Source organism: Aethina tumida, chromosome 6 (assembly GCF_024364675.1).
Source record: "Aethina tumida isolate Nest 87 chromosome 6, icAetTumi1.1, whole genome shotgun sequence".
NCBI lineage: Eukaryota > Metazoa > Arthropoda > Insecta > Coleoptera > Nitidulidae > Aethina > Aethina tumida.
The window spans coordinates 1826667-1898755 of record NC_065440.1 but is presented as its reverse complement, the minus strand read 5'-3'; the positions used below and the strand labels follow the sequence as shown (position 1 = coordinate 1898755).

General features: G+C 14.2%; 1 protein-coding gene across 2 annotated transcripts; it reads left to right on the top strand.

Annotated features, from left to right (window-relative positions):
* The first annotated feature begins 48202 nt into the window (after positions 1–48202).
* LOC126265854 (uncharacterized) lies at positions 48203–50704 on the top strand. 2 transcript variants are annotated; one of them, XR_007548309.1, is made up of 3 exons: positions 48203–48580; positions 48637–48751; positions 50441–50704. XR_007548309.1 is itself a non-coding variant. In XM_049968739.1 (3 exons), the coding sequence occupies exons 1-3, from the start codon at positions 48425–48427 to the stop codon at positions 50545–50547; spliced, it is 366 nt and encodes a 121-aa protein (XP_049824696.1). In that variant the 5' UTR covers positions 48203–48424; the 3' UTR covers positions 50548–50704. The 2 variants fall into 2 exon arrangements, 1 of the variants encoding a protein (XP_049824696.1); XM_049968739.1 differs by having other exon boundaries at positions 48203–48568.
* Positions 50705–72089: the final 21385 nt, after the last annotated feature.

Here is a 72089-nt window from a genome sequence, read left to right as displayed (position 1 = left end):
TTAATAATTATATTTTTAAAATTTAGTATTTAAATTTTTAAATTTTAAAATTTAAATTTTTAAATTTTAAAATTTAATAATTAAATTTTTAAAATTTAGTATTTAATTTTTTAAATTTTAAAATTTAAAGTTTTAATAATTAAATTTTTAAAATTTAGTATTTAAATTTTTAAATTTTAAAAATTAAATTTTTATATTTTAAAATTTAAAATTTTAATAATTAAATTTTTAAAATTTAGTATTTAAATTTTTAAATTTTAAAAATTAAATTTTTGAATTTTAAAATTTAAAGTTTTAATAATTAAATTTTTAAAATTTAGTATTTAAATTTTTAAATTTTAAAATTTAAATTTTTAAATTTTAAAATTTAAAATTTTAATAATTAAATTTTTAAAATTTAGTATTGAAATTTTTAAATTTTAAAATTTAAAGTTTTAATAATTATATTTTTAAAATTTAGTATTTAAATTTTTAAATTTTAAAATTTAAATTTTTAAATTTTAAAATTTAAATTTTTAAATTTTAAAATTTTAATAATTAAATTTTTAAAATTTAGTATTTAAATTTTTAAATTTTAAAATTTAAAGTTTTAATAATTACATTTTTAAAATTTAGTATTTAAATTTTTAAATTTTAAAATTTAAATTTTTAAATTTTAAAATTTAAAATTTGAATAATTAAATTTTTAAAATTTAGTATTGAAATATTTAAATTTTAAAATTTAAAGTTTTAATAATTATATTTTTAAAATTTAGTATTTAAATTTTTAAATTTTAAAATTTAAATTTTTAAATTTTAAAATTTAAAATTTTATTAATTAAATTTTTAAAATTTAGTATTTAAATTTTTAAATTTTAAAAATTAAATTTTTGAATTTTAAAATTTAAAGTTTTAATAATTAAATTTTTAAAATTTAGTATTTAAATTTTTAAATTTTAAAATTTAAATTTTTAAATTTTAAAATTTAAATTTTTAAATTTTAAAATTTAAAATTTTAATAATTAAATTTTTAAAATTTAGTATTGAAATTTTTAAATTTTAAAATTTAAAGTTTTAATAATTATATTTTTAAAATTTAGTATTTAAATTTTTAAATTTTAAAATTTAAATTTTTAAATTTTAAAATTTAAAATTTGAATAATTAAATTTTTAAAATTTAGTATTGAAATATTTAAATTTTAAAATTTAAAGTATTAATAATTATATTTTTAAAATTTAGTATTTAAATTTTTAAATTTTAAAATTTAAATTTTTAAATTTTAAAATTTAAAATTTTAATAATTAAATTTTTAAAATTTAGTATTTAAATTTTTAAATTTTAAAATTTAAAGTTTTAATAATTAAATTTTTAAAATTTAGTATTTAAATTTTTAAATTTTAAAATATAAAGTTTTTACAATAAAATTTTTAAAATTTAGTATTTAAATTTTTAAATTTTAAAATTTAAATTTTTAAATTTTAAAATTTTAATAATTAAATTTTTAAAATTTGGTATTTAAATTTTTAAATTTTAAAATTTAAAATTTTAATAATTAAATTTTTAAAATTTAGTATTTAAATTTTTAAATTTTAAAATTTAAATTTTTAAATTTTAAAATTTAAAGTTTTAATAATTAAATTTTTAAAATTTAGTATTTAAATTTTTAAATTTTAAAATTTAAAGTTTTAATAATTAAATTTTTAAAATTTAGTATTTAAACTTTTAAATTTTAAAATTTAAAGTTTTAATAATTAAATTTTTAAAATTTAGTATTTAAATTTTTAAATTTTAAAAATTAAATTTTTATATTTAATATTTTTTTTAATAATTAAATTTTTAAAATTTAGTATTTAAATTTTTAAATTTTAAAAATTAAATTTTTATATTTTAAAATTTAAAGTTTTAATAATTAAATTTTTAAAATTTAGTATTTAAATTTTTAAATTTTAAAATTTAATATTTTATTATTAAAATATTAAATTTTAAAATTTAATTATTTAAATTTTTAAAATTTAGTATTTAAATTTTTAAATTTTAAAATTTAAAGTTTTAATAATTAAATTTTTAAAATTTAGTATTTAAATTTTTAAATTTTAAAAATTAAATTTTTATATTTAATATTTTTTTTAATAATTAAATTTTTAAAATTTAGTATTTAAATTTTTAAATTTTAAAAATTAAATTTTTATATTTTAAAATTTAAAGTTTTAATAATTAAATTTTTAAAATTTAGTATATAAATTTTTAAATTTTAAAATTTAAAGTTTTAATAATTAAATTTTTAAAATTTAGTATTTAAATTTTTAAATTTTAATATTTAAATTTTTAAATTTTAAAATTTAAAATTTGAATAATTAAATTTTTAAAATTTAGTATTGAAATATTTAAATTTTAAAATTTAAAGTTTTAATAATTATATTTTTAAAATTTAGTATTTAAGTTTTTAAATTTTAAAATTTAAATTTTTAAATTTTAAAATTTAAAATTTTTAATAATTAAATTCTTAAAATTTAGTATTTAAATTTTTAAATTTTAAAATTTAAAGTTTTAATAATTATATTTTTTAAATTTAGTATTTAAATTTTTAAATTTTAAAATTTAAAGTTTTAACAATTAAATTTTTAAAATTTAGTATTTAAATTTTTAAATTTTAAAATTTAAATTTTTAAATTTTAAAATTTTAATAATTAAATTTTTAAAATTTAGTATTTAAATTTTTAAATTTTAAAATTTAAAGTTTTAATAATTAAATTTTTAAAATTTAGTATTTAAATTTTTAAATTTTAAAATTTAAATTTTTAAATTTTAAAATTTAAAATTTGAATAATTAAATTTTTAAAATTTAGTATTGAAATATTTAAATTTTAAAATTTAAAGTTTTAATAATTATATTTTTAAAATTTAGTATTTAAATTTTTAAATTTTAAAATTTAAAATTTTAATAATTAAATTTTTAAAATTTAGTATTTAAATTTTTAAATTTTAAAATTTAAAGTTTTAATAATTAAATTTTTAAAATTTAGTATTTAAATTTTTAAATTTTAAAATATAAAGTTTTAACAATTAAATTTTTAAAATTTAGTATTTAAATTTTTAAATTTTAAAATTTAAAGTTTTAATAATTATATTTTTAAAATTTAGTATTTAAATTTTTAAATTTTAAAATTTAAATTTTTAAATTTTAATATTTTAATAATTAAATTTTTAAAATTTAGTATTTAAATTTTTAAATTTTAAAATTTAAAGTTTTAATAATTAAATTTTTAAAATTTAGTATTTAAATTTTTAAATTTTAAAAATTAAATTTTTATATTTTAAAATTTAAAATTTTAATAATTAAATTTTTAAAATTTAGTATTTAAATTTTTAAATTTTAAAAATTAAATTTTTATATTTTAAAATTTAAAATTTTAATAATTAAATTTTTAAAATTTAGTATTTAAATTTTTAAATTTTAAAAATTAAATTTTTGAATTTTAAAATTTAAAGCTTTAATAATTAAATTTTTAAAATTTAGTATTTAAATTTTTAAATTTTAAAATTTAAATTTTTAAATTTTAAAATTTAAAATTTTAATATTTAAATTTTTAAAATTTAGTATTGAAATTTTTAAATTTTAAAATTTAAAGTTTTAATAATTATATTTTTAAAATTTAGTATTTAAATTTTTAAATTTTAAAATTTAAATTTTTAAATTTTAAAATTTAATAATTAAATTTTTAAAATTTAGTATTTAATTTTTTAAATTTTAAAATTTAAAGTTTTAATAATTAAATTTTTAAAATTTAGTATTTAAATTTTTAAATTTTAAAAATTAAATTTTTATATTTTAAAATTTAAAATTTTAATAATTAAATTTTTAAAATTTAGTATTTAAATTTTTAAATTTTAAAAATTAAATTTTTGAATTTTAAAATTTAAAGTTTTAATAATTAAATTTTTAAAATTTAGTATTTAAATTTTTAAATTTTAAAATTTAAATTTTTAAATTTTAAAATTTAAAATTTTAATAATTAAATTTTTAAAATTTAGTATTGAAATTTTTAAATTTTAAAATTTAAAGTTTTAATAATTATATTTTTAAAATTTAGTATTTAAATTTTTAAATTTTAAAATTTAAATTTTTAAATTTTAAAATTTAAATTTTTAAATTTTAAAATTTTAATAATTAAATTTTTAAAATTTAGTATTTAAATTTTTAAATTTTAAAATTTAAAGTTTTAATAATTACATTTTTAAAATTTAGTATTTAAATTTTTAAATTTTAAAATTTAAATTTTTAAATTTTAAAATTTAAAATTTGAATAATTAAATTTTTAAAATTTAGTATTGAAATATTTAAATTTTAAAATTTAAAGTTTTAATAATTATATTTTTAAAATTTAGTATTTAAATTTTTAAATTTTAAAATTTAAATTTTTAAATTTTAAAATTTAAAATTTTATTAATTAAATTTTTAAAATTTAGTATTTAAATTTTTAAATTTTAAAAATTAAATTTTTGAATTTTAAAATTTAAAGTTTTAATAATTAAATTTTTAAAATTTAGTATTTAAATTTTTAAATTTTAAAATTTAAATTTTTAAATTTTAAAATTTAAATTTTTAAATTTTAAAATTTAAAATTTTAATAATTAAATTTTTAAAATTTAGTATTGAAATTTTTAAATTTTAAAATTTAAAGTTTTAATAATTATATTTTTAAAATTTAGTATTTAAATTTTTAAATTTTAAAATTTAAATTTTTAAATTTTAAAATTTAAAATTTGAATAATTAAATTTTTAAAATTTAGTATTGAAATATTTAAATTTTAAAATTTAAAGTATTAATAATTATATTTTTAAAATTTAGTATTTAAATTTTTAAATTTTAAAATTTAAATTTTTAAATTTTAAAATTTAAAATTTTAATAATTAAATTTTTAAAATTTAGTATTTAAATTTTTAAATTTTAAAATTTAAAGTTTTAATAATTAAATTTTTAAAATTTAGTATTTAAATTTTTAAATTTTAAAATATAAAGTTTTTACAATAAAATTTTTAAAATTTAGTATTTAAATTTTTAAATTTTAAAATTTAAATTTTTAAATTTTAAAATTTTAATAATTAAATTTTTAAAATTTGGTATTTAAATTTTTAAATTTTAAAATTTAAAATTTTAATAATTAAATTTTTAAAATTTAGTATTTAAATTTTTAAATTTTAAAATTTAAATTTTTAAATTTTAAAATTTAAAGTTTTAATAATTAAATTTTTAAAATTTAGTATTTAAATTTTTAAATTTTAAAATTTAAAGTTTTAATAATTAAATTTTTAAAATTTAGTATTTAAACTTTTAAATTTTAAAATTTAAAGTTTTAATAATTAAATTTTTAAAATTTAGTATTTAAATTTTTAAATTTTAAAAATTAAATTTTTATATTTAATATTTTTTTTAATAATTAAATTTTTAAAATTTAGTATTTAAATTTTTAAATTTTAAAAATTAAATTTTTATATTTTAAAATTTAAAGTTTTAATAATTAAATTTTTAAAATTTAGTATTTAAATTTTTAAATTTTAAAATTTAATATTTTATTATTAAAATATTAAATTTTAAAATTTAATTATTTAAATTTTTAAAATTTAGTATTTAAATTTTTAAATTTTAAAATTTAAAGTTTTAATAATTAAATTTTTAAAATTTAGTATTTAAATTTTTAAATTTTAAAAATTAAATTTTTATATTTAATATTTTTTTTAATAATTAAATTTTTAAAATTTAGTATTTAAATTTTTAAATTTTAAAAATTAAATTTTTATATTTTAAAATTTAAAGTTTTAATAATTAAATTTTTAAAATTTAGTATATAAATTTTTAAATTTTAAAATTTAAAGTTTTAATAATTAAATTTTTAAAATTTAGTATTTAAATTTTTAAATTTTAATATTTAAATTTTTAAATTTTAAAATTTAAAATTTGAATAATTAAATTTTTAAAATTTAGTATTGAAATATTTAAATTTTAAAATTTAAAGTTTTAATAATTATATTTTTAAAATTTAGTATTTAAGTTTTTAAATTTTAAAATTTAAATTTTTAAATTTTAAAATTTAAAATTTTTAATAATTAAATTCTTAAAATTTAGTATTTAAATTTTTAAATTTTAAAATTTAAAGTTTTAATAATTATATTTTTTAAATTTAGTATTTAAATTTTTAAATTTTAAAATTTAAAGTTTTAACAATTAAATTTTTAAAATTTAGTATTTAAATTTTTAAATTTTAAAATTTAAAGTTTTAATAATTAAATTTTTAAAATTTAGTATTTAAATTTTTAAATTTTAAAAATTAAATTTTTAAATTTTAAAATTTAAAGTTTTAATAATTAAATTTTTAAAATTTAGTATTTAAATTTTTAAATTTTAAAATTTAAATTTTTAAATTTTAAAATTTAAAATTTGAATAATTAAATTTTTAAAATTTAGTATTTAAATTTTTAAATTTTAAAATTTAAAATTTTAATAATTAAATTTTTAAAATTTAGTATATAAATTTTTAAATTTTAAAATTTAAAGTTAATAATAATAATTAAATTTTTAAAATTTAGTATTTAAATTTTTAAATTTTAAAAATTAAATTTTTAAATTTTAAAATTTAACGTTTTAATAATTAAATTTTTAAAATTTAGTATTTAAATTTTTAAATTTTAAAATTTAAATTTTTAAATTTTAAAATTTAAAATTTTAATAATTAAATTTTTAAAATTTAGTATTTAAATTTTTAAATTTTAAAAATTATATTTTTAAATTTTAAAATTTAAAATTTTAATAATTAAATTTTTAAAATTTAGTATTTAAATTTTTAAATTTTAAAATTTAAAATTTTAGTAATTAAATTTTTAAAATTTTGTATTTAAATTTTTAAATTTTAAAATTTAAAATTTTATTAATTAAATTTTAATAATTAAATTTTTAAAATTAAGTATTTAAATTTTTAAATTTTAAAATTTAAAATTTTAATAATTTTATTTTTAAAATTTAGTATTTAAATTTTTAAATTTTAAATATTAAAGTTTTAATAATTAAATTTTTAAAATTTACTATTTAAATTTTTAAATTTTAAAATTTAAAGTTTTATTAATTAAAATTTTAAATTTAAGTATTTAAATTTTTAAATTTTAAAATTTAAATTTTTAAATTTTAAAATTTAAAATTTTAACAATTAAATTTTTAAAATTTAGTATTTAAATTTTTAAATTTTAAAATTTAAAGTTTTAATAATTAAATTTTTAAAATTTAGTATTTAAATTTTTAAATTTTAAAAATTAAATTTTTAAATTTTAAAATTTAAAATTTTAACAATTAAATTTTTAAAATTTAGTATTTAAATTTTTAAATTTTAAAATTTAAAGTTTTAATAATTAAATTTTTAAAATTTAGTATTTAAATTTTTAAATTTAAAAAATTAAATTTTTATATTTAATATTTTTTTTAATAATTAAATTTTTAAAATTTAGTATTTAAATTTTTAAATTTTAAAAATTAAATTTTTATATTTTAAAATTTAAAGTTTTAATAATTAAATTTTTAAAATTTAGTATTTAAATTTTTAAATTTTAAAATTTAATATTTTATTATTAAAATATTAAATTTTAAAATTTAATTATTTAAATTTTTAAAATTTAGTATTTAAATTTTTAAATTTTAAAATTTAAAGTTTTAATAATTAAATTTTTAAAATTTAGTATTTAAATTTTTAAATTTTAAAATATAAAGTTTTAACAATTAAATTTTTAAAATTTAGTATTTAAATTTTTAAATTTTAAACTTTAAAGTTTTAATAATTATATTTTTAAAATTTAGTATTTAAATTTTTAAATTTTAAAATTTAAATTTTTAAATTTTAAAATTTTAATAATTAAATTTTTAAAATTTAGTATTTAAATTTTTAAATTTTAAAATTTAAAGTTTTAATAATTAAATTTTTAAAATTTAGTATTTAAATTTTTAAATTTTAAAAATTAAATTTTTATATTTTAAAATTTAAAATTTTAATAATTAAATTTTTAAAATTTAGTATTTAAATTTTTAAATTTTAAAAATTAAATTTTTATATTTTAAAATTTAAAATTTTAATAATTAAATTTTTAAAATTTAGTATTTAAATTTTTAAATTTTAAAAATTAAATTTTTGAATTTTAAAATTTAAAGCTTTAATAATTAAATTTTTAAAATTTAGTATTTAAATTTTTAAATTTTAAAATTTAAATTTTTAAATTTTAAAATTTAAAATTTTAATATTTAAATTTTTAAAATTTAGTATTGAAATTTTTAAATTTTAAAATTTAAAGTTTTAATAATTATATTTTTAAAATTTAGTATTTAAATTTTTAAATTTTAAAATTTAAATTTTTAAATTTTAAAATTTAATAATTAAATTTTTAAAATTTAGTATTTAATTTTTTAAATTTTAAAATTTAAAGTTTTAATAATTAAATTTTTAAAATTTAGTATTTAAATTTTTAAATTTTAAAAATTAAATTTTTATATTTTAAAATTTAAAATTTTAATAATTAAATTTTTAAAATTTAGTATTTAAATTTTTAAATTTTAAAAATTAAATTTTTGAATTTTAAAATTTAAAGTTTTAATAATTAAATTTTTAAAATTTAGTATTTAAATTTTTAAATTTTAAAATTTAAATTTTTAAATTTTAAAATTTAAAATTTTAATAATTAAATTTTTAAAATTTAGTATTGAAATTTTTAAATTTTAAAATTTAAAGTTTTAATAATTATATTTTTAAAATTTAGTATTTAAATTTTTAAATTTTAAAATTTAAATTTTTAAATTTTAAAATTTAAATTTTTAAATTTTAAAATTTTAATAATTAAATTTTTAAAATTTAGTATTTAAATTTTTAAATTTTAAAATTTAAAGTTTTAATAATTACATTTTTAAAATTTAGTATTTAAATTTTTAAATTTTAAAATTTAAATTTTTAAATTTTAAAATTTAAAATTTGAATAATTAAATTTTTAAAATTTAGTATTGAAATATTTAAATTTTAAAATTTAAAGTTTTAATAATTATATTTTTAAAATTTAGTATTTAAATTTTTAAATTTTAAAATTTAAATTTTTAAATTTTAAAATTTAAATTTTTAAATTTTAAAATTTAAAATTTTATTAATTAAATTTTTAAAATTTAGTATTTAAATTTTTAAATTTTAAAAATTAAATTTTTGAATTTTAAAATTTAAAGTTTTAATAATTAAATTTTTAAAATTTAGTATTTAAATTTTTAAATTTTAAAATTTAAATTTTTAAATTTTAAAATTTAAATTTTTAAATTTTAAAATTTAAAATTTTAATAATTAAATTTTTAAAATTTAGTATTGAAATTTTTAAATTTTAAAATTTAAAGTTTTAATAATTATATTTTTAAAATTTAGTATTTAAATTTTTAAATTTTAAAATTTAAATTTTTAAATTTTAAAATTTAAAATTTGAATAATTAAATTTTTAAAATTTAGTATTGAAATATTTAAATTTTAAAATTTAAAGTTTTAATAATTATATTTTTAAAATTTAGTATTTAAATTTTTAAATTTTAAAATTTAAATTTTTAAATTTTAAAATTTAAAATTTTAATAATTAAATTTTTAAAATTTAGTATTTAAATTTTTAAATTTTAAAATTTAAAGTTTTAATAATTAAATTTTTAAAATTTAGTATTTAAATTTTTAAATTTTAAAATATAAAGTTTTTACAATTAAATTTTTAAAATTTAGTATTTAAATTTTTAAATTTTAAAATTTAAATTTTTAAATTTTAAAATTTTAATAATTAAATTTTTAAAATTTGGTATTTAAATTTTTAAATTTTAAAATTTAAAATTTTAATAATTAAATTTTTAAAATTTAGTATTTAAATTTTTAAATTTTAAAATTTAAATTTTTAAATTTTAAAATTTAAAGTTTTAATAATTAAATTTTTAAAATTTAGTATTTAAATTTTTAAATTTTAAAATTTAAAGTTTTAATAATTAAATTTTTAAAATTTAGTATTTAAACTTTTAAATTTTAAAATTTAAAGTTTTAATAACTAAATTTTTAAAATTTAGTATTTAAATTTTTAAATTTTAAAAATTAAATTTTTAAATTTTAAAATTTAAAATTTTAATAATTATATATTTAAAATTTAGTATTTAAATTTTTAAATTTTAAAATTTAATATTTTAATAATTAAATTTTTAAAATTTAGTATTTAAATTTTTAAATTTTAAAATTTAAAGTTTTAATAATTAAATTTTTAAAATTTAGTATTTAAATTTTTAAATTTTAAAAATTAAATTTTTAAATTTTAAAATTTAAAATTTTAACAATTAAATTTTTAAAATTTAGTATTTAAATTTTTAAATTTTAAAATTTAAAGTTTTAATAATTAAATTTTTAAAATTTAGTATTTAAATTTTTAAATTTAAAAAATTAAATTTTTATATTTAATATTTTTTTTAATAATTAAATTTTTAAAATTTAGTATTTAAATTTTTAAATTTTAAAAATTAAATTTTTATATTTTAAAATTTAAAGTTTTAATAATTAAATTTTTAAAATTTAGTATTTAAATTTTTAAATTTTAAAATTTAATATTTTATTATTAAAATATTAAAATTTAAAATTTAATTATTTAAATTTTTAAAATTTAGTATTTAAATTTTTAAATTTTAAAATTTAAAGTTTTAATAATTAAATTTTTAAAATTTAGTATTTAAATTTTTAAATTTTAAAAATTAAATTTTTATATTTAATATTTTTTTTAATGATTAAATTTTTAAAATTTAGTATTTAAATTTTTAAATTTTAAAAATTAAATTTTTATATTTTAAAATTTAAAGTTTTAATAATTAAATTTTTAAAATTTAGTATATAAATTTTTAAATTTTAAAATTTAAAGTTTTAATAATTAAATTTTTAAAATTTAGTATTTAAATTTTTAAATTTTAATATTTAAATTTTTAAATTTTAAAATTTAAAATTTGAATAATTAAATTTTTAAAATTTAATATTGAAATATTTAAATTTTAAAATTTAAAGTTTTAATAATTATATTTTTAAAATTTAGTATTTAAGTTTTTAAATTTTAAAATTTAAATTTTTAAATTTTAAAATTTAAAATTTTTAATAATTAAATTCTTAAAATTTAGTATTTAAATTTTTAAATTTTAAAATTTAAAGTTTTAATAATTATATTTTTTAAATTTAGTATTTAAATTTTTAAATTTTAAAATTTAAAGTTTTAACAATTAAATTTTTAAAATTTAGTATTTAAATTTTTAAATTTTAAAATTTAAAGTTTTAATAATTAAATTTTTAAAATTTAGTATTTAAATTTTTAAATTTTAAAAATTAAATTTTTAAATTTTAAAATTTAAAGTTTTAATAATTAAATTTTTAAAATTTAGTATTTAAATTTTTAAATTTTAAAATTTAAATTTTTAAATTTTAAAATTTAAAATTTGAATAATTAAATTTTTAAAATTTAGTATTTAAATTTTTAAATTTTAAAATTTAAAATTTTAATAATTAAATTTTTAAAATTTAGTATATAAATTTTTAAATTTTAAAATTTAAAGTTTTAATAATTAAATTTTTAAAATTTAGTATTTAAATTTTTAAATTTTAAAAATTAAATTTTTAAATTTTAAAATTTAACGTTTTAATAATTAAATTTTTAAAATTTAGTATTTAAATTTTTAAATTTTAAAATTTAAATTTTTAAATTTTAAAATTTAAAATTTTAATAATTAAATTTTTAAAATTTAGTATTTAAATTTTTAAATTTTAAAAATTATATTTTTAAATTTTAAAATTTAAAATTTTAATAATTAAATTTTTAAAATTTAGTATTTAAATTTTTAAATTTTAAAATTTAAAATTTTAGTAATTAAATTTTTAAAATTTTGTATTTAAATTTTTAAATTTTAAAATTTAAAATTTTATTAATTAAATTTTAATAATTAAATTTTTAAAATTAAGTATTTAAATTTTTAAATTTTAAAATTTAAAATTTTAATAATTTTATTTTTAAAATTTAGTATTTAAATTTTTAAATTTTAAATATTAAAGTTTTAATAATTAAATTTTTAAAATTTACTATTTAAATTTTTAAATTTTAAAATTTAAAGTTTTAATAATTAAATTTTTAAAATTTAGTATTTAAATTTTTAAATTTTAAAAATTAAATTTTTAAATTTTAAAATTTAAAATTTTAACAATTAAATTTTTAAAATTTAGTATTTAAATTTTTAAATTTTAAAATTTAAAGTTTTAATAATTAAATTTTTAAAATTTAGTATTTAAATTTTTAAATTTAAAAAATTAAATTTTTATATTTAATATTTTTTTTAATAATTAAATTTTTAAAATTTAGTATTTAAATTTTTAAATTTTAAAAATTAAATTTTTATATTTTAAAATTTAAAGTTTTAATAATTAAATTTTTAAAATTTAGTATTTAAATTTTTAAATTTTAAAATTTAATATTTTATTATTAAAATATTAAATTTTAAAATTTAATTATTTAAATTTTTAAAATTTAGTATTTAAATTTTTAAATTTTAAAATTTAAAGTTTTAATAATTAAATTTTTAAAATTTAGTATTTAAATTTTTAAATTTAAAAATTAAATTTTTAAATTTTAAAATTTAAAGTTTTAATAATTAAATTTTTAAAATTTAGTATTTAAATTTTTAAATTTTAAAATTTAAATTTTTAAATTTTAAAATTTAAAATTTGAATAATTAAATTTTTAAAATTTAGTATTTAAATTTTTAAATTTTAAAATTTAAAATTTTAATAATTAAATTTTTAAAATTTAGTATATAAATTTTTAAATTTTAAAATTTAAAGTTTTAATAATTAAATTTTTAAAATTTAGTATTTAAATTTTTAAATTTTAAAAATTAAATTTTTAAATTTTAAAATTTAACGTTTTAATAATTAAATTTTTAAAATTTAGTATTTAAATTTTTAAATTTTAAAATTTAAATTTTTAAATTTCAAAATTTAAAATTTTAATAATTAAATTTTTAAAATTTAGTATTTAAATTTTTAAATTTTAAAAATTAAATTTTTAAATTTTAAAATTTAAAATTTTAATAATTAAATTTTTAAAATTTAGTATTTAAATTTTTAAATTTTAAAACTTAAAATTTTAGTAATTAAATTTTTAAAATTTTGTATTTAAATTTTTAAATTTTAAAATTTAAAATTTTATTAATTAAATTTTAATAATTAAATTTTTAAAATTAAGTATTTAAATTTTTAAATTTTAAAATTTAAAATTTTAATAATTTTATTTTTAAAATTTAGTATTTAAATTTTTAAATTTTAAATATTAAAGTTTTAATAATTAAATTTTTAAAATTTACTATTTAAATTTTTAAATTTTAAAATTTAAAGTTTTATTAATTAAAATTTTAAATTTAAGTATTTAAATTTTTAAATTTTAAAATTTAAATTTTTAAATTTTAAAATTTAAAATTTTAATAATTATATTTTTAAAACTTAGTTTTTAAATTTTAAAATTTAAAATTTTAGTAATTAAATTTTTAAAATTTAGTTTTTAAATTTTAAAATTTAAAAATTTAAATACTAAATTTTAAAAATTTAATTATTAAAATTTTAAATTTTAAAATTTAAAAATTTAAATACTAAATTTTAAAAATTTAGTTATTAAAATTTTAAATTTTAAAATTTAAAAATTTAAATACTAAATTTTAAAAATTTAATTTTTAAAACTTTAAATTTTAAAATTTAAAAATTAAAATACTAAATTTTAAAAATTTAATTATTAAAATTTAAAAATTTAAATACTAAATTTTAAAAATTTAATTATTAAAATTTTAAATTTTAAAATTTAAAAATTTAAATTTTACAATTTAAAAATTTAAGTACTTAATTTTAAAAATTTAATTATTAAAACTTTAAATTTTTAAATTGAAAAATTTAAATAGTAAATTTTAAAAATTTAATTATTAAAATTTTAAATTTTAAAATTTAAAAATTTAAATTCTAAATTTTAAAAATTTAATTATTAAAATTTTAAATTTTGAAATTTAAAAATTTAAATTCTAAATTTTAAAACTTTAATTATTAAAATTTTAAAATTTTAAAATTTAAATACTAAATTTTAAAAATTTAATTATTAAGACTTTAAATTTTAAAATTTAAAAATTTAAATACCAAATTTTAAAAATTTAATTATTAAAATTTTAAATTTTAAAATTTAAAAATTTAAATTTTATAATATAATAATTTAAATACTAAATTTTAAAAATTTAATTATTAGAACTTTAAATCTTAAAATTTAAAAATTTAAATACTAAATTTTAAATATTTAATTATTAAAACTTAAAAAAAATTAAATTTAACAATTTAAATTTTAAAATTTAAAAATTTAAATTTTAAAGTTTAAAAATTTAAATACTACATTTTAAAAATTTAATTATTAAAACTTTAAATTTTAAAATTTAAAAATTTAAATACTAAATTTTAAAAATTTAATTATTAAAATTTTAAATTTTAAAATTTAAATTTTTAAATTTTAAAATTTAAAATTTTGATAATTAAATTTTTAAAATTTAGTATTGGTATTTTTAAATTTTAAAATTTAAAGTTTTAATAATTATATTTTTAAAATTTAGTATTTAAATTTTTAAATCTTAAAATTTAAAGTTTTAATAATTAAATTTTTAAAATTTAGTATTTAAATTTTTAAATTTTAAAATTTAAAGTTTTAATTATTAAATTTTTAAAACTTAGTATTTAAATTTTTAAATTTTAAAAATTAAATTTTTAAATTTTAAAATTTAAAATTTTAAGAATTATATTTTTAAAATTTAGTATTTAAATTTATAAATTTTAAAATTTAAAGTTTTAATAATTAAATTTTTAAAATTTGGTATTTAAATTTTTAAATTTTAAAATTTAAATTTTTAAATTTTAAAATTTAAAATTTTAATAATTAAATTTTTAAAATTTAGTATTGATATTTTTAAATTTTAAAATTTAAAGTTTTAATAATTATATTTTTAAAATTTAGTATTTAAATTTTTAAATTTTAAAATTTAAAGTTTTAATAATTAAATTTTTAAAATTTAGTATATAAATTTTTAAATTTTAAAATTTAAAGTTTTAATAATTAAATTTTTAAAATTTAGTATTTAAATTTTTAAATTTTAAAATTTAAATTTTTAAATTTTAAAATTTAAAATTTTAATAATTAAATTTTTAAAATTTAGTATTGAAATTTTTAAATTTTAAAAATTAAATTTTTAAATTTTAAAATTTAAAATTTTAATAATTAAATTTTTAAAATTTAGTATTTAAATTTTTAAATTTTAAAATTTAAAATTTTAATAATTAAATTTTTAAAATTTAGTATTTAAATTTTTAAATTTTAAAATTTTAATAATTAAATTTTTAAAATTTAGTATTTAAATTTTTAAATTTTAAAATTTAAAGTTTTAATAATTAAATTTTTAAAATTTAGTATTTAAATTTTTAAATTTAAAAAATTAAATTTTTATATTTAATATTTTTTTTAATAATTAAATTTTTAAAATTTAGTATTTAAATTTTTAAATTTTAAAAATTAAATTTTTATATTTTAAAATTTAAAGTTTTAATAATTAAATTTTTAAAATTTAGTATTTAAATTTTTAAATTTTAAAATTTAATATTTTATTATTAAAATATTAAATTTTAAAATTTAATTATTTAAATTTTTAAAATTTAGTATTTAAATTTTTAAATTTTAAAATTTAAAGTTTTAATAATTAAATTTTTAAAATTTAGTATTTAAATTTTTAAATTTTAAAATATAAAGTTTTAACAATTAAATTTTTAAAATTTAGTATTTAAATTTTTAAATTTTAAAATTTAAAGTTTTAATAATTATATTTTTAAAATTTAGTATTTAAATTTTTAAATTTTAAAATTTAAATTTTTAAATTTTAAAATTTTAATAATTAAATTTTTAAAATTTAGTATTTAAATTTTTAAATTTTAAAATTTAAAGTTTTAATAATTAAATTTTTAAAATTTAGTATTTAAATTTTTAAATTTTAAAAATTAAATTTTTATATTTTAAAATTTAAAATTTTAATAATTAAATTTTTAAAATTTAGTATTTAAATTTTTAAATTTTAAAAATTAAATTTTTATATTTTAAAATTTAAAATTTTAATAATTAATTTTTTAAAATTTAGTATTTAAATTTTTAAATTTTAAAAATTAAATTTTTGAATTTTAAAATTTAAAGCTTTAATAATTAAATTTTTAAAATTTAGTATTTAAATTTTTAAATTTTAAAATTTAAATTTTTAAATTTTAAAATTTAAAATTTTAATATTTAAATTTTTAAAATTTAGTATTGAAATTTTTAAATTTTAAAATTTAAAGTTTTAATAATTATATTTTTAAAATTTAGTATTTAAATTTTTAAATTTTAAAATTTAAATTTTTAAATTTTAAAATTTAATAATTAAATTTTTAAAATTTAGTATTTAATTTTTTAAATTTTAAAATTTAAAGTTTTAATAATTAAATTTTTAAAATTTAGTATTTAAATTTTTAAATTTTAAAAATTAAATTTTTATATTTTAAAATTTAAAATTTTAATAATTAAATTTTTAAAATTTAGTATTTAAATTTTTAAATTTTAAAAATTAAATTTTTGAATTTTAAAATTTAAAGTTTTAATAATTAAATTTTTAAAATTTAGTATTTAAATTTTTAAATTTTAAAATTTAAATTTTTAAATTTTAAAATTTAAAATTTTAATAATTAAATTTTTAAAATTTAGTATTGAAATTTTTAAATTTTAAAATTTAAAGTTTTAATAATTATATTTTTAAAATTTAGTATTTAAATTTTTAAATTTTAAAATTTAAATTTTTAAATTTTAAAATTTAAATTTTTAAATTTTAAAATTTTAATAATTAAATTTTTAAAATTTAGTATTTAAATTTTTAAATTTTAAAATTTAAAGTTTTAATAATTACATTTTTAAAATTTAGTATTTAAATTTTTAAATTTTAAAATTTAAATTTTTAAATTTTAAAATTTAAAATTTGAATAATTAAATTTTTAAAATTTAGTATTGAAATATTTAAATTTTAAAATTTAAAGTTTTAATAATTATATTTTTAAAATTTAGTATTTAAATTTTTAAATTTTAAAATTTAAATTTTTAAATTTTAAAATTTAAATTTTTAAATTTTAAAATTTAAAATTTTATTAATTAAATTTTTAAAATTTAGTATTTAAATTTTTAAATTTTAAAAATTAAATTTTTGAATTTTAAAATTTAAAGTTTTAATAATTAAATTTTTAAAATTTAGTATTTAAATTTTTAAATTTTAAAATTTAAATTTTTAAATTTTAAAATTTAAATTTTTAAATTTTAAAATTTAAAATTTTAATAATTAAATTTTTAAAATTTAGTATTGAAATTTTTAAATTTTAAAATTTAAAGTTTTAATAATTATATTTTTAAAATTTAGTATTTAAATTTTTAAATTTTAAAATTTAAATTTTTAAATTTTAAAATTTAAAATTTGAATAATTAAATTTTTAAAATTTTGTATTGAAATATTTAAATTTTAAAATTTAAAGTTTTAATAATTATATTTTTAAAATTTAGTATTTAAATTTTTAAATTTTAAAATTTAAATTTTTAAATTTTAAAATTTAAAATTTTAATAATTAAATTTTTAAAATTTAGTATTTAAATTTTTAAATTTTAAAATTTAAAGTTTTAATAATTAAATTTTTAAAATTTAGTATTTAAATTTTTAAATTTTAAAATATAAAGTTTTTACAATTAAATTTTTAAAATTTAGTATTTAAATTTTTAAATTTTAAAATTTAAATTTTTAAATTTTAAAATTTTAATAATTAAATTTTTAAAATTTGGTATTTAAATTTTTAAATTTTAAAATTTAAAATTTTAATAATTAAATTTTTAAAATTTAGTATTTAAATTTTTAAATTTTAAAATTTAAATTTTTAAATTTTAAAATTTAAAGTTTTAATAATTAAATTTTTAAAATTTAGTATTTAAATTTTTAAATTTTAAAATTTAAAGTTTTAATAATTAAATTTTTAAAATTTAGTATTTAAACTTTTAAATTTTAAAATTTAAAGTTTTAATAACTAAATTTTTAAAATTTAGTATTTAAATTTTTAAATTTTAAAAATTAAATTTTTAAATTTTAAAATTTAAAATTTTAATAATTATATATTTAAAATTTAGTATTTAAATTTTTAAATTTTAAAATTTAATATTTTAATAATTAAATTTTTAAAATTTAGTATTTAAATTTTTAAATTTTAAAAATTAAATTTTTAAATTTTAAAATTTAAAATTTTAACAATTAAATTTTTAAAATTTAGTATTTAAATTTTTAAATTTTAAAATTTAAAGTTTTAATAATTAAATTTTTAAAATTTAGTATTTAAATTTTTAAATTTAAAAAATTAAATTTTTATATTTAATATTTTTTTTAATAATTAAATTTTTAAAATTTAGTATTTAAATTTTTAAATTTTAAAAATTAAATTTTTATATTTTAAAATTTAAAGTTTTAATAATTAAATTTTTAAAATTTAGTATTTAAATTTTTAAATTTTAAAATTTAATATTTTATTATTAAAATATTAAATTTTAAAATTTAATTATTTAAATTTTTAAAATTTAGTATTTAAATTTTTAAATTTTAAAATTTAAAGTTTTAATAATTAAATTTTTAAAATTTAGTATTTAAATTTTTAAATTTTAAAAATTAAATTTTTATATTTAATATTTTTTTTAATAATTAAATTTTTAAAATTTAGTATTTAAATTTTTAAATTTTAAAAATTAAATTTTTATATTTTAAAATTTAAAGTTTTAATAATTAAATTTTTAAAATTTAGTATATAAATTTTTAAATTTTAAAATTTAAAGTTTTAATAATTAAATTTTTAAAATTTAGTATTTAAATTTTTAAATTTTAATATTTAAATTTTTAAATTTTAAAATTTAAAATTTGAATAATTAAATTTTTAAAATTTAGTATTGAAATATTTAAATTTTAAAATTTAAAGTTTTAATAATTATATTTTTAAAATTTAGTATTTAAGTTTTTAAATTTTAAAATTTAAATTTTTAAATTTTAAAATTTAAAATTTTTAATAATTAAATTCTTAAAATTTAGTATTTAAATTTTTAAATTTTAAAATTTAAAGTTTTAATAATTATATTTTTTAAATTTAGTATTTAAATTTTTAAATTTTAAAATTTAAAGTTTTAACAATTAAATTTTTAAAATTTAGTATTTAAATTTTTAAATTTTAAAATTTAAAGTTTTAATAATTAAATTTTTAAAATTTAGTATTTAAATTTTTAAATTTTAAAAATTAAATTTTTAAATTTTAAAATTTAAAGTTTTAATAATTAAATTTTTAAAATTTAGTATTTAAATTTTTAAATTTTAAAATTTAAATTTTTAAATTTTAAAATTTAAAATTTGAATAATTAAATTTTTAAAATTTAGTATTTAAATTTTTAAATTTTAAAATTTAAAATTTTAATAATTAAATTTTTAAAATTTAGTATATAAATTTTTAAATTTTAAAATTTAAAGTTTTAATAATTAAATTTTTAAAATTTAGTATTTAAATTTTTAAATTTTAAAAATTAAATTTTTAAATTTTAAAATTTAACGTTTTAATAATTAAATTTTTAAAATTTAGTATTTAAATTTTTAAATTTTAAAATTTAAATTTTTAAATTTTAAAATTTAAAATTTTAATAATTAAATTTTTAAAATTTAGTATTTAAATTTTTAAATTTTAAAAATTATATTTTTAAATTTTAAAATTTAAAATTTTAATAATTAAATTTTTAAAATTTAGTATTTAAATTTTTAAATTTTAAAATTTAAAATTTTAGTAATTAAATTTTTAAAATTTTGTATTTAAATTTTTAAATTTTAAAATTTAAAATTTTATTAATTAAATTTTAATAATTAAATTTTTAAAATTAAGTATTTAAATTTTTAAATTTTAAAATTTAAAATTTTAATAATTTTATTTTTAAAATTTAGTATTTAAATTTTTAAATTTTAAATATTAAAGTTTTAATAATTAAATTTTTAAAATTTACTATTTAAATTTTTAAATTTTAAAATTTAAAGTTTTAATAATTAAATTTTTAAAATTTAGTATTTAAATTTTTAAATTTTAAAAATTAAATTTTTAAATTTTAAAATTTAAAATTTTAACAATTAAATTTTTAAAATTTAGTATTTAAATTTTTAAATTTTAAAATTTAAAGTTTTAATAATTAAATTTTTAAAATTTAGTATTTAAATTTTTAAATTTAAAAAATTAAATTTTTATATTTAATATTTTTTTTAATAATTAAATTTTTAAAATTTAGTATTTAAATTTTTAAATTTTAAAAATTAAATTTTTATATTTTAAAATTTAAAGTTTTAATAATTAAATTTTTAAAATTTAGTATTTAAATTTTTAAATTTTAAAATTTAATATTTTATTATTAAAATATTAAATTTTAAAATTTAATTATTTAAATTTTTAAAATTTAGTATTTAAATTTTTAAATTTTAAAATTTAAAGTTTTAATAATTAAATTTTTAAAATTTAGTATTTAAATTTTTAAATTTTAAAAATTAAATTTTTAAATTTTAAAATTTAAAGTTTTAATAATTAAATTTTTAAAATTTAGTATTTAAATTTTTAAATTTTAAAATTTAAATTTTTAAATTTTAAAATTTAAAATTTGAATAATTAAATTTTTAAAATTTAGTATTTAAATTTTTAAATTTTAAAATTTAAAATTTTAATAATTAAATTTTTAAAATTTTGTATATAAATTTTTAAATTTTAAAATTTAAAGTTTTAATAATTAAATTTTTAAAATTTAGTATTTAAATTTTTAAATTTTAAAAATTAAATTTTTAAATTTTAAAATTTAACGTTTTAATAATTAAATTTTTAAAATTTAGTATTTAAATTTTTAAATTTTAAAATTTAAATTTTTAAATTTCAAAATTTAAAATTTTAATAATTAAATTTTTAAAATTTAGTATTTAAATTTTTAAATTTTAAAAATTAAATTTTTAAATTTTAAAATTTAAAATTTTAATAATTAAATTTTTAAAATTTAGTATTTAAATTTTTAAATTTTAAAATTTAAAATTTTAGTAATTAAATTTTTAAAATTTTGTATTTAAATTTTTAAATTTTAAAATTTAAAATTTTATTAATTAAATTTTAATAATTAAATTTTTAAAATTAAGTATTTAAATTTTTAAATTTTAAAATTTAAAATTTTAATAATTTTATTTTTAAAATTTAGTATTTAAATTTTTAAATTTTAAATATTAAAGTTTTAATAATTAAATTTTTAAAATTTACTATTTAAATTTTTAAATTTTAAAATTTAAAGTTTTATTAATTAAAATTTTAAATTTAAGTATTTAAATTTTTAAATTTTAAAATTTAAATTTTTAAATTTTAAAATTTAAAATTTTAATAATTATATTTTTAAAACTTAGTTTTTAAATTTTAAAATTTAAAATTTTAGTAATTAAATTTTTAAAATTTAGTTTTTAAATTTTAAAATTTAAAAATTTAAATACTAAATTTTAAAAATTTAATTATTAAAATTTTAAATTTTAAAATTTAAAAATTTAAATACTAAATTTTAAAAATTTAGTTATTAAAATTTTAAATTTTAAAATTTAAAAATTTAAATACTAAATTTTAAAAATTTAATTTTTAAAACTTTAAATTTTAAAATTTAAAAATTAAAATACTAAATTTTAAAAATTTAATTATTAAAATTTAAAAATTTAAATACTAAATTTTAAAAATTTAATTATTAAAATTTTAAATTTTAAAATTTAAAAATTTAAATTTTACAATTTAAAAATTTAAGTACTTAATTTTAAAAATTTAATTATTAAAACTTTAAATTTTTAAATTGAAAAATTTAAATAGTAAATTTTAAAAATTTAATTATTAAAATTTTAAATTTTAAAATTTAAAAATTTAAATTCTAAATTTTAAAAATTTAATTATTAAAATTTTAAATTTTGAAATTTAAAAATTTAAATTCTAAATTTTAAAACTTTAATTATTAAAATTTTAAAATTTTAAAATTTAAATACTAAATTTTAAAAATTTAATTATTAAGACTTTAAATTTTAAAATTTAAAAATTTAAATACCAAATTTTAAAAATTTAATTATTAAAATTTTAAATTTTAAAATTTAAAAATTTAAATTTTATAATATAATAATTTAAATACTAAATTTTAAAAATTTAATTATTAGAACTTTAAATCTTAAAATTTAAAAATTTAAATACTAAATTTTAAATATTTAATTATTAAAACTTAAAAAAAATTAAATTTAACAATTTAAATTTTAAAATTTAAAAATTTAAATTTTAAAGTTTAAAAATTTAAATACTACATTTTAAAAATTTAATTATTAAAACTTTAAATTTTAAAATTTAAAAATTTAAATACTAAATTTTAAAAATTTAATTATTAAAATTTTAAATTTTAAAATTTAAATTTTTAAATTTTAAAATTTAAAATTTTGATAATTAAATTTTTAAAATTTAGTATTGGTATTTTTAAATTTTAAAATTTAAAGTTTTAATAATTATATTTTTAAAATTTAGTATTTAAATTTTTAAATCTTAAAATTTAAAGTTTTAATAATTAAATTTTTAAAATTTAGTATTTAAATTTTTAAATTTTAAAATTTAAAGTTTTAATTATTAAATTTTTAAAACTTAGTATTTAAATTTTTAAATTTTAAAAATTAAATTTTTAAATTTTAAAATTTAAAATTTTAAGAATTATATTTTTAAAATTTAGTATTTAAATTTATAAATTTTAAAATTTAAAGTTTTAATAATTAAATTTTTAAAATTTGGTATTTAAATTTTTAAATTTTAAAATTTAAATTTTTAAATTTTAAAATTTAAAATTTTAATAATTAAATTTTTAAAATTTATTATTGATATTTTTAAATTTTAAAATTTAAAGTTTTAATAATTATATTTTTAAAATTTAGTATTTAAATTTTTAAATTTTAAAATTTAAAGTTTTAATAATTAAATTTTTAAAATTTAGTATATAAATTTTTAAATTTTAAAATTTAAAGTTTTAATAATTAAATTTTTAAAATTTAGTATTTAAATTTTTAAATTTTAAAATTTAAATTTTTAAATTTTAAAATTTAAAATTTTAATAATTAAATTTTTAAAATTTAGTATTGAAATTTTTAAATTTTAAAAATTAAATTTTTAAATTTTAAAATTTAAAATTTTAATAATTAAATTTTTAAAATTTAGTATTTAAATTTTTAAATTTTAAAATTTAAAATTTTAATAATTAAATTTTTAAAATTTAGTATTTAAATTTTTAAATTTTAAAATTTTAATAATTAAATTTTTAAAATTTAGTATTTAAATTTTTAAATTTTAAAATTTAAAGTTTTAATAATTAAATTTTTAAAATTAAGTATTTAAATTTTTAAATTTTATAATTTAAAATTTTAATAATTTTATTTTTAAAATTTAGTATTTAAATTTATAAATTTTAAATATTAAAGTTTTAATAATTAAATTTTTAAAATTTACTATTTAAATTTTTAAATTTTAAAATTTAAATTTTTAAATTTTAAAATTTAAAATTTTAATAATTAAATTTTTAAAACTTAGTTTTTAAATTTTAAAATTTAAAATTTTAGTAATTAAATTTTTAAAATTTAGTTTTTAAATTTTAAAATTTAAAAATTTAAATACTATATTTTAAATTTTTAAATTTTAAAATTTAAAATTTTAATAATTAAATTTTTAAAATTTAGTATTGAAATTTTTAAATTTTAAAAATTAAATTTTTAAATTTTAAAATTTAAAATTTTAATAATTAAATTTTTAAAATTTAGTATTTAAATTTTTAAATTTTAAAATTTAAAATTTAAGTAATTAAATTTTTAAAATTTTGTATTTAAATTTTTAAATTTTAAAATTTAAAGTTTTTTTATAATTAAATTTTTAAAATTTAGTATTTAAATTTTTAAATTTTAAAATTTAAAATTTTAATAATTAAATTTTTAAAATTTAGTATTTAAATTTTTAAATTTTAAAATTTTAATAATTAAATTTTTAAAATTTAGTATTTAAATTTTTAAATTTTAAAATTTAAAGTTTTAATAATTAAATTTTTAAAATTAAGTATTTAAATTTTTAAATTTTAAAATTTAAAATTTTAATAATTTTATTTTTAAAATTTAGTATTTAAATTTTTAAATTTTAAATATTAAAGTTTTAATAATTAAATTTTTAAAATTTACTATTTAAATTTTTAAATTTTAAAATTTAAAATTTTAATAATTAAATTTTTAAAACTTAGTTTTTAAATTTTAAAATTTAAAATTTTAGTAATTAAATTTTTAAAATTTAGTTTTTAAATTTTATAAATTTAAAAATTTAAATACTAAATTTTAAAAATTTTATTAATTTAAATTTAATTTTAAAAATTTAATTATTAAAATTTTAAATTTTAAAATTTAAAAATTTAAATACTAAATTTTAAAAATTTAATTATTAAAATTTTAAATTTTAATATTTAAAAATTTAAATACTAAATTTTAAAAATTTAATTTTTAAAACTTTAAATTTTAAAATTTAAAAATTTAAATACTAAATTTTAAAAATTTAATTATTAAAATTTAAAAATTTAAAAATTTAAATACTAAATTTTAAAAATTTAATTATTAAAATTTTAAATTTTAAAATTTAAAAATTTAAATTTTAAAATTTAAAAATTTAAGTACTAAATTTTAAAAATTTAATTATTAAAACTTTAAATTTTAAAATTTAAAAATTTAAATACTAAATTTTAAAAATTTAATTATTAAAATTTTAAATTTTAAAATTTAAAAATTTTAATATTAAATTTTTAAAATTTAATTATTAAAACTTTAAATTTTTAAATTGAAAAATTTAAATAGTAAATTTTAAAAATTTAATTATTAAAATTTTAAATTTTAAAATTTAAAAATTTGAATTCTAAATTTTAAAAATTTAATTATTAAAATTTTAAATTTTGAAATTTAAAAATTTAAATACTAAATTTTAAAAATTTAATTATTAAAATTTTAAAATTTAAAAATTTAAATACTAAATTTTAAAAATTTAATTATTAAAATTTTAAAATTTAAAAATTTAAATACTAAATTTTAAAAATTTAATTATTAAGACTTTAAATTTTAAAATTTAAAAATTTAAATACTAAATTTTAAAAATTTAATTATTAAAATATTAAATTTATTTAAATTATTAAATTTTTAAAATTTAATTATTAAAACTTTAAATTTTTAAATTGAAAAATTTAAATAGTAAATTTTAAAAATTTAATTATTAAAATTTTAAATTTTAAAATTTAAAAATTTAAATTCTAAATTTTAAAATTTTAATTATTAAAATTTTAAATTTTGAAATTTAAAAATTTAAATACTAAATTTTAAAAATTTAATTATTAAAATTTTAAAATTTAAAAATTTAAATACTAAATTTTAAAAATTTAATTATTAAGACTTTAAATTTTAAAATATAAAAATTTAAATACCAAATTTTAAAAATTTAATTATTAAAATTTTAAATTTTAAAATTTAAAAATTTAAATTTTATAATATAATAATTTAAATACTAAATTTTAAAAATTTAATTATTAGAACTTTAAATCTTAAAATTTAAAAATTTAAATACTAAATTTTAAATATTTAATTATTAAAACTTAAAAAAAAATAAAATTTAACAATTTAAATTTTAAAATTTAAAAATTTAAATTTTAAAATTTAAAAATTTAAATACTAAATTTTAAAAATTTAATTATTAAAATTTTAAATTTTAAAATTTAAAATTTTGATAATTAAATTTTTAAAATTTAGTATTGGTATTTTTAAATTTTAAAATTTAAAGTTTTAATAATTATATTTTTAAAATTTAGTATTTAAATTTTTAAATTTTAAAATTTAAAGTTTTAATAATTAAATTTTTAAAATTTAGTATTTAAATTTTTAAATTTTAAAATTTAAAGTTTTAATTATTAAATTTTTAAAATTTAGTATTTAAATTTTTAAATTTTAAAAATTAAATTTTTAAATTTTAAAATTTAAAATTTTGATAATTAAATTTTTAAAATTTAGTATTGGTATTTTTAAATTTTAAAATTTAAAGTTTTAATAATTAAATTTTTAAAATTTAGTATTTAAATTTTTAAATTTTAAAATTTAAAATTTTAATAATTAAATTTTTAAAATTTAGTATTTAAATTTTTAAATTTTAAAATTTTAATAATTAAATTTTTAAAATTTAGTATTTAAATTTTTAAATTTTAAAATTTAAAGTTTTAATAATTAAATTTTTAAAATTAAGTATTTAAATTTTTAAATTTTAAAATTTAAAATTTTAATAATTTTATTTTTAAAATTTAGTATTTAAATTTTTAAATTTTAAATATTAAAGTTTTAATAATTAAATTTTTAAAATTTACTATTTAAATTTTTAAATTTTAAAATTTAAAGTTTTATTAATTAAAATTTTAAATTTAAGTATTTAAATTTTTAAATTTTAAAATTTAAATTTTTAAATTTTAAAATTTAAAATTTTAATAATTAAATTTTTAAAACTTAGTTTTTAAATTTTAAAATTTAAAATTTTAGTAATTAAATTTTTAAAATTTAGTTTTTAAATTTTAAAATTTAAAAATTTAAATACCAAATTTTAAAAATTTAATTATTAAAATTTTAAATTTTAAAATTTAAAAATTTAAATTTTATAATATAATAATTTAAATACTAAATTTTAAAAATTTAATTATTAGAACTTTAAATCTTAAAATTTAAAAATTTAAATACTAAATTTTAAATATTTAATTATTAAAACTTAAAAAAAATAAAATTTAACAATTTAAATTTTAAAATTTAAAAATTTAAATTTTAAAATTTAAAAATTTAAATACTAAATTTTAAAAATTTAATTATTAAAATTTTAAAATTTAAAAATTTAAATACTAAATTTTAAAAATTTAATTATTAAGACTTTAAATTTTAAAATTTAAAAATTTAAATACTTAATTTTAAAAATTTAATTATTAAAATTTTAAATTTATTTAAATTATTAAATTTTTAAAATTTAATTATTAAAACTTTAAATTTTTAAATTGAAAAATTTAAATAGTAAATTTTAAAAATTTAATTATTAAAATTTTAAATTTTAAAATTTAAAAATTTAAATTCTAAATTTTAAAAATTTAATTATTAAAATTTTAAATTTTGAAATTTAAAAATTTAAATACTAAATTTTAAAAATTTAATTATTAAAATTTTAAAATTTAAAAATTTAAATACTAAATTTTAAAAATTTAATTATTAAGACTTTAAATTTTAAAATTTAAAAATTTAAATACCAAATTTTAAAAATTTAATTATTAAAATTTTAAATTTTAAAATTTAAAAATTTAAATTTTATAATATAATAATTTAAATACTAAATTTTAAAAATTTAATTATTAGAACTTTAAATCTTAAAATTTAAAAATTTAAATACTAAATTTTAAATATTTAATTATTAAAACTTAAAAAAAAATAAAATTTAACAATTTAAATTTTAAAATTTAAAAATTTAAATTTTAAAATTTAAAAATTTAAATACTACATTTTAAAAATTTAATTATTAAAACTTTAAATTTTAAAATTTAAAAATTTAAATACTAAATTTTAAAAATTTAATTATTAAAATTTTAAATTTTAAAATTTAAATTTTTAAATTTTAAAATTTAAATTTTTAAATTTTAAAATTTAAAATTTTGATAATTAAATTTTTAAAATTTAGTATTGGTATTTTTAAATTTTAAAATTTAAAGTTTTAATAATTATATATTTAAAATTTAGTATTTAAATTTTTAAATTTTAAAATTTAAAGTTTTAATAATTAAATTTTTAAAATTTAGTATTTAAATTTTTAAATTTTAAAATTTAAAGTTTTAATTATTAAATTTTTAAAATTTAGTATTTAAATTTTTAAATTTTAAAAATTAAATTTTTAAATTTTAAAATTTAAAATTTTGATAATTAAATTTTTAAAATTTAGTATTGGTATTTTTAAATTTTAAAATTTAAAGTTTTAATAATTAAATTTTTAAAATTTAGTATTTAAATTTTTAAATTTTAAAATTTAAAATTTTAATAATTAAATTTTTAAAATTTAGTATTTAAATTTTTAAATTTTAAAATTTTAATAATTAAATTTTTAAAATTTAGTATTTAAATTTTTAAATTTTAAAATTTAAAGTTTTAATAATTAAATTTTTAAAATTAAGTATTTAAATTTTTAAATTTTAAAATTTAAAATTTTAATAATTTTATTTTTAAAATTTAGTATTTAAATTTTTAAATTTTAAATATTAAAGTTTTAATAATTAAATTTTTAAAGTTTACTATTTAAATTTTTAAATTTTAAAATTTAAAGTTTTATTAATTAAAATTTTAAATTTAAGTATTTAAATTTTTAAATTTTAAAATTTAAATTTTTAAATTTTAAAATTTAAAATTTTAATAATTAAATTTTTAAAACTTAGTTTTTAAATTTTAAAATTTAAAATTTTAGTAATTAAATTTTTAAAATTTAGTTTTTAAATTTTAAAATTTACAAATTTAAATACTAAATTTTAAAAATTTAATTAATTTAAATTTAATTTTAAAAATTTAATTATTAAAATTTTAAATTTTAAAATTTAAAAATTTAAATACTAAATTTTAAAAATTTAATTATTAAAATTTTAAATTTTAAAATTTAAAAATTTAAATACTAAATTTTAAAAATTTAATTTTTAAAACTTTAAATTTTAAAATTTAAAAATTTAAATACTAAATTTTAAAAATTTAATTATTAAAGTTTAAAAATTTAAAAATTTAAATACTAAATTTTAAAAATTTAATTATTAAAATTTTAAATTTTAAAATTTAAAAATTTTAATTTTAAAATTTAAAAATTTAAGTACTAAATTTTAAAAATTTAATTATTAAAACTTTAAATTTTAAAATTTAAAAATGTAAATACTAAATTTTAAAAATTTAATTATTAAAATTTTAAATTTTAAAATTTAAAAATTTAAATATTAAATTTTTAAAATTTAATTATTAAAACTTTAAATTTTTAAATTGAAAAATTTAAATAGTAAATTTTAAAAATTTAATTATTAAAATTTTAAATTTAAAAATTTAAAAATTTGAATTCTAAATTTTAAAAATTTAATTATTAAAATTTTAAATTTTGAAATTTAAAAATTTAAATACTAAATTTTAAAAATTTAATTATTAAAATTTTAAAATTTAAAAATTTAAATACTAAATTTTAATAATTTAATTATTAAGACTTTAAATTTTAAAATTTAAAAATTTAAATACCAAATTTTACAAATTTAATTATTAAAATTTTAAATTTTAAAATTTAAAAATTTAAATTTTATAATATAATAATTTAAATACTAAATTTTAAAAATTTAATTATTAGAACTTTAAATCTTAAAATTTAAAAATTTAAATACTAAATTTTAAATATTTAATTATTAAAATTTAAAAAAAATAAAATTTAACAATTTAAATTTTATAATTTAAAAATTTAAATTTTAAAATTTAAAAATTTAAATACTATATTTTAAAAATTCTAATTATTAAAATTTTAAAATTTAAAAATTTAAATACTAAATTTTAAAAATTTAATTATTAAGACTTTAAATTTTAAAATTTAAAAATTTAAATACTAAATTTTAAAAATTTAATTATTAAAATTTTAAATTTATTTAAATTATTAAATTTTTAAAATTTAATTATTAAAACTTTAAATTTTTAAATTGAAAAATTTAAATAGTAAATTTTAAAAATTTAATTATTAAAATTTTAAATTTTAAAATTTAAAAATTTAAATTCTAAATTTTAAAAATTTAATTATTAAAATTTTAAATTTTGAAATTTAAAAATTTAAATACTAAATTTTAAAAATTTAATTATTAAAATTTTAAAATTTAAATATTTAAATACTAAATTTTAAAAATTTAATTATTAAGACTTTAAATTTTAAAATTTAAAAATTTAAATACCAAATTTTAAAAATTTAATTATTAAAATTTTAAATTTTAAAATTTAAAAATTTAAATTTTATAATATAATAATTTAAATACTAAATTTTAAAAATTTAATTATTAGAACTTTAAATCTTAAAATTTAAAAATTTAAATACTAAATTTTAAATATTTAATTATTAAAACTTAAAAAAAAATAAAATTTAACAATTTAAATTTTAAAATTTAAAAATTTAAATTTTAAAATTTAAAAATTTAAATACTACATTTTAAAAATTTAATTATTAAAACTTTAAATTTTAAAATTTAAAAATTTAAATACTAAATTTTAAAAATTTAATTATTAAAATTTTAAATTTTAAAATTTAAATTTTTAAATTTTAAAATTTAAAATTTTGATAATTAAATTTTTAAAATTTAGTATTAGTATTTTTAAATTTTAAAATTTAAAGTTTTAATTATTAAATTTTTAAAATTTAGTATTTAAATTTTTAAATTTTAAAAATTAAATTTTTAAATTTTAAAATTTAAAATTTTAAGAATTAAATTTTTAAAATTTAGTATTTAAATTTATAAATTTTAAAATTTAAAGTTTTAATAATTAAATTTTTAAAATTTGGTATTTAAATTTTTAAATTTTAAAATTTAAATTTTTAAATTTTAAAATTTAAAATTTTAATAATTAAATTTTTAAAATTTAGTATTGATATTTTTAAATTTTAAAATTTAAAGTTTTAATAATTATATTTTTAAAATTTAGTATTTAAATTTTTAAATTTTAAAATTTAAAGTTATAATAATTAAATTTTTAAAATTTAGTATATAAATTTTTAAATTTTAAAATTTAAAGTTTTAATAATTAAATTTTTAAAATTTAGTATTTAAATTTTTAAATTTTAAAATTTAAATTTTTAAATTTTAAAATTTAAAATTTTAATAATTAAATTTTTAAAATTTAGTATTGAAATTTTTAAATTTTAAAAATTAAATTTTTAAATTTTAAAATTTAAAATTTTAATAATTAAATTTTTAAAATTTAATATTTAAATTTATAAATTTTAAAATTTAAAGTTTTATTAATTAAATTTTTAAAATTTGGTATTTAAATTTTTAAATTTTAAAATTTAAATTTTTAAATTTTAAAATTTAAAATTTTAATAATTAAATTTTTAAAATTTAGTATTGATATTTTTAAATTTTAAAATTTAAAGTTTTAATAATTAAATTTTTACAATTTAGTATTTAACTTTTTAAATTTTAAAATTTAAAATTTTAACAATTAAATTTTTAAAATTTAGTATATAAATTTTTAAATTTTAAAATTTAAAGTTTTAATAATTGAATTTTTAAAATTTAGTATTTAAATTTTTAAATTTTAAAATTTAAAATTTTAACAATTAAATTTTTAAAATTTAGTACATAAATTTTTAAATTTTAAAATTTAAATTTTTAAATTTTAAAATTTTAATAATTAAATTTTTAAAATTTAGTATTTAAATTTTTAAATTTTAAAATTTAAAGTTTTAATAATTAAATTTTTAAAATTTAGTATTTAAATTTTTAAATTTTAAAAATTAAATTTTTATATTTTAATATTAAAAATTTTAATAATTAAATTTTTAAAATTTAGTATTTAAATTTTTAAATTTTAAAAATTAAATTTTTGAATTTTAAAATTTAAAGTTTTAATAATTAAATTTTTAAAATTTTAATAATTAAATTTTTAAAATTTAGTATTGAAATTTTTAAATTTTAAAATTTAAAGTTTTAATAATTATATTTTTAAAATTTAGTATTTAAATTTTTAAATTTTAAAATTTTAATAATTAAATTTTTAAAATTTAGTATTTAAATTTTTAAATTTTAAAATTTAAAGTTTTAATAATTAAATTTTTAAAATTTGGTATTTAAATTTTTAAATTTTAAAATTTAAATTTTTAAATTTTAAAATTTAAAATTTTAATAATTAAATTTTTAAAATTTAGTATTGATATTTTTAAATTTTAAAATTTAAAGTTTTAATAATTATATTTTTAAAATTTAGTATTTAAATTTTTAAATTTTAAAATTTAAAGTTATAATAATTAAATTTTTAAAATTTAGTATATAAATTTTTAAATTTTAAAATTTAAAGTTTTAATAATTAAATTTTTAAAATTTAGTATTTAAATTTTTAAATTTTAAAATTTAAATTTTTAAATTTTAAAATTTAAAATTTTAATAATTAAATTTTTAAAATTTAGTATTGAAATTTTTAAATTTTAAAAATTAAATTTTTAAATTTTAAAATTTAAAATTTTAATAATTAAATTTTTAAAATTTAATATTTAAATTTATAAATTTTAAAATTTAAAGTTTTATTAATTAAATTTTTAAAATTTGGTATTTAAATTTTTAAATTTTAAAATTTAAATTTTTAAATTTTAAAATTTAAAATTTTAATAATTAAATTTTTAAAATTGAGTATTGATATTTTTAAATTTTAAAATTTAAAGTTTTAATAATTAAATTTTTACAATTTAGTATTTAACTTTTTAAATTTTAAAATTTAAAATTTTAACAATTAAATTTTTAAAATTTAGTATATAAATTTTTAAATTTTAAAATTTAAAGTTTTAATAATTGAATTTTTAAAATTTAGTATTTAAATTTTTAAATTTTAAAATTTAAAATTTTAACAATTAAATTTTTAAAATTTAGTACATAAATTTTTAAATTTTAAAATTTAAATTTTTAAATTTTAAAATTTTAATAATTAAATTTTTAAAATTTAGTATTTAAATTTTTAAATTTTAAAATTTAAAGTTTTAATAATTAAATTTTTAAAATTTAGTATTTAAATTTTTAAATTTTAAAAATTAAATTTTTATATTTTAATATTAAAAATTTTAATAATTAAATTTTTAAAATTTAGTATTTAAATTTTTAAATTTTAAAAATTAAATTTTTGAATTTTAAAATTTAAAGTTTTAATAATTAAATTTTTAAAATTTTAATAATTAAATTTTTAAAATTTAGTATTGAAATTTTTAAATTTTAAAATTTAAAGTTTTAATAATTATATTTTTAAAATTTAGTATTTAAATTTTTAAATTTTAAAATTTTAATAACTAAATTTTTAAAATTTAGTATTTAAATTTTTAAATTTTAAAATTTAAAGTTTTAATAATTAAATTTTTAAAATTTAGTATTTAAATTTTTAAATTTTAAAATTTAAATTTTTAAATTTTAAAATTTAAAATTTTGATAATTAAATTTTTAAAATTTAGTATTGGTATTTTTAAATTTTAAAATTTAAAGTTTTAATAATTATATTTTTAAAATTTAGTATTTAAATTTTTAAATTTTAAAATTTAAAGTTTTAATAATTAAATTTTTAAAATTTAGTATTTAAATTTTTAAATTTTAAAATTTAAAGTTTTAATTATTAAATTTTTGAAATTTAGTATTTAAATTTTTAAATTTTAAAAATTAAATTTTTAAATTTTAAAATTTAAAATTTTAAGAATTAAATTTTTAAAATTTAGTATTTAAATTTACAAATTTTAAAATTTAAAAATTTAAATTTTAAAATTTAAAAATTTAAGTACTAAATTTTAAAAATTTAATTATTAAAACTTTAAATTTTAAAATTTAAAAATTTAAATACTAAATTTTAAAAATTTAATTATTAAAATTTTAAATTTTAAAATTTAAAAATTTAAATATTAAATTTTTAAAATTTAATTATTAAAACTTTAAATTTTTAAATTGAAAAATTTAAATAGTAAATTTTAAAAATTTAATTATTAAAATTTTAAATTTTAAAATTTAAAAATTTGAATTCTAAATTTTAAAAATTTAATTATTAAAATTTTAAATTTTGAAATTTAATAATTTAAATACTAAATTTTAAAAATTTAATTATTAAAATTTTAAAATTTAAAAATTTAAATACTAAATTTTAAAAATTTAATTATTAAGACTTTAAATTTTAAAATTTAAAAATTTAAATACCAAATTTTACAAATTTAATTATTAAAATTTTAAATTTTAAAATTTAAAAATTTAAATTTTATAATATAATAATTTAAATACTAAATTTTAAAAATTTAATTATTAGAACTTTAAATCTTAAAATTTAAAAATTTAAATACTAAATTTTAAATATTTAATTATTAAAACTTAAAAAAAATAAAATTTAACAATTTAAATTTTATAATTTAAAAATTTAAATTTTAAAATTTAAAAATTTAAATACTATATTTTAAAAATTTAATTATTAAAATTTTAAAATTTAAAAATTTAAATACTAAATTTTAAAAATTTAATTATTAAAATTTTAAATTTATTTAAATTATAAAATTTTTAAAATTTAATTATTAAAACTTTAAATTTTTAAATTGAAAAATTTAAATAGTAAATTTTAAAAATTTAATTATTAAAATTTTAAATTTTAAAATTTAAAAATTTAAATTCTAAATTTTAAAAATTTAATTATTAAAATTTTAAATTTTGAAATTTAAAAATTTAAATACTAAATTTTAAAAATTTAATTATTAAAATTTTAAAATTTAAATATTTAAATAGTAAATTTTAAAAATTTAATTATTAAGACTTTAAATTTTAAAATTTAAAAATTTAAATACCAAATTTTAAAAATTTAATTATTAAAATTTTAAATTTTAAAATTTAAAAATTTAAATTTTATAATATAATAATTTAAATACTAAATTTTAAAAATTTAATTATTAGAACTTTAAATCTTAAAATTTAAAAATTTAAATACTAAATTTTAAATATTTAATTATTAAAACTTAAAAAAAAATAAAATTTAACAATTTAAATTTTAAAATTTAAAAATTTAAATTTTAAAATTTAAAAATTTAAATACTACATTTTAAAAATTTAATTATTAAAACTTTAAATTTTAAAATTTAAAAATTTAAATACTAAATTTTAAAAATTTAATTATTAAAATTTTAAATTTTAAAATTTAAATTTTTAAATTTTAAAATTTAAAATTTTGATAATTAAATTTTTAAAATTTAGTATTGGTATTTTTAAATTTTAAAATTTAAAGTTTTAATTATTAAATTTTTAAAATTTAGTATTTAAATTTTTAAATTTTAAAAATTAAATTTTTAAATTTTAAAATTTAAAATTTTAAGAATTAAATTTTTAAAATTTAGTATTTAAATTTATAAATTTTAAAATTTAAAGTTTTAATAATTAAATTTTTAAAATTTGGTATTTAAATTTTTAAATTTTAAAATTTAAATTTTTAAATTTTAAAATTTAAAATTTTAATAATTAAATTTTTAAAATTTAGTATTGATATTTTTAAATTTTAAAATTTAAAGTTTTAATAATTATATTTTTAAAATTTAGTATTTAAATTTTTAAATTTTAAAATTTAAAGTTATAATAATTAAATTTTTAAAATTTAGTATATAAATTTTTAAATTTTAAAATTTAAAGTTTTAATAATTAAATTTTTAAAATTTAGTATTTAAATTTTTAAATTTTAAAATTTAAATTTTTAAATTTTAAAATTTAAAATTTTAATAATTAAATTTTTAAAATTTAGTATTGAAATTTTTAAATTTTAAAAATTAAATTTTTAAATTTTAAAATTTAAAATTTTAATAATTAAATTTTTAAAATTTAATATTTAAATTTATAAATTTTAAAATTTAAAGTTTTATTAATTAAATTTTTAAAATTTGGTATTTAAATTTTTAAATTTTAAAATTTAAATTTTTAAATTTTAAAATTTAAAATTTTAATAATTAAATTTTTAAAATTTAGTATTGATATTTTTAAATTTTAAAATTTAAAGTTTTAATAATTAAATTTTTACAATTTAGTATTTAACTTTTTAAATTTTAAAATTTAAAATTTTAACAATTAAATTTTTAAAATTTAGTATATAAATTTTTAAATTTTAAAATTTAAAGTTTTAATAATTAAATTTTTAAAATTTAGTATTTAAATTTTTAAATTTTAAATTTTTAAATTTTAAAATTTAAAATTTTAACAATTAAATTTTTAAAATTTAGTACATAAATTTTTAAATTTTAAAATTTAAAGTTTTAATAATTAAATTTTTAAAATTTAGTATTGAAATTTTTAAATTTTAAAATTTAAAGTTTTAATAATTATATTTTTAAAATTTAGTATTTAAATTTTTAAATTTTAAAAATTAAATTTTTATATTTTAATATTAAAAAATTTAAATTTTTAAATTTTAAAATTTAAATTTTAAAATTTTAATAATTAAATTTTTAAAATTTGGTATTTAAATTTTTAAATTTTAAAATTTTAAAATTTAAAGTTTTAATAATTAAATTTTTAAAATTTAGTATTTAAATTTTTAAATTTTAAAAATTAAATTTTTATATTTTAATATTAAAAATTTTAATAATTAACTTTTTAAAATTTAGTATTTAAATTTTTAAATTTTAAAAATTAAATTTTTGAATTTTAAAATTTAAAGTTTTAATAATTAAATTTTTAAAATTTTAATAATTAAATTTTTAAAATTTAGTATTGAAATTTTTAAATTTTAAAATTTAAAGTTTTAATAATTATATTTTTAAAATTTAGTATTTAAATTTTTAAATTTTTAAATTTTAAAATTTAAAGTTTTAATAATTAAATTTTTAAAATTTAGTATTTAAATTTTTAAATTTTAAAATTTAAATTTTTAAATTTTAAAATTTAAAATTTTGATAATTAAATTTTTAAAATTTAGTATTGGTATTTTTAAATTTTAAAATTTAAAGTTTTAATAATTATATTTTTAAAATTTAGTATTAAAATTTTTAAATTTTAAAATTTAAAGTTTTAATAATTAAATTTTTAAAATTTAGTATTTAAATTTTTAAATTTTAAAATTTAAAGTTTTAATTATTAAATTTTTAAAATTTAGTATTTAAATTTTTAAATTTTAAAAATTAAATTTTTAAATTTTAAAATTTAAAATTTTAAGAATTAAATTTTTAAAATTTAGTATTTAAATTTACAAATTTTAAAATTTAAATTTTTAAATTTTAAAATTTAAATTTTTAAATTTTAAAATTTAAATTTTTAAATTTTAAAATTTAATATTTTAATAATTAAATTTTTAAAATTTAGTATTGATATTTTTAAATTTTAAAATTTAAAGTTTTAATAATTATATTTTTAAAATTTAGTATTTAAATTTTTAAATTTTAAAATTTAAAGTTTTAATAATTAAATTTTTAAAATTTAGTATATAAATTTTTAAATTTTAAAATTTAAAGTTTTAATAATTAAATTTTTAAAATTTAGTATTTAAATTTTTAAATTTTAAAATTTAAATTTTTAAATATTAAAATTTAAAATTTTAATAATTAAATTTTTAAAATTTAGTATTGAAATTTTTAAATTTTAAATTTTAAATTTTTAAATTTTAAAATTTAAAATTTTAATAATTAAATTTTTTAAATTTAATATTTAAATTTATAAATTTTAAAATTTAAAGTTTTATTAATTAATTTTTAAAATTTGGTATTTAAATTTTTAAATTTTAAAATTTAAATTTTTAAATTTTAAAATTTAAAATTTTAATAATTGAATTTTTAAAATTTAGTATTGATATTTTTAAATTTTAAAGTTTAAAGTTTTAATAATTAAATTTTTACAATTTAGTATTTAACTTTTTAAATTTTAAAATTTAAAATATTAACAATTAAATTTTTAAAATTTAGTATTTAAATTTTTAAATTTTAAAATTTAAATTTTTAAATTTTAAAATTTAAAATTTTAACAATTAAATTTTTAAAATTTAGTACATAAATTTTTAAATTTTAAAATTTAAAGTTTTAATAATTAAATTTTTAAAATTTAGTATTGAAATTTTTAAATTTTAAAATTTAAAGTTTTAATAATTATATTTTTAAAATTTAGTATTTAAATTTTTAAATTTTAAAATTTAAATTTTTAAATTTTAAAATTTTAATAATTAAATTTTTAAAATTTAGTATTTAAATTTTTAAATTTTAAAATTTAAAGTTTTAATAATTAAATTTTTAAAATTTGTATTTAAATTTTTAAATTTTAAAAATTAAATTTTTATATTTTAAAATTAAAAATTTTAATAATTAAATTTTTAAAATTTAGTATTTAAATTTTTAAATTTTAAAAATTAAATTTTTGAATTTTAAAATTTAAAGTTTTAATAATTAAATTTTTTAAATTTAGTATTTAAATTTTTAAATTTTAAAATTTAAATTTTTAAATTTTAAAATTTAAAATTTTAATAATTAAATTTTTAAAATTTAGTATTGAAATTTTTAAATTTTAAAATTTAAAGTTTTAATAATTATATTTTTAAAATTTAGTATTTAAATTTTTAAATTTTAAAATTTAAATTTTTAAATTTTAAAATTTAAATTTTTATATTTTAAAATTTTAATAATTAAATTTTTAAAATTTAGTATTTAAATTTTTAAAATTTAAAATTTAAAGTTTTAATAATTAAATTTTTAAAATTTAGTATTTAAATTTTTAAATTTTAAAATTTAAATTTTTAAATTTTAAAATTTAAAATTTGAATAATTAAATTTTTAAAATTTAGTATTGAAATATTTAAATTTTAAAATTTAAAGTTTTAATAATTATATTTTTAAAATTTAGTATTTATATTTTTAAATTTTAAAATTTAAATATTTAAATTTTAAAATTTAAAATTTTAATAATTAAATTTTTAAAATTTGGTATTTAAATTTTAAAATTTAAAAATTTAAATTTTATAATATAATAATTTAAATACTAAATTTTAAAAATTTAATTATTAGAACTTTAAATCTTAAAATTTAAAAATTTAAATACTAAATTTTAAATATTTAATTATTAAAACTTAAAAAAAAATAAAATTTAACAATTTAAATTTTAAAATTTAAAAATTTAAATTTTAAAATTTAAAAATTTAAATACTACATTTTAAAAATTTAATTATTAAAACTTTAAATTTTAAAATTTAAAAATTTAGTATTGGTATTTTTAAATTTTAAAATTTAAAGTTTTAATTATTAAATTTTTAAAATTTAGTATTTAAATTTTTAAATTTTAAAAATTAAATTTTTAAATTTTAAAATTTAAAATTTTAAGAATTAAATTTTTAAAATTTAGTATTTAAATTTATAAATTTTAAAATTTAAAGTTTTAATAATTAAATTTTTAAAATTTGGTATTTAAATTTTTAAATTTTAAAATTTAAATTTTTAAATTTTAAAATTTAAAATTTTAATAATTAAATTTTTAAAATTTAGTATTGATATTTTTAAATTTTAAAATTTAAAGTTTTAATAATTATATTTTTAAAATTTAGTATTTAAATTTTTAAATTTTAAAATTTAAAGTTATAATAATTAAATTTTTAAAATTTAGTATATAAATTTTTAAATTTTAAAATTTAAAGTTTTAGTAATTAAATTTTTAAAATTTAGTATTTAAATTTTTAAATTTTAAAATTTAAATTTTTAAATTTTAAAATTTAAAATTTTAATAATTAAATTTTTAAAATTTAGTATTGAAATTTTTAAATTTTAAAAATTAAATTTTTAAATTTTAAAATTTAAAATTTTAATAATTAAATTTTTAAAATTTAATATTTAAATTTATAAATTTTAAAATTTAAAGTTTTATTAATTAAATTTTTAAAATTTGGTATTTAAATTTTTAAATTTTAAAATTTAAATTTTTAAATTTTAAAATTTAAAATTTTAATAATTAAATTTTTAAAATTTAGTATGGATATTTTTAAATTTTAAAATTTAAAGTTTTAATAATTAAATTTTTAAAATTTAGTATTTAAATTTTTAAATTTTAAATTTTTAAATTTTAAAATTTAAAATTTTAACAATTAAATTTTTAAAATTTAGTATATAAATTTTTAAATTTTAAAATTTAAAGTTTTAATAATTAAATTTTTAAAATTTAGTATTTAAATTTTTACATTTTAAATTTTTAAATTTTAAAATTTAAAATTTTAACAATTAAATTTTTAAAATTTAGTACATAAATTTTTAAATTTTAAAATTTAAAGTTTTAATAATTAAATTTTTAAAATTTAGTATTGAAATTTTTAAATTTTAAAATTTAAAGTTTTAATAATTATATTTTTAAAATTTAGTATTTAAATTTTTAAATTTTAAAAATTAAATTTTTATATTTTAATATTAAAAAATTTAAATTTTTAAATTTTAAAATTTAAATTTTTAAATTTTAAAATTTTAATAATTAAATTTTTAAAATTTAGTATTTAAATTTTTAAATTTTAAAATTTAAAGTTCTAATAATTAAATTTTTAAAATTTAGTATTTAAATTTTTAAATTTTAAAAATTAAATTTTTATATTTTAATATTAAAAATTTTAATAATTAAATTTTTAAAATTTAGTATTTAAATTTTTAAATTTTAAAAATTAAATTTTTGAATTTTAAAATTTAAAGTTTTAATAATTAAATTTTTAAAATTTTAATAATTAAATTTTTAAAATTTAGTATTGAAATTTTTAACTTTTAAAATTTAAAGTTTTAATAATTATATTTTTAAAATTTAGTATTTAAATTTTTAAATTTTAAAATTTAAATTTTTAAATTTTAAAATTTAAATTTTTAAATTTTAAAATTTTAATAATTAAATTTTTAAAATTTAGTATTTAAATTTTTAAATTTTAAAATTTAAAGTTTTAATAATTAAATTTTTAAAATTTAGTATTTAAATTTTTAAATTTTAAAATTTAAATTTTTAAATTTTAAAATTTAAAATTTTGATAATTAAATTTTTAAAATTTAGTATTGGTATTTTTAAATTTTAAAATTTAAAGTTTTAATAATTATATTTTTAAAATTTAGTATTTAAATTTTTAAATTTTAAAATATAAAGTTTTAATAATTAAATTTTTAAAATTTAGTATTTAAATTTTTAAATTTTAAAATTTAAAGTTTTAATTATTAAATTTTTAAAATTTAGTATTTAAATTTTTAAATTTTAAAAATTAAATTTTTAAATTTTAAAATTTAAAATTTTAAGAATTAAATTTTTAAAATTTAGTATTTAAATTTACAAATTTTAAAATTTAAAGTTTTAATAATTAAATTTTTAAAATTTGGTATTTAAATTTTTAAATTTTAAAATTTAAATTTTTAAATTTTAAAATTTAAATTTTTAAATTTTAAAATTTAAAATTTTAATAATTAAATTTTTAAAATTTAGTATTGATATTTTTAAATTTTAAAATTTAAAGTTTTAATAATTATATTTTTAAAATTTAGTATTTAAATTTTTAAATTTTAAAATTTAAAGTTTTAATAATTAAATTTTTAAAATTTAGTATATAAATTTTTAAATTTTAAAATTTAAAGTTTTAATAATTAAATTTTTAAAATTTAGTATTTAAATTTTTAAATTTTAAAATTTAAATTTTTAAATATTAAAATTTAAAATTTTAATAATTAAATTTTTAAAATTTAGTATTGAAATTTTTAAATTTTAAATTTTAAATTTTTAAATTTTAAAATTTAAAATTTTAATAATTAAATTTTTTAAATTTAATATTTAAATTTATAAATTTTAAAATTTAAAGTTTTATTAATTAATTTTTAAAATTTGGTATTTAAATTTTTAAATTTTAAAATTTAAATTTTTAAATTTTAAAATTTAAAATTTTAATAATTGAATTTTTAAAATTTAGTATTGATATTTTTAAATTTTAAAGTTTAAAGTTTTAATAATTAAATTTTTACAATTTAGTATTTAACTTTTTAAATTTTAAAATTTAAAATATTAACAATTAAATTTTTAAAATTTAGTATTTAAATTTTTAAATTTTAAAATTTAAATTTTTAAATTTTAAAATTTAAAATTTTAACAATTAAATTATTAAAATTTAGTACATAAATTTTTAAATTTTAAAATTTAAAGTTTTAATAATTAAATTTTTAAAATTTAGTATTGAAATTTTTAAATTTTAAAATTTAAAGTTTTAATAATTATATTTTTAAAATTTAGTATTTAAATTTTTAAATTTTAAAATTTAAATTTTTAAATTTTAAAATTTTAATAATTAAATTTTTAAAATTTAGTATTTAAATTTTTAAATTTTAAAATTTAAAGTTTTAATAATTAAATTTTTAAAATTTAGTATGTAAATTTTTAAATTTTAAAAATTAAATTTTTATATTTTAAAATTAAAAATTTTAATAATTAAATTTTTAAAATTAAGTATTTAAATTTTTAAATTTTAAAAATTAAATTTTTGAATTTTAAAATTTAAAGTTTTAATAATTAAATTTTTTAAATTTAGTATTTAAATTTTTAAATTTTAAAATTTAAATTTTTAAATTTTAAAATTTAAAATTTGAATAATTAAATTTTTAAAATTTAGTATTGAAATATTTAAATTTTAAAATTTAAAGTTTTAATAATTATATTTTTAAAATTTAGTATTTAAATTTTAAAATTTAAAGTTTTAATAATTATATTTTTAAAATTTAGTATTTAAATTTTTAAATTTTAAAATTTAAAGTTTTAACAATTAAATTTTTAAAATTTAGTATTTAAATTTTTAAATTTTAAAATTTAAAGTTTTAATAATTAAATTTTTAAAATTTAGTATTTAAATTTTTAAATTTTAAAAATTAAATTTTTAAATTTTAAAATTTAAAGTTTTAATAATTAAATTTTTAAAATTTAGTATTTAAATTTTTAAATTTTAAAATTTAAATTTTTAAATTTTAAAATTTAAAATTTGAATAATTAAATTTTTTAAATTTAGTATTTAAATTTTTAAATTTTAAAATTTAAAATTTTAATAATTAAATTTTTAAAATTTGGTATTTAAATTTTTAAATTTTAAAATTTAAAGTTTTAATAATTAAATTTTTAAAATTTAGTATTTAAATTTTTAAATTTTAAAAATTAAATTTTTAAATTTTAAAATTTAACGTTTTAATAATTAAATTTTTAAAATTTAGTATTTAAATTTTTAAATTTTAAAAATTAAATTTTTAAATTTTAAAATTTAAAATTTTAATAATTAAATTTTTAAAATTTAATATTTAAATTTTTAAATTTTAAAATTTAAAATTTTATTAATTAAATTTTTAAAATTTAGTATTTAAATTTTTAAATTTTAAAATTTAAAGTTTTAATAATTAAATTTTTAAAATTTAGTATTTAAAATTTAAAATTTTAATAATTAAATTTTTAAAATTTAGTATTTAAATTTTTAAATTTTAAAATTTTAATAATTAAATTTTTAAAATTTAGTATTTAAATTTATAAATTTTAAAATTTAAAGTTTTAATAATTAAATTTTTAAAATTAAATATTTAAATTTTTAAATTTTAAAATTTAAAATTTTAATAATTTTATTTTTAAAATTTAGTATTTAAATTTTTAAATTTTAAAATTTAAAATTTTAGTAATTACATTTTTAAAATTTTGTATTTAAATTTTTAAATTTTAAAATTTAAAATTTTATTAATTAAATTTTTAAAATTTAGTATTTAAATTTTTAAATTTTAAAATTTAAAGTTTTAATAATTAAATTTTTAAAATTTAGGATTTAAATTTTTAAATTTTAAAATTTAAAATTTTAATAATTAAATTTTAAAAATTTAGTATTTAAATTTTTAAATTTTAAAATTTTAAAAATTAAATTTTTAAAATTTAGTATTTAAATTTTTAAATTTTAAAATTTAAAGTTTTAATAATTAAATTTTTAAAAATAAGTATTTAAATTTTTAAATTTTAAAATTTAAAATTTTAATAATTTTATTTTTAAAATTTAGTATTTAAATTTTTAAATTTTAAATATTAAAGTTTTAATAATTAAATTTTTAAAATTTACTATTTAAATTTTTAAATTTTAAAATTTAAAGTTTTATTAATTAAAATTTTAAATTTATGTATTTAAATTTTTAAATTTTAAAATTTAAATTTTTAAATTTTAAAATTTAAAATTTTAATAATTAAATTTTTAAAATTTAGTTTTTAAATTTTAAAATTTAAAATTTTAGTAATTAAATTTTTAAAATTTAGTTTTTAAATTTTAAAATTTAAAATTTTAGTAATTAAATTTTTAAATTTAATTTTAAAAATTTAATTATTAAAATTTTAAATTTTAAAATTTAAAAATTTAAATACTAAATTTTAAAAATTTAATTAATTTAAATTTAATTTTAAAAATTTAATTATTAAAATTTTAAATTTTAAAATTTAAAAATTTAAATTTTAAAATTTAAAAATTTAAGTACTAAATTTTAAAAATTTAATTATTAAAACTTTAAATTTTAAAATTTAAAAATTTAAATACTAAATTTTAAAAATTTAATTATTAAAATTTTAAATTTTAAAATTTAAAAATTTAAATATTAAATTTTTAAAATTTAATTATTAAAACTTTAAATTTTTAAATTGAAAAATTTAAATAGTAAATTTTAAAAATTTAATTATTAAAATTTTAAATTTTAAAATTTAAAAATTTAAATTCTAAATTTTAAAAATTTAATTATTAAAATTTTAAATTTTGAAATTTAAAAATTTAAATACTAAATTTTAAAAATTTAATTATTAAAATTTTAAATTTTAAAATTTAAAAATTTAAATACTAAATTTTAAATATTTAATTATTAAAACTTTAAAAAAATAAAATTTAACAATTTAAAATTTAAAAATTTAAATTTTAAAATTTAAAAATTTAAATACTACATTTTAAATATTTAATTATTAAAACTTTAAAAAAATAAAATTTAAAATTTTAAATTTTAAAATTTAAAAATTTAAATTCTAAATTTTAAAAATTTAATTATTAAAATTTTAAATTTTGAAATTTAAAAATTTAAATACTAAATTTTAAAAATTTAATTATTAAAATTTTAAATTTTAAATTTTAAAATTTAAAAATTTAAATACTAAATTTTAAAAATTTAATTATTAAGACTTTAAATTTTAAAATTTAAAAATTTAAATACCAAATTTTAAAAATTTAATTATTAAAATTTTAAATTTTAAAATTTAAAAATTTAAATTTTATAATATAATAATTTAAATACTAAATTTTAAAAATTTAATTATTAAAACTTTAAATCTTAAAATTTAAAAATTTAAATACTAAATTTTAAATATTTAATTATTAAATCTTTAAAAAAATAAAATTTAACAATTTAAAATTTAAAAATTTAAATTTTAAAATTTAAAAATTTAAATACTACATTTTAAATATTTAATTATTAAAACTTTAAAAAAATAAAATTTAAAATTTTAAATTTTAAAATTTAAAAATTTAAATACTAAATTTTAAAAATTTAATTATTAAAATTTTAAATTTTAAAATTTAAAAATTTAAATTTTAAAATTTAAAAATTTAAATACTAAATTTTAAAAATTTAATTATTAAAACTTTAAATTTTAAAATTCAAAAATTTAATTTTTAAAATTTAAAAATTTAAATACTAAATTTTAAAAATTTAATTATTAAAATTTTTAATTTTAAAATATAAAAATTTAATTTTTAAAATTTAAAAATTTAAATACCAAATTTTAAAAATTTAATTATTAAAACTTTAAATTTTAAAATTTAAAAATTTAAATACTAAATTTTAAAAATTTAATTATTAAAATTTTAAAATTTAAAAATTTAAATTTTAAAATTTAAAAATTTAAATACTAAATTTTAAAAATATAATTATTAAAACTTTAAATTTTAAAATTTAAAAATTTCAATACTAAATTTTAAAAATTTAATTATTAAAACTTTAAATTTTAAAATTTAAAAATTTATGTACTAAATTTTAAAAATTTAATTGTTAAAATTTTAAATTTTAAAATTTAAAAATTTAAATTTTAAATTTTAAAAATTTAAATACTAAATTTTATAAATTTAATTATTAAAACTTTAAATTTTAAAATTTAAAAATTTAAATACTAAATTTTAAAAATTTGATTATTAAAACTTTAAATTTTAAAATTTAAAAATTTAAATACTAAATTTTAAAAATTTGATTATTAAAACTTTAAATTTTAAAATTTAAAAATTTAAATTTTAAAATTTAAAAATTTAAATTCTAAATTTTAAAAATTTAATTATTAAAACTTTAAATTTTAAAAATTTAAATACTAAATTTTAAAAATTTAATTATTAAAACTTTAAATTTAAAATTTTAAAAATTTAAATACTAAATTTTAAAAATTTAATTATTAAAACTTTAAATTTTAAAATTTAAAAATTTAAATACTAAATTTTAAAAATTTAATTATTAAAACTTTAAATTTTAAAATTTATAAATTTAAATACTAAATTTTAAAAATTTAATTATTAAAATTTTAAAATTTAAAAATTTAAATACTAAATTTTAAAAATATAATTATTAAAACTTTAAATTTTAAAATTTAAAAATTTCAATACTAAATTTTAAAAATTTAATTATTAAAACTTTAAATTTTAAAAATTTAAATACTAAATTTTAAAAATTTAATTATTAAAACTTTAAATTTTAAAATTTAAAAATTTAAATTTTAAAATTTAAAAATTTAAATACTAAATTTTAAAAATTAAATTATTAAAACTTTAAATTTTAAAATTTAAAAATTTAAATACTAAATTTTAAAAATTTAATTATTAAAACTTTAAATTTTAAAATTTAAAAATTTAAATTTTAAAATTCAAAAATTTAAATACTAAATTTTAAAAATTTAATTATTAAAACTTTAAATTTTAAAATTTAAATACTAAATTTTAAAAAGTTAATTATTAAACTTTAAATTTTAATATTTAAAAATTTAAATACTAAATTTTAAAAATTTAAATATTAAATTTTATAAATTTAAATGATAAATTTTAAAAATTTAATTATTAAAACTTTAAATTTAAAATTTTAAAAATTTAAATACTAAATTTTAAAAATTTAATTATTAAAATTTAAAGTTTAAAATTTAAAAATTTAAATTTTAAAATTTAAAAATTTAAATTTTAAAATTTAAAAATTTAAATACTAAATTTTAAAAATTTAATTTTTAACTGTACCTATTCCACATCTTCAAGACATTTCTGCATTTCCTTCCACCTCGACTAATGTTCAAAGTCTAATATCTGATTTTAATTGTAATTCTTACTCTTCGATATCAAATAATTTAATAAATTTTAATAAACAAATTATTGTACATTCCAATGTTTTACTAAAATATTCTGATTCTTTTTCTGTTCCTGATGTTCCCTTTAGATACAAATAATAATTTTAATATTTCAAAAGACTGTCACTTGATTGTTCTGTTAGATCATTCCTATTGCAAATCTGCATCTCCTATCTGTGATAAAAATAATGCTGAGAGTTAAAGGCAAGTTGCCAAAAGTAAAAAGTATGTTTTAATGATTGTGAAGTCTTTTACTGTATTATTATTATTGTTATTTATTTTGTTTCTTGTTTTTAGGAATATATGTATCAATTTTATATCAAATGTGTATTCTCATTGTGTATTTATAATAAAACTTTTGTTAAATAAATAACCGTTTTATTTTTATATATTATAAATTGAACCTAACCTATATTAGTAAAATTTAAATGCTATAAGATCTCCCGCCATCGCAGTATTCCCGCTCTTTTTGAATGACACAAAACAAGATTTCTGTAATAAAATTAAATGGCAACACCGCGTATTGTTACATTTGGCAATCCGCCACTTAGCCTTGAGCCGAGTAATGTTTCTCTTTTATAACATTGGGTTGGTACTTCTTAGGTTTTCTATGTAGGTTTTCTATGTGGGTGTTCTGTGAGTGTCACCAGTGTGGCCATTTCGGAAAAGTTTCAGGGGTATATACAAAGTACACAGAAAGTCTGTTTCCGAAATGGGCACACTGAGTGTTGTTAAAGTAAGTTAAAAACAAAATTTAATTGACAAATGAAGGCGACCGAGGTTACCTTGGTGAACAAAAAAACAGTTAGGGTCAGTTAGAGAGAAGAAGCTCAAGAACTCAGAAGTAGCAAGGCTACATCATCTTTTTGTTGATTCATCTAATGTGTCTCAATTAATTTGAATAAATTACTGCACTACACGAATACTTTCTTCCGTATTCTCTGAAGTGTCACTGGGTGTCAGTTGCTAGCGGAACAACCACGAAGTGGTTGGTTAATTTTCTAGGTTCTTCTTCTTCATCCCCTGTGATATTGATTGAATAACGTGTGCTATATTTGTCCTGGTGTACGTTCTAATTTATGTATTATAGTTTGAAACTGAGGAAAACCAAGGACCACGTGTTGGTGCATAAAACTTTAGTGTCTAATAATAGTGATTTCTTCGAAGCCACCTCATCTGAAAAACTTCTGACGCCCTTAATTAAGATTATGGAGGGATTCAACGTAATATAAATTGTTTTAGTTCATATTAATTTATCAATTTGAATATGTAAAGTTGGTAATATTTTTAGGTGAGGATGGCAATGACATATCTGTTTAATTGGAGGTTTAAAAAAATAATTTCTAGACGCGATGCCATAATGCAGTTTTTGCAATTTATACAAGGTACGAGATGGATTATTGAAGGTTAGTAACCTTTTCTTTATTTGTATATGATAAGAATATGTTCTTTAACATACATTTCAAATACAAAAAACAAAGTTAAAAAATATGTTTCTGTTTAATTACTTAATTTAAAAACTCGTAATAATTATATTTAAATATTCAAGTTTAACAAAACATATTTCACTTTGAAGTTAAGCTAATTACTATTAAATAATTTTATATTCATTCATGTAAACTAGTATTCATGCAATTGAATATATTTAACTTGTCTATGTTATGTAATTAGTACAAATGTTAAATTACACTAATTTTTTTATATAAGTCCCGTAAGTTACGATCAATTAGATCTAATCAACCATTTTTCAATATATCTATAGTCATTCGTTTTTATTGGTCGCCGTTTGTTGGAATTATTTCCTAACGTTTTGCTAGTACGAGTAGCTAGCATCTTCAAAGGTCTAATTGTCTAAATAACAACATAAACAATTGATGTTCTAAAAATTTCGTTCTGTTCGTTGGCCGTTCTTATCTGCTTAGCGATTTTAGTGTTTTTGAGCACTGGTGTCCATATTTTATAGAGTTTCAATGCTTCTTATTTTTTATTGAAGTTTCCGAGCTTATGGATTTAAATTGCTTCCACTAATCACTCTCTTGTGATATCCGGTTGTCGAGGCAAGCAATTGTGTATCATAGAATTTTATCTTGTGATTTCCATCTAACAGTGCATGTTCAGCGACAACAGACTTGTTTGATTGTTTCAAGATGCAGTTTCGTTTGTGCTCAAAAACACTAAAATCGCTAAGCAGATAAGAACGGCCAACGAACAGAACGAAATTTCAAGAACATCAATTGTCTAAGTTGTCATTTAGTTGTCAATCAGATGTCAAAGTAACACGAACCAAATCAGACCTCTGAAGATGCTAGACACTCGTGCTAGTGAAACCTTAAGAAATAATTCCAACGAACGTCGACCAATAAACCTGAACAACTATAGATATTAATAACAATAAAATTTTAATATTCAAACAATTATTCTCATTAATATTTACTATTGCTACTTTATGTTAATATTGTTTCGAAAGGTAACCTGATTTTTTCTCTGTAATTTCAGTTAAATACATGCTATGTGAAATACAGCAAATAATGTTAAAAATGGAATGCTTTAAATACTCTTTTGTTTTTGCTGTTTTCAAATAGATTTGTATCTGTTTTGATTTTTCCTCTTAATATTTTAGAAATCGATAACTGATAAACTAAATTGATGTTCACCTTTACATCTATGCAGCTGAGTTTATCAATATTCAAATAAACATGAAACCTTTAAGATCATTGTACTTTCATTTAGCTTGTTACTCATGTGATTTAATTGAATATATCCATATACAGCATATTCAAATACATGAATACAGAGCTGGGCATAGGCTGGTAAAATTATTTTGTATTTGCATTCATTTATTTGTTATTCGCTATTTTGTTACTATTACCCAAATATTTTTTTTTGTTTTAAAGTTGGGAAATCTGTTAATATTGTAATAAATATTATAAATATTTTTATACGATATGTAAGCACAAAACATCTTTATTTTTTAAACAATGACCTGTGGGAATACCCACACAGCAAATGTTTTCTACATCTGGAGTTCACCAGGTCTCACCAGATGTTGAAGGATTTTATTTGGAATGTCCGCGGAATAAATGTTATACATTTAGGTACCGAATACCGAGAAAAGGCCCACCAAATGTGGGAATACCATGTGTGGAGGTATACGTTTACGATGCTAGGTAGACCATCTTCTGAGAAGGCTCACGAGAGGTAAATGTGCCAAGGCGCTCTTAAATAGACGGAGCACCCTGGCTCGAGAGCAGTTAGAATTTGATATTTCCTGGTGAATAGTCACGTGCATCCTGGTAACTCATTCACACTACTCCCCAACACTTTCCTTTCGCCCAGTGTTAGAGTGATCCATATACATCGTCGCAATAAATAAAGCATTATTATTCCACACCAAGAACACTCATGAGAATCACGCCATAAAACTCCTTAGCGAACCAAATCGCTAAAGACCAGTATATGGATTGATGATTACAGTTAGTGTACATTTATTTTTAAAGTAAATACGCAAATAAAAATGAATGAACAGAGTTAATAAAATATTATGTTATTTTTATTGTTCAAGTCCTGTGATATTTATCGTACTGCAGTTTTACATAATTGTCTAGTACTAGTTCAGTGATTTGTATAATACATGTAACTCCAAAAGTGACATCGTGCAAGAGCAATATGTTAATATTACTTTTATTTTACGACTTATGCTTATTTTGTGATTTTCCATTTTCCTCAATTGATAACAGTTCAATGAGAATAAATTAAAGAATTCAATAAAAATTAAATACAAGGGAAACGTTTAGTTACCGATTTATACAACCAAGTTTGAATTTTAAAATATTGAATATACGGTACAGTCTCGACGCCGACCAATAAACCCGAACAACTGTAGATATGGGAACAATGGTCACGGTAAGTCTCAATATTTAATATAATATGAATTAATTAATATAATATGAATTGGTTTAGTTATACCTTTTAAAAACAATTTTTAATAGTATGAAAATATTATTGAAAATAATAAATATTTAACTAATTTGGTATATATATATTAGTATATATAATGACTTCTATTTCGAAAGTACCCAGACAGTAGTCAAACATAGCATGTAGAGATTTATGTTTATTTTAGTTAAGTAATTCATTTTACATACAACTAATAATGTTGGATGATGGAACCAGTTCTTACTGTAAGTGAGTAATTTGACATTTAGATAAAGAGGAATTAATATGAATAAGTAGTCGAACAAAAGTTCGTTTAATTAATAAACAATTCAAGTTATTCATAGAATTAAAATTAAACGGTAACTAATATTTTTTAATTTTAATATTGTGAAACTCGGATTTTAATTACATTATAGTAATTTGAAAAATAAATATATGAATAATTAAAAATATTTTATTAATCAAAGACAAAATTTCATAAGTATAAAATTAATAAAGATCTACTAAAAATTCATTTAATTATACCTTTATCTAAATTTCAATGCTATACAAATTTTTGAACATTTAGATAAAGAGGGATTAATATGAACAAGTAGTCGAACAAAAGTTCGTTTAATTAATAAACAATTCAAGTTATTCATAGAATTAAAATTAAACGGTAACTAATATTTTTTAATTTTAATAATGTGAAACTCGGATTTTAATTACATTATAGTAATTTGAAAAATAAATATATAAATAATTAAAAATATTTTATTAATCAAAGACAAAATTTCATAAATATAAAATTAATAAAGATCTACTAAAAATTCATTTAATTATACCTTTATCTAGATTTCAATGCTATACAAATTTTTGAACATTATTCGTATTTTGTTTTCTCTGTGGGAGATTAATCAAAATACTCAAATTGCCATTTACATAAAGAAAAACCTATTTGCACCATAATAGTGAACAATTTAAGTTAAATTTAATTGATATTCTCTGAAATATTTTAAAGTACGTTATAAAAAAGATTACTTGAAAGCAAATAATTTTGTGATTAAAATTAAATAATTGTATAATATACAATTATTTAATTAAGATGAAACAATTTAATTAAGATGAAATGTAACATAGGGTCTTAATACTAATTACTTTTAAAAAAACTATTTGAAAAACAATATTTTACAATGAGTACCTTTTGCCAAATATTTAATTGTTTTAAATTAACTCATTCACTAATGCTTTTAACAACCTTTGATAAATTACATTAAATAACTTTTTGAAATTTTTGAAAACATGTTTTTATTGTAAAGAATTTTTTGTAAAACATTTTTTTTATTTTTAGTAAATAAGTGTACTCTAAAATTTGTTTTATTATTATAATTCTAACCTTTTTTTAACTATTTAAAGAATTTAGAGTGATTATTAAATATGTTGAAGTTTATTTGGTCACCGCTTTCTATTTATAATGAAGTATTTATGAAAATGGTAACAAAAATGTAATGTACAAAATAAACTAGGCAAAATTTTGTATTGATGTCCATATTTATCGTTATTTGAAAAAAAAAATATTTTTTACAAAAAAACATACATTTTTAAAATTAAAAAGACTGTATTGTCCATTAATATTTTGTATATATTCAACCTTATTTTTTATTTTAGTCATGGACGATGGAACAAAGGAAATTTCCAGAATGTTTTATTTTACTCATGACATATGAGTGATCAAAGAGAATCTGATGTGAAAGAGGTGACCAAAGGTCAGTAGATTAGATACTTCGAGTTTGATTTGTCTAATGTATATTTATTGTTAACACAGTCTGTCATAAAAATTAAGTGACTGATGTTAGATAAGTGAAACGGGAAACCAATCGTATTTTTTGTTTAATATTATTCCAAGTACACTCCATTATTTATACAAGATTGGAATCGTGTGTAAAACGATTCAAAACAAAGTTGAATTCATTGTTTGGGGCCTTTTCTAGGACCCATGTCCCAGTACTTTGAATCTCTTCTATAGCCAGAAGTCTGTTGTTAGTAAATCTAGCGAATATGGAGTGTGTTGTAAAACAACAAGAATCTTTTTGGACAAAAACTTCACTATTCTGGACTTAGCGAATATGGAGTGTGTTGTAAAACAACAAGGATCTTTTTGGACAAAAACTTCACTATTCTGGACTTGAGCTGACACAGATAATTATCTTCAGCAATCTGTCCAGGACTCCCAAATAATACTGACCTACAATCGTTTGACCTTGATGAAGTGGGAAAAATGTAAGTATAAACACTTAGAAGGTGCAAATTTCGTGAATCAAATATTTGTATACCTACTTGGTTCAGTTTTCGTATTATAGGTGGCACTCATCTGAGGAAATTTATACCAACAGTCACCTAAGTTTTGAGACAATTCTATTTAAAAATATTTATATTTATACGTTAAAGAGAAAAAAATTAAAATACGATTTCTTTGGACATTCGTAGGTCTTCCGCAACACATTGAGCCAAGGTGTAATCCATAGGTGCCTCGTTGCTACTTTCTCTTGCATCGATTCAACTTTACAAACATCCACGTTGTTAGTTCCCTTGTATTTGCTCAATCGATTAAAATGAACAACTCTTGGTTTTCCTCTTGGAAGCTTTCTAATTCGGTATATGACGTCGTTGATCGGGTCAATAACTTCATAGGGTCGCTCCCATGAGGTCTGGAGTTACGGAGATAAACCTCGTCTTTGTTGTGGATTATACAACCACACTTTATCTCCTTGCTGGTATCTACCATCCTGGGCTTTATTGTCATAAGCCTCTTTCATGCGATCACTTGCATTTTGGATATTAGCACGAACCCTAGAATGAATGTCACTCATCCTCCTTCACAGATCACTGACGTAGTTTTCACCGACAATATCTTCCTTAGGCTAGTTACGTCGATGGCAATTCTTTCAAAAGGACTTACCACGTTATATTGACGCATCATGACTTTAGGATGCTTATTAGGACCATTACTTGCCGCACAAACAGTACACTTCTTATACCACTGCTTCACATCTTTCTTGCTATTCACCGAGTAAAACCTCTGCCCTAATTTATAAAGGGTCCTCGCCACTCCAAAATGATCATCTGTGTTTCTATAATGGATTTCTTTAAGGACTTCCGGCACACGGTTCATTGGTACGAAAAATTGTTTTCTTTCTTCCTCTCCTTCTGCTTTTTCGATTACACGTTTCAACAGTCCATCCTCCAACACCAACGAATCCCATTTTGCCCACAATGTCTTAATACTGGGCGAATATTGTGCGACAACGTTCCAACCTGGCCTTACTCCATCTTTCTTCCACCTATGAAGATGCTTCAGATCGGTGTCATCTTCTTGATCTTTTAGAACCTCTTCGGGCTTCCAACGATCATCAATCACCGTGGTTCTCCTAACGGCGGCTTCCATTTCTTCCGCTCGACTGCAGTGTCCACAATTCTTTGGGCATGGTCGTCTGGATAAGGTATCAGCATTTCCATGACTCTTTCCAGCTCGATGTTCAACAACAAAATCTGTTGGGGCATGATTGATACGGATCGACGGTTGTTCCCTTTCATCGACTCGATCTAGTTTTCCGACTTTGGTCGAGATTCCGAATCCTTCCACTCCGTTGTACATTGACTACGAATATGACCCAACTTCCCATAATTCCAGCAACGAATTTGTTTCTTACTAGTGATGTCCTTCACTCGTCGCTGTGGCAAAGCTTCCACAAGGCGACGGGGACAGTTTAGAATCAAAGCCCTGCTAGTTTCTCGGCCCCTTAATCCATCGTTGAATGCGTCGACAGCCAAACTTTCCATTATTTCTTCTGTTGCAGAAGAATAGCCAGCGCGAACAAGCCTAGCCATTCTTGAAGAATTTCATTAGGTTTTTGATAACGATTTTTCAGTTGACTGCGATACACATACTTCAAATGTGTTTGCTCAAATCTCATTTCTAACCGCTTCACCAAGTGTACATTGGCAGACATTTGCAATAACACATCGGCAGAATCTCCCCGCAGTGCCAGAATTAGGTGTGTTGTTTTCTCAGCGTCATTCCATTCATTTGACAGGGCTGCCGCTTCAAACTGTAAAAGAAATGTTACCCATGGAGATTTACTTTCAAATGTTGGTGGTTCAATAGGTTTCTTCTCAACATCCATTCCCTTAAGTTTTTTGGTTGTTTCCTGATGAGAACGTTGTTCGTTATGCCACAATTTTATTATCCTTTTCCATATCCAGAACGCTCGTAGAAATTCGTCTTACTGGGAGTTATTCTAACTGTTGTGTGATTTCCTACAACCTTTGTTGCAAATTTCAAACATCTTCATTTACTTGCTGAGAATGTTGTAGTATATTTCTTTCTAGTTTTTCCATTAGATCAGTCTTTAAATTACTAGTGTCTTCCATCAGCGTCTCTTTCATACTCTCCAGTAATTTTTCTTCCAGGTTACTGGAATCTTCCAGTAATTTCTTTTCTAGGTTACTTTTTAGATAACTGAAATTTTCCAGTAATTTTTTTCCATATTACTTTCTAATTGTGATAACATGGTCTGGATATCACACCCAACATTAAACAACTTGGACATAACAAACAATGATGGTACTATTAGGATTGTGTATGACCAAGTCAGGCATGAACAGTTGGCCGTTATGATGACGTACACACGGCTCAACGTGAACAGGCCATTTCTTGGAGATAAGTTCGGCCAGCTTGCTAACGACAGCATCGTGGCGCTTTAGCCTTTCATAATGTACGTGGTGTCACTTCTGTAAAACATGAGACAAAGACTCATTACAGTTACAACTCCACGATATTTACGGCTTTCTGGTGGGTTGAATGGTATTCCCACAGTGGCCAGGTAATTAGTGCGCAGATGGACAGCGCGCACAAAGTACTTGCCTGTCTATCCAAATGGTTTTTGCGTTAGCTACGACCGACATTACGAATTGCATTCAACCATTTGGAATGGACAGGAATACTACCACCAAGCTTAAATAAGTGATTCATGGAGGTAGTTTATCTAACGGATTTTAATACTCGACGCGTTGTTGGGTCAGTTAAATTTTCCAACAGATTACGAAGTCGGGCCAGAAGCTGTTGAGGGATGGCACTTCTCAATTGCATGATCCCAAGTCCTCCATCCTAAATGCGCACATACAGGAATGCGTTCAGAATATGCATCGGAAGAAGGAGAATTTTCTTAATACCTGTCCTAATTATACAGTCTGCATTAGATAAAATTTTCCCATCATTAATAGGATTCTGCAGACCGTAGAGAACCTTTGGGATCAGAAATTACTTCAACAATACAAGCTTTTGGTTCGGCTTTAAAGGAGCTCTACCGAGTAATAACGTCCATTGTTTCAAATTATACAGCGATGGCTTATTGATGCCGGTGGTTCCAAACAAATGACCGAAACATCTAAAAGAACAAAAGTTACTAACAATAGGAATTTTGGAAGCGTCGATAGAGAATATAGGTTTCGTGGATGGAGTGGTGACTTTCCGTTCACCAATTGGTTTCGCAGAGATGGAGACCGACTTAGACGGGTTTAGGCTCATACCTCTTGCTTTGTAAAACTTTGAGGTTTCAATGAGCATTAGCTCCACATCTGCGTCACTAATTAAAACAATGTCATCGGCAAAAGCCATCGCTGCAATTTTAACCACGTCAGCAACACTACCACCAGAGAATTTCAAATTTAATTTCTTAATTTAACTAATTCATCAAGTACTATATTAAATATAAGAGGACTCAGAGGATCACTTTGCTTAACACCACGCCGGATGGCAATAGGGCGTGTAAACGAGTTGCCTACTTTAATAGTTGTTGTGGCATTAGATAAAGATCTCATTATATAATTAGATGACCCTAGGTCAACTTTCATCCGGCGTAGTGCCCGGGCAATAGAGTGATGAGATACAGAGTCGAACGCTTTACGAACATCCAGAGAGACGATATTATAGATAGTATAGGAGATATAAGATCATGGTCACTCCTGGAAATGGCAAGGTTAATAATTTTAAGGATAGTATCTGAATTCAGTTTGCTACGAGTCTATCTCAAAAATTCTAAAAATTGTGGTTCTAAGTTAGGAGACGAGAACGAGATCTTTAACCGAGGTTAACACAGAGCTTTGGATATTGTTGATCGGTTAGATGGAACAGCCTCATGTCTATAGTGAGGACCAGGACTAAATGGTTAGTTATTATGATATGACGTTGTTAATTTTGCCTTAGTCACTTCACTAACATCGGATTCATCAGAAGAATTCATAATTAAATGTTCGTAGTGAATTCTTAGAATCGATGAATTATAAGACGGACCAGCAACTTGGCTGGTATGAAAACCAGGACTAGAGGCAATAGTCTTAGGTGGGGTTGGATATACAGCTACAGAAGAATCACTAACGTCAGACGATTCCTTAGCAGAATGTTTATAATCAGTTTTAGGAATCGAAGATCGGTGTGACGGATCAGCAATCTGGCAGGTATGAAGCCCCGGACTAGAAGATATATTCTTAACCGGAAATGATGTTAAATTCGCCGTTAAATTTGATATGATGGAGGTGGTGGTGATTACACAGGTTACAGGAGAATGTATTTGAAGGTTAGATCTTAGTAATTTAGCATTATCTTCGCGGGCAGATTTTAAATATTCAAGGTACAGTGGACTCCCACGCTTATACCTCCTCTTGTCGATCAAGCGCTGATTTATATCTTCAGCCGGAATATTCAATTCCAGTCGAGACTTCGTAGGGATTTTCTACAACCACTGTCACAAGAAGATTAAGGATGAAGACAATTCTATACATTGCATACAACATCAAGTACAGCCAGGCTCAGGAAGAGTATATTAAGTTTTATTCACATAAGATTGGTGCAGTGGAATATAAACAAAATTTTAGGTAATTTTAGATTTTGTAAAGAAATAACATTAAATAAACATTTACGGTGCCTAACGCGCTTGTGCGAAATACAACAGTTGTGTTGGATGTTGAAATACCGTAGCGTGTAGCGTAAAAGTTAAAAGCTAGCTAGCTAGGTTCCGAACTATGATTACCACACCAATCTGTTGTTTCGGTTGTGAACGTTCCAGTGAAGAATCACTAGTAACACCAACTTTCTGCACTACACACACAAATACACTTCAACTGCACCAACGTTTATGTGAATGAACTGTTAGTATCTGTGACCAGACATTGAAAATTACTCATGTATGTTACTTATAATAGGTAATATTTTAAGCAAGCAGTATAAATTACGGTTTATGTTATGTAAGTTATATTAAAATTTAGGTATTATTGAGTATATTATTGTCAAAAATAAGGTTTATAACCTGCTTCTCCACAAACACTGGATATGTTAATTTGACAAATATTTTATTAAAAACGACGTGGTTTGTTGGTTGTGTCGTTTCTTAAATCCTCATTTCAAATTGATCATTGATATTAGTATACTGTGTCTATAGGGTATTACCAGTCCAGTCCTATATTCCTCAACAGAAAATTATTTAGTTGAACTGCTAGTGATGAAGGATATAATTAATTCTCATTTTTTTATTTAAGAATGGTATTAGAAAACACTTGTTTCTGATTCATTTTGCATTGGTCCCACACAATATTCATTATATTTTCAATTAATACGACTATTCTATGTATATCAGTAAATGAATTTTTAACTTCTGTGCTTCGATTTGTGCAATTGGATGTTTGGCTGTTGTTGCGATTTACACTTTTTGTATTTTCCTTGTCATCATTGTCATCGATGCATTTCATTAACTTATTGCAGGAATTCCTTTACAATCTGGGACTTACTTTATTCCGTCCACCTTCACCTCAAATAATTAATGCCCTATATTCTAAATCTCTATTGCCTACCACTGTAAAGTGGGCCATTACAGAATATGAGGCAGAATTAGAGATGTATCGGTAATTTAATACCGCGATTTTGGACCGTTATCTCAGCGACGAAATAACTAGTTAGTGAAATATGAGGCAATTGTGAAGACTCAGCTACTCGCAGATTGAAACAGAACAGCAGCAACGTAAACAACAAAGTAAGATATACACATATGTATGTGGGCTGGCCGGACTGAATCAATCAACTTACTGTTGATTTCGTTGGTCATTTTTGTTGTTAACGTTGACTGGTTCTGCTTTTGATCGTGGTCCAGGAGCAACAGATCGAATCGAAATGCGTTTGAAATATTAGCAGATACGATCATTATTTTAACGATTGTTGACATCGATTCTGCCGATGTGCCCATGTCTCGTATCAATTTTAGATGTTTAACAACCACGCTCTTTATAAAATCGACATCAACGTCACCTCTGAAATGCAGTGTAGACGTTCAGTGCATCATCAGGCCCTATGTAGCCAGCTCAAGTATGCATGGTCGCTAACCATGAAACGTTAGAGGAAAATCACCGTAAACTCTCTTAAGGTTAACCAAAAGTATCAATACAGTAAGTATCAACTAGCGCCCCCTACAAAACATGTATACTCTCCATACCTGTCATTAACTAGAAAATTCCAGATTCACAGCATTCTAGATATATCTAAGCATACAGCACAGATGCAACACACACTCCACACGATCACATTAAATGCGATGGCGCAACTCTCTAGCCGCAAACACAGAACGTGCAAAGGTATTCAAAACCTCAAAGCCATTCTGTGTTTCAATGACAGTTGACCAATCTCTCACCTCATGTACTCCGACGCCTAAGTTGTTTTCCAATAGATTCCTTTCAGTCCTATACAACAAACATTCCATCAACAAGTGATCTATATCCTCACGTCCAGTACCACATTCACACTCCTCCGTATCATTCAGACCTCTGTCATACAGAAAAGCATTCATACTACTATGTCCAGTTGAAAGAAAACCAAGGCTAGTACTGAACCAAAACCATTCATTGGTACTGGCCATTCGTATATCTCTTACAAATCTAAAGGTCGAACGACCTTTCTCATTCAAATTCCAACGTTCTTGCCAACATGCATACAAATGATTCATCAATGCACTACCAACACCTCTATCTGCTATTACATCCTCATACATACCAGGCGGGCGTCCTCTACGGACTCTAAATCTTACACCCCGTCGTATAGCCTCAAGATCACTGTCATGTCATCTCCCTCGCCATGAGTCGCTACCTTGGCGTGGTGTGGGGGCTTAAGTACCCATCGTAGGCTTGAAGTGGCCGTCTTTCTCTCGGGCGGTTCCTGAAGCCTCGCGTTGGGGAAAACTAAAGGTGGCTCACAAAAGGAGTACGGGCTTTAGAGCAATGCTTCAAATTGGTAATTGGAAACTGAAAATAAAGGTAAAAAGGAAATAATGTTGGATATGGAGTATGGGAGACTAATTCCCACAAAATGGTAATAGAAGACAAATAAGGTGGTAAAATCAAACAGAGAAGTGGACAGGAACAAGATTTCTACCCAGACTTGAAGTAGCAAATTTTTGGCGGCTGCTGTAGTCAGGGTGAGAGATTTGAGTTTGGTGGAGATAGAAATGATGGAAACCGGAGAAAAGTCCGGGCATATGAGAATAACATATGGATTTTGAAAAATGCCGGGTATGACAAATACCTGGTGAATAGAATATTGGGACCAGTTAGCAGAGACTAGTGTAAGGTGGAATGTCAGGGGCTCGCGAATTGAGTAACGAGTTCTCTGGCGGCAGAAAACGCTACATAGGTAGTTCTTCGGGAATTCCGTGAATAGCGGAGAATGAGAAAACAGGGACTAAGAAAATAGTTTGTATATTGGGATATAAGATAACATCAAAGGAAATGGAACAGAGCGTTCAGGCGGGAAAAGGCGCCGTCCCGTCTGTAGCAGAACGGTGAAATGAAGGAAATGATGGAAACGGACAGAAAAGTGGTTTAGACCCCCGCTAATTTTTGGGCGAGGTTTGGTAGATGTGGGTTCTCTTGCCAGGAGGCTTTGTTGGTGGTTGGTTGTGTGATATTCAATTGACTTATGACCGAAAGGCGAGGTGGTCTGAGTACTATGATACTCGTAATCATGTCATGTCATCTGACTGGAATAGACGTGTCTTACTGTGCTCCGTAGTATATTGATATATACAAATATAAATACATAATATATAAATAATAATATATATAAATTACAATAAGCAATCTTTCGCGTACGTTGAGTCGTTTTTCAATAGTGTAGGTGCATTTGTAAGGTGTAGGAATAGAAGATTGGCTGTTTTGTAAGTTTTTATTTGTATTTTTTTGTGTTTAAATTTTTTTAGTTTAGACTTGACATTGAAGTTTTTAAAACGTCATGTCAAGCAAGAATACATGTTCTTGCGCTAATCCGGCTGAAAACAGCCAAAATGATGAGTGTTTCTGTGTAGAGCTTGTGTAGGCAGACGAGTAAAAGTGAGTGTTTGGAGTGCACGGATGATCCTCTGACGGTCATACGTACAGTTGAAAAGAGGCTGATTGAATATCTTTGCAAGGCGGAAACCAAAATTTCCAAAGGTGCAATGACATTCATCCTGGAGAAATTTGGTGAGGTTAAGGCGCAAGCTGTAGCAGCCATCGTTCAAGGTGAACGTACTGCCGGACAGCTTGAAGAGTCGAGAAAGACTGTTGAGCTTTGCGTTAAGGAGAAGCATAGATCGACTATGTCGGACTGTCAACTGAGAGACAGTTAAGGAGAAAGTTGTCTCCTATGTGGCACCTAAATTAGGTGACATAAGGGTTAAGGCTGTACGACGCACCAAAACTGGTGTGGAAATTGAAGATAGTCACCAAAAGTGAAAGGGAGAGACTCAAGGCCATTCCTGCATTTAAGGAGGCCAGACTTGACGTAAAGAAGGCCAAGTCTGTGAGTCATAAGGTGGCTGTCCACGATGTGCCCACTGACATGAAGAATGAAGAGTACTTGTCTGAATTAAAAGTTAAAAATTTGGCAAGTATGAGTGTAGCTAAGTTCACCGAAAAGGTGAAGTTAGTTAAAAGAATATCTAACAAGAAGAATTCTTGCTTAGGTATTGTTGTGATTGAGGTAGATGCTGTGTCCTCAAAATTATTGGTTGAATCAGGAAGAGTATATGTTGGAATGCATGCATTCCGGTGCCGAGATTGGCAGTACGTTCCCAGATGATTTAAATGTCTGGGATTTGGCCACTTTGCTGCGAAATGTAAAAAATCGCAAATATGTGTCAACTGCGGAAATGAAGGAACACCGGAAAGATGCGTGTCAGACTGGGGCAGTTAGAATGTGCCCTAACTGTAAGGCAAGGGGACTAAGATGTAATCACTCAGTATTGAGTAGGTCCGGTCCCCTGTATGAAAGAGAGCTTTTAAGAATGAGGTGTAGAATGTCTGGTATTGATGATTCAGTTAGTTCAACTTAATTGTCAGCGTGGAAGAAGTCGCATGGTCGATTTGGGTGTTTGGATGAGGAATGACAGGATACAGGTAGCACTCCTACAAGAACCATTTGAAACCCAATATGGTGTAGTAGAGCTACCTGCTGGTATGCGTGTGTTCTCTGTGCCAGGTATTGTATGTAAAAGTGTAATTGTAGTGAATGATGATCGAATAGAAGTAATGGAAGTAATGGAAGTGAATGAGTTTGTATGGAGCCATGGAGTGTGTATATGGATCAAATATGCTGACGTAGAATTATATGTTGATAGGGTAATACAAAGAGTAAGAGGCAAGCCAATATTAATAGGTATGGATGCGAATGCCGCATCTATGATATGGCATAGTAAGAATGTTTGTCGTGGTGATTGTGCTAGGGGAGGCTGTAGAATGGAAGAATTTTTATTGACTAACAGTTTGAATGTGATGAATGAATGGTATGAATTATTCATTTTGCACGGCCAACGGGCAAAGTGATATTGATATTACACTTCATTCGGCAACATGGCCATATGAACATTCATGGTGATTAGATGCGGAAAGGTGTGTGAGCGACCATAACTCTTTTCGCATTGATATTAAACCAAATCACTCTGTCCCGGAGGAAGACCCTCACCATGAGTCGCTACCTTGGCGTGGTGTGGGGGCTTAAGTACCCATCGCGGGCTTGAAGTGGCCGTCTTCCCTCTCGGGAGGTTGCTGAAGCCTCGCGGTGGGGAAAACTAAAGGTGACTCAAAACTGTCACTCGCGAGAGTGACAGTACAATTGGTAACGGAAGAAACCCGATGAGAGCTTGAAGTGGTTGTTCCGCATGTAGCGAGCGGCTGCTGAAGCCCAAGTCGGGAACATGGAATAACAAACAAAATTGGAAATGGCAGAATAATGGGAGGCGGGTGGAATACCTCGTGCCTGTGGAATAAACTGTTCTGGAGGTGGCGTAGGACAGTGGGTTAGGAATGAAAGCCTCGTGAAATGAGTAGCGAGGCTAAGGTGTATCGGATGCTACAAAGGTAGTTCTTCGGGTATGCCCGTCGTGAATTGAGTAGCGGCGGGTAAAACGTAAAACTGGAAAAGGCTGAGTTTGGAGAATGAGTTTTGGTTAATGGAGCTGGAGGTCTCGGACCTGGGATAAGGCGCCGTCCTTGGCTCGAGCAGAGAAGTCAGGGGATGGTTTGCAATGATGGGAAGTGGAACGACTGGGGTAACCCCCCCGCTGATTTTTGGGCGAGGTTTGGTAGATGTGGGTTCTCTTGCCAGGAGGCTTTGTGTAGTGGCTGGTGTTTTGTGAATGGAATTGACTTATGGCCGAAACACGAGGTGGTTTGAGTACTGTAATCATGTCCCGGAGGAAGGGTGTGGCAGTATACTGAATGGTTGGTGTGCACGTAATGTAGATTGGGCCCTCTACAATAGATTTTTGAGCATTGAGCTTGCTCGGATTGACATTTTTGCTTTTCGCGAAATGGAAATTTCGGACAAGCTTGAGTTTAGAATGACATATAAGAAGAAAAGGTAGACGCAAGGATGTGAGTTGGTGGAATGACCATCTCACGAACTTGCGTAAGAAAGTAAGAAAGACCCGAAGAGAATGGCAAAGAGCAAAGAGTAGAAATGTAGCTACCGTGGCTGCGTAGGAAGAAGAGTACCGAACAGCGAACGTACAAGAACTCCCTGCGAAGTGCCAAGGAGAAGGATTGGAAAAGATTTGTGGATGAACAAGGAAATGAAAACCCATGGGGAAAAATTACCGCATCTGTCGGCGTGTCCGCAATCAGCCAGCCGTACCTGCGGTAGCGAATACATGGGACCAATCAGTCGAACTTTTACTAAACGAGTTCTTTCCCCGTGACAGCTGCAATTTTGCCTTTCCCGGATCTGTAAATTAGGTGAATTCTGTTAGTCCGGAAGAGGTGGAAAATGCAGTTGTTCGGTTGAATGACAGAAAAGCTCCTGGTTTGGATGGTATTACAGGTAGAATGGTTAAATGTCTTCAGTATGATGGATCTGAATACCTATTGTCACTGATTAATGACTGTATTGTCAAAGGTATATTTCCTAGTAATTGGAAATCAAGTAAAGTTATTCTGTTCCTTAAAGGGCCCGGTAAGGATAGACGTGATGACAGGTCTTATAGACCTATTTGTCTTGTGAGTGCTTTGGCGAAAGTGTGCGAAAGAGTGTTGGTGGATAGAATGATGGGTATATATGGTAATTTCAATCAGTGGCAATATGGGTTTGTATGCCTGGTTCACTTTATGTGACCAGGTGAATGCATCTTTAAGTAAGTATGTGCTGGGTATACTTGTAGATTTCAAAGGTGCATTTGATAATCTAAAGGGGGTGAAAGTGTTGGAAAGAATGTACGGTATTGGTGTGCATGAAATCGAAGCATGGATGAGTTACTTTCATGAAAGAAAGGTTTGTCTGGTAGGACCTCAGCGTGTTGTTTGGAGAAATTTCACACGTGGCTGTCCTCAAGATTCTGTGATTGGGGGGCGTTGGTGGGGGTCGAAGTTTCTCAAACTAAGACCACAGCCACGCTTCTCAAAGGATGTTTGTCTAACAATCGTCCGCCTTGGATACGCTTACTTGGTGGGCATGTTAGATATGAGCCAACGATTAAGTATCTAGGAGTTTTGATGAGTGAGAGAATGAATTTCTCTCGTCTCAGCTTACTCCTCAATATTGCGTCCATAGTGGATAGTGTCTCCCGAGTGATGCGTCGCGAATATGAGTTTAATTAGAGTTGGAAAACAAAACAATTATGATTCCTGGAGAATTCACGCACAAGCCATGTTGGTGAAAAACGCTGTGTGGGGTTATGTTAGTGGTTCTAAATCTTTGCCGTCAATTAAGCTAGATGATTAAGCTTGAGAATCTGATCGTCAGAATTGGTTTGACAATGATCACCTTGCAAAAGCCGATTGTCAATTGGACCAGATGAGTTAAATCACGTTGGTGACTGTGAAACGTCAGAGACGTGTGTCTCAAATTAAAAGCTGTTTTCGCTTCTCAAGGCCCTCTTAGAAAGGTGCAATTATTAAAGACTATTTACGAAATTAGAAGAAGGTGGCGATATACGAGAGAAAATTAACAAATTAACTGCAATGAAAATAAATTTTCATCCAGATGTGATCTCTGGAGCATTACTATATAGTTTGCCAGCTAGTTTTGAACAGTTTAGATTGATACCGTCATTTGATGTACTAAAAGCCGAAACTCAAAAAAATGACGATATTGTGCAAGGTGCAGTTGCCATGGTTACAAAAAATAATTTTAAAACAGTTAAATCAATCAAGTTGAATAATAATGGGAAGAAATACAATCTAAGTAAGATACGCTCTTATAAGTGTGGAGCTTTTGGATATAAAGCATATCAGTGTAAAGAACAAATTAAGAGTAACCCTTCTTATAGACGTAATTCAAACAAAGTGCCAATGCAGTCGATGAGTCATTTACTGTATGTTTCAATGCTGTTTTGGACAAAATTGTATATAAAAAACCTTGGATTTTGGATAGTGCATGTACCAACCACTTATGTAATGAACGAAAAAGTTTTAAAACGTTGAGAGAATCAACGTATGGAACTTTAAAATTTGGCAAGTAATTCATCTACAGAAGTTCAAGGATCAGGAAATGTTGGGATTTCAATAAATCGTGATGGGATTCTAAAAGAAGTTGAACTAAGGGATACCTTATTTGTTCCTGACTTAAGATCAAATTTAATTTCTGTTACAAAAATTACTGACAGCCGACATAGTGTAACATTTAATAAAGATAAAGATATTATGTTAGATCAAACTGGCAAAGTAAAGTTTAAGGCATTACGAAAGAATAATTTATATTTTCTTTCAGATAGTCCTCAGCATGCTAATGTGGCCAATTTCGTTAATAAATATGAACTAATAAAAAGGCATGAAAAATTAGGCCATTTAAATTTTAAAGATTTTGTAAAAATGGTTAAAGACTCAATGGGTCTAGGTACGGGAAGAATTGATGTGGTTCCCGAGTGTGAAATATGAATCAAAGGTTAAATGACTAGTTTACCATACATTAAGTCGCCTTGTAGTAAAAGATTAAGAATTATTCGTTTCGATGTTGTTGGGAAAACGCGGGTACAATCTCACACTGGTGATAAATATTTCGAAACATGCAAAACCAGACATGCAAGAGCATTACATTTTTGCAGTCTGACAATGGTAAAGAGTATTGTAGCACTGAATTTGATGATCTACTTAAAAGGTATGGCATACAGCGACTACTCTTACTATTTCACATACTCCACAGCAAAACGGAGTAGCAGAACGTTTTAACCGAACGATAGTGGAAATGGCAAGATTTGCTTATTGCTTCAGTCTCAACTTCCGCAGATGTTTTGGGCGAAAGCTATAGCTACTGCTTGTTACATACGTAACAGATCTCCTACATCGGTCTAAGGAGGAATGTCTCCTTATGAGAAATTGAAGGGAAGAAAACTTGACTAGTCCAATGTACAGACATTTGGATCATCCGTTTATGTGTTAAACAAAATACCAAATAAAGATAAGTTTGCCCCAAGATCAATTAGAGGTGTTTTCGTAGGATATCCTCGTGAGGGGTCCATTTCATTCGCTTAAGTCTCGACTTTTGACGAATAAATGCGAAGGCGTACGAGAGCCGGCCGCGCGATGGCTTTCTGCGAACAGCGGCGCGACGGATTTGGACCGGGACTGTCGACCAAAAACTGCGTGTTCAGTATAGCAAACCGTAGAATATACAAATCTTGGTAATTCTGGTGGAAATGCGTAGATATTTTGTACTATGCGAAGCAGATGTAAATCTTTTTTGGATTAAATTAAGTATTGTTTTTGTCAACATAGGAAGAATCTTCGTTTATAAATTAATGACACGGTTTATGAAGTTATTTTAACTACATCAGACTAAAAATTTGTTTATTAATTTTAATAAAGAAATATTTAAATTCAATACTTTTGAAACATTATGTACAAAGCGTGAAATTTTATAAATAAATTTTAAAACAAATATGATATTAATAACTAACGTAACCGAGTAATTTTAAGTCACAATTAATTTCAATAATTTTATTTATTATTGTAAGTAATATCTCGTGAATTTTTCTCTGTTATTTAGTTTATGTGTTACATATATCCATATATTTTCAATGTTCAAATCTTTAAAAATTTTAATATTCATTTCAAAAAATTGTTATGTACAATTATTTATCTCTGCATTTTAAATTCGAACATTAAAATATAATATTAAAAATAATGAATATACACACGGGCTATAAAATATATGTAACACAACAAACGTATATAAAAATAAATATAATCGTATACTCAAGATATATTAAATTAAAAAGTTAACTGATATTTGTTTCTTGGTTTAAAATTATCCATAATAGTGAACCTTTTGGATAATGTTCTTTGTTTTTAACGGAAAATCGGAGCAGTTTAACCTTTTTAAATATGGACAAAAACACATTTCAAAAATAATTCTTTATTTTATGGATTTTATCATTAAAGCTTAGTAATATATAAAATTATTTTGAATATTTTTATTATCAAGAAAAAACTATGTCAATTAATAAATATTAACACACATGTTTCTTCATATGTAACGTGATTGTAATCAATAAAATTTTAAACTTTAAAAGCAGCGTCTCCCTATGTTAAATTCACCATACAAACGCCGTCGACGACTTGGAACAATTCTCAAAAACTTCGCAATCAATCTATTTCACATTTTGGGTGTGGATTAATAAATTTTTGATCTTTGAAGTCGTAATATTCTTTAATAAAAAGATATTAATGGTCAAACTTAGGTCATTTTCTACCATGTTTATATAACGTAATCTGACCTAACCTAACCTAATCTAACTTAAGGTAATTAAAATTAACAAAATATATTGTTGAAAAATCTAAGTTGAATATGTATTTTAGCACCGGCTCTCCTCCATCCATCTTCACACAATGACAAAAGACATTTAATTGGAGTGAATTTGGTAAAATGTCTGATTTGAATAAGTATTTCAGTTCCATATAATAAAGATAATATGTATATTTAAATATATAATATATTATAATTCATATTTTAGCCTTTACAATACGATATTTTATTTTACAAAGCTGTGATTATTGTGCAGATGACAATAAATGCTTCAGATTATTATTATTGGTATTTGTATCCCAATATAAGATAAAAAATGATTTAAAAAAGAACTATTCAATGTTAAATTATCTTTATATTTCAGATTACCCACCAAGGTGATATTACGTGAACTTAGTTTAATGGTTTTAGATTTATTTAGTTTATTAAATTAAATTACTAATAGGATTGATTAACAATCAGTTGTTAATCACTATATTAATTACTGTTTCTTACAAAATTTAAGTAATTTTATTACGTTAATACTTTTTACTTTCAGTCCCATCCAAACATGTTTTAATTTACATACATTCTTCATTAACATGTTCGTTATATATAACTGTACATCAAGCAAATAAAAAACATTAATGTACTACAAATAAGTTTCCAACTGTTTTGACTTTATAAATGTTAACGTTATATTAAAATTTAAACCCTATGATAAATTATCATTTAGAAGTCTATCACAGATTAATAACCCAACAACTGATACATTATTATTCATTGATAACTATTGTCAAACAGATGATTATTTAAAGTAGTGCTTATAATCCCTTAAATATATACCGTAGAAATTAATTTCTATTTATATTTGATTATCAAATCTAAGTTAAGTTGCATTATTAATGATTAATCAGAACTAGTATTGACTAAAATCCACATGTTTAATAAACCCTAAATAACGAGCCGTTCTACGTTACGCGCGAAAATTTTGAGTGGGAACACGAGAACTTCGGGCGCGTACGGGTACACTTCGCCTTTAATCGGATCATACTTTATTGCAATGATATGACACCCTCGTGGGGCAAAAGGATTTCTAGTGTGGTTACCGGACGCAAGAAAAATTGTAACTACACGTGATGCTATATTTGCAAAGAAGATTCCACATTTTAAGGATGAAAAAATAATAAATTTCCTAGATGAGAAGAAAAGTAGTGTCAGAGAGAGTTCGGGTGTTAGAGAAGACATAGAGATATCAAATGTTAACAACAATAGCAGTCCAGAAAGAAGATAATCCAATAGAGCTTTACAGCAACCTGAAGTACCTTTAAATTGCTCTTTGAGAGGTCGAGGTAGGCCTAAACTTTTACGTACCGGTTTTAAAGGATGACCGAGAAAAGTGTTTCAATATTTTAACATAAATGATGAAAATTCTATTGAAGATGAAGAAAATGGTATATTAGCTGGAGCAGCGGAAGTGTCAATTTATGATGCTTTAAGTGGCGACGAGAAAAATTTCTGGAAAGTGCAATTCAATCTGTAGTTTAGTCAAGAATAATACTTTTGATGTTATTAAATACAGGAGGGGGGACCAAAATGTAGTTGGTTCTAGAATTATTTTGACCAAAAAATACAAGGCCGATGAATCTTTGAATTGCTTTAAAGCTAAAATAGTAGCAAAAGGTTACAGTCAAATATTTGGTGTAGAATATAACCACACATTCGCTCTAGCAGCTATAGGTTACAGACTCTCCGCATGTTGATGGCTATCTCTGCCAGCAATGGTTTATAGGTGCATCAAATAGATAGAGTAACTGCTTATCTAAATGGATTCTGGAAGAAAAAGTTATTATGGAGATGCCGGATATGACGTAAGAAGTATTAGTGGAAATAGTCAACAAATGACAACGATAAATACACCTGAGATGTATTTGTTAATTAAACACTTACCATATATACGCCATCTGAGTTGAAGTTCTATTAATCAACAAATGATGAAAATGATACCTATCCATATCGATAGCTCGTAGGTGCTTTAATGTACTGTTGTCCCCAGCAATGACTGTACGACAGTTGGTATGCAGGATGGACGGAAGATTGAGTTGAGACACTCTATCAGTCGGTCGAATGTAGGCCGAAACAATCCTAAGCGGACCACTTTCTAGGGCGAGTTTGACACCAATCGACTCGCCCAGAAAGAGGGATGTATCAATCCTCTGGTGCCTGATGGAGTTCCGGATCAGAATGCCAACCCCTCCACATGCGCCAGGAAAGCGATCAGCCCGGAGAACTGAATATCCTGGGATATAGAATCCTGCAGACAAACGACATCGGCTTCAGAGTCTCTCAGTGATTTCCAGGGAGTGATGTCTCACTCCCCTTGCATTCCAGCTGACGACCTTACAAGTCATTGCTTTATTTGGACACAGCGGTAGCGGACAGCAGGGGGGATGTGGATTGGGGTTGCGCCTGGATCGGGGATTGGCTCATGATGGTGGCGGGTGAGGGGGAGGGCCTCGCAAGGTTCGCAGCCACAGTCGCGAACGATTTACCGGGCTCGACGGAGCTTAGCTTCGCAGCACGAGAGGGAGGGAGAAGATGGAGCGGGAGGGGAAGGACCCTCTATTGATTGAATGGATTAACGTGAAACACTTAATTTTTAATTAATATCGTAATGTGCTAAAGGTGCCGTGGTTTTGGGCATATTTCAAAATTTTGTAAAATTGAATGGAAAAAACGTGAATTAAATGTGTTGGGAAACATGAAGGGATAGATTGTAAATAAATAAATGAGAGTTGTGTTAATTGTAAAAAATTAGGTTGTAAAAATAAAAATCATTGTGCAAAATCGGTTTATTGTACGGCCCTTCATTGGAGATTAAAAATTTATCTATGGGACATGCATAGATTACGAGTGTAAATTTAAAATTTTTAATGTTAAACGCGGGAAGAGATAGAGAAGCTATCTACCTCTTTTGTAAAAAATTGAAGGAAGGGATAGAAGTAGGTGTGATACAAGAAGTACGTATATATCAAGAAGTTGAGATGATAGAGGGGTATTATTTGAAATTATTATAAATTATTGAAAATTTTTCATAAACAGATGTGATAAATATTGAAAATAAACTTTTCAGCTTGAATGAAGTGTAAATAAAATTTATAAATATATGATGTCATTCGACCAATTTTAAATAAATCGAAATTAAAAAAAAAATTCTTCACTTCTTTCAATATTCATAAAAAGTAAAAATAATACTTCAGTTGTTTTTGTTAAAATAGTAATTATAGAAAAAGCAGTTGTTCAGTTTTTAACCTTCTGGTCCGTATTTTTTTATTCTATGTGTGGAACGTATCAGATTATTACATATTGTTTAATACTATTAAAACGACAATTGTATTCTTACTGGTTTCTCTATAAATTGTTTTAGATATAAACTAAAACAATTTATAGAGAAACCAGTGTGAAATGTTAGTAATAAATTTTTAGGTTACGATATCAAAGATAACATGGAAGTTTTAAAAATAAATTTCTAGACGCGG

What these genes read in the sequence shown, in the direction of transcription:
- LOC126265854 (XM_049968739.1), top strand. Translation starts at nt 48,425, where the DNA reads ATGTATTATAGTTTGAAACTGAGGAAAACCAAGGACCACGTGTTGGTG. An exon ending in AGATTATGGAGGGATTCAAC is followed by an intron (nt 48,569 to 48,636) that starts GTAATATAAATT and finishes TAATATTTTTAG; the next exon opens with GTGAGGATGGCAATGACATA. An exon ending in TACGAGATGGATTATTGAAG is followed by an intron (nt 48,752 to 50,440) that starts GTTAGTAACCTT and finishes TTATACATTTAG; the next exon opens with GTACCGAATACCGAGAAAAG.